The sequence below is a fragment of the Dendrobates tinctorius genome, unplaced genomic scaffold (assembly GCF_039654945.1).
Source record: "Dendrobates tinctorius isolate UK_male_01 unplaced genomic scaffold, ASM3965494v1 ptg000020l, whole genome shotgun sequence".
In the NCBI taxonomy this organism is placed as follows: domain Eukaryota; kingdom Metazoa; phylum Chordata; class Amphibia; order Anura; family Dendrobatidae; genus Dendrobates; species Dendrobates tinctorius.
The window spans coordinates 30,573,738-30,645,826 of NW_027361688.1; the positions used below are offsets into that span (position 1 = coordinate 30,573,738).

Genomic DNA, 72,089 nt, shown 5'->3' on the forward strand with positions numbered 1-72,089 from the left:
GGCAGGCTCGCTGGGCATTGTTTTTTACTCGTTTCAATTTTCTTGTGACCTACCGTCCCGGGGCTAAAAACACCAAGGCGGATGCTTTGTCTAGGTGTTTTCCGGGGGGAGAACCTCGGGAAGAGCCGGTACCCATCCTCCAGAAAGGGGTAGTGGTCTCGGCTCTCACGACTGAGGTAGAGGCGGAGATTGCCGAGGCCCAAGAGGAGGTACCACCAGGACTTCCCGCCAACAAATCATTTGTACCCCTGCATCTTCGGCCTAAGGTGTTGAAGGAACACCACGATTCGGTACTGGCTGGTCACCCAGGGGTGAAGGGCACCTTAGAGCTGGTATCGCGTCGTTTCTGGTGGCCCAAAATCCGGCAGGACGTGGTCTCGTACGTGGCAGCTTGCATCACGTGCGCTAGGGCTAAGTCACCCCGAACCCGTCCTGCTGGCACGCTACAGCCTCTGGGGGTACCCAATAAGCCATGGACAGAAATCTCCATGGATTTTATCACTGACTTGCCAGCCTCGGCAGGGAACACGGTCATCCTGGTGGTGGTTGACCGTTTTTCAAAGATGGCGCATTTTGTGGCATTGTCCTCTTTGCCCAATGCTAAGACGTTGGCTCAGGTATTTGTGAAGGAGGTGGTCAGACTCCACGGAGTACCGTCTGACATAGTATCTGATAGGGGTACGCAATTTGTGGCGAGGTTTTGGAAAGCTTTTTGCTCTAGGTTGGGGATCAAGTTGTCACATTCATCGGCGTTTCATCCACAGTCTAATGGACAAACTGAGCGCATGAACCAAAATCTAGAACAGTATTTACGATGCTTTGTGTCCGACAACCAGGAGGAGTGGTCTACTTTCCTTCCTCTGGCCGAATTCGCATTAAATAATCACCGCCAAGAGTCATCAGGAGAGTCTCCATTCTTTTGTGTGTACGGTCAACATCCTCAGTTTTGTACCTTACGTCAGGGTGACTCCGGGGGTGTCCCGGAGGAGGATCAGCTAGGAGCCCAATTGTCATCAGTCTGGAGGCGGGTGAAACAGCGTTTGTTGAGCATGAGTGCCAGGTACAAACGGGTGGCTGACAGTAGACGCGTGCCAGGTCCGGACCTGTGTGTGGGTGAATGGGTGTGGTTAGCTACGAAGAACATAAAACTCAAAATCCCATCTTTAAAACTGGGTCCAAGGTTTATTGGGCCTTTTAGGATTTCTGCCATCATTAACCCAGTGGCTTATCGGTTGGAACTTCCTGCGGTGTACAGAATACATAACGTTTTTCACAGGGCTTTATTGAAAAAGGTGGTAGGCTTGGTGGACACGACGCCGATGCCACCTCCAGTCATGGTGGATGGCGAGTTAGAGTTCGAGGTCGCCAAGGTGGTGGACTCTCGAGTAGTACGCCGTACTCTTCAGTATTTGGTGCACTGGCGGGGGTATGGTCCAGAGGAGAGGTCTTGGGTTCCAGCCTCAGACATACATGCGGATCGGCTGTTCAGTTCTTTTCACCGTCGTCATCCGGACAAGCCGGGTCCTATGAGTCTTGAGGGCCCTGGGGTCCCTCGTAGAAGACGGGGTACTGTCATGTCGGACGCTGTTCACACCACAGCATCCGGCAGGCAGAGGTAGTTCCACCTCCAGCCACTATAGCCTCAGTGGCGCCGGTTTGATCTTCAGGCTCTCGGGGGTTAATCCTGCTGGAGACCAGGTTGGAAGGTTAGTCACGCCCACGGTCTTTAAATAGTCATACTGGCATATGGGCGTCGCCGATTATAGCTTGTGTTTCATACCAAGTGGTTCCGGTCTGGAGTGGAGGTGTTCAAGAGAGAGAGATTCATATCTGGTGTCGTATGATCCGTCGTTATCCTTTCTCCTTCCCATATTTGTGTTTAGTTGTGCCCTGTTCACATTACTGTTTATTCCTGTGTGTGTGCGGCGCAGTGCAGTTTAAGTTCTCCCTGTCTGTCATTATTTGTGTGGGAGCTTTGGTGGTGTGACTCCTCACTGGGTGGAGGGTGGAGGGTTAAGTGCAGGGCTGAGCAGGAGATAAGGAAAGGTCGGAGGCTCAGGCATTTGCACCTTCAGCAAAAACCCTGGGTTGAGGGTCAGACAGGGTTTCCCCTAGTAAAAGGGACACCACAGGGGCCCCGGGTATTTCAGCCTTAGTTGAACTAAGCCCCGTGACAGTGTGAGGGGCCACCTAATGTTTGGAAAAAACGCAAACGCGGTAAAAACGCACTAAAAACGCATACAAACGCATAAAAACGCTGCGTTTTTTTCATGCATGCTCATAAAAATGCTTGAAAAAAACGCAGCAGTTGTATGCTTTTGTATGCATTTTTTCAATGCGTTTTTTTGCGGGAAAAACGCGCTGCAAAAAAAAGCAAGTGTGAAATTAGCCTAAGAAATTTCCTTCACATGGTAGAGAGCAAAGTTTCATTTTTGCCTGAGTGTCCCCCGGCCAGCATTTGAGCCATACCGCACGCCGCCTACATTGGTTAAGGCTGCTGACTTTGATGCTAGCCTGGCCGAATCTGCTGACGCCTCTGCGAGAAAGTCTGCCGCCACTCTAATAGCCGGTAATGCTTCCAGAATCGTCTCTCTGGGAACTCCTTGTTCTAATTGATCCTCCAAGTTGTCTGTCCATATTTTCAGGGACCTAGCCACACAAGTGGCTGCGATGGCGGGTCTTAGTGCCCCAGCCGAGGTTTCCCAGGCTGCCTTAAGGCAATTGTCCGCCTTCCGGTCCAGCGGTTCTTTTAGAAACCCCAGGTCCTCAAAGGGTAGGGAAGATTTTCTGGCGACCTTTGATATCGCTACATCAATTTTGGGGGCCCTATCCCAGGATGAGGATGCCTCTTCCTCAAAGGGGTATCTCCTCTTCAGGGAATTCGTTATCTGGGACTTCCTTTCTGGTTTTTCCCATTCGCGTTTTATGAGTGCTTTCAGTTGCTCATTAACAGGGAAGGTCTTACGTTTTTTCTTTTGCAGTCCACTGAACATGAGTTCTTGGGCTGTCTTTTTTGCTCACTCTTCTACTAGCCCCATGGTAGATCTAACTGCTTTAATGAGTTCATCTGTAGTTTCAACTGGGAACGTATCTTCCCCGTCCGAGCTACTTCCTGAATACTGCGTCTTATTTGAGTCGTCCTCTGACCCTGTAGAGTCTTGTTGAGAGACCCCTGAGGGGCTTGATCTCCTAGTTTTCCTCTCTGTATCTACAGATTGTAATGCTCTTACTGACTTGGAAACTTCTGTCTGAATTATGGACCTCAGACTATCTGAAAATGAGGGTGTCTCCTCCGCTATGGTCTTGTTAATGCACTCCTGGCATAACTTTTTGTTCCAGGCTGCTTCTACGGGACTTTTACATAAAGCACATTCTTTATTTTTTAGACTTTCCTCTACATTTCTTAGGGACCTCCTATACTCCACCCCGCCAATGTATGTAAGAGGAGGAGGAGAAGGAAAGAGAGGAGAAAAGAGAAAGAGAACAGACATTAGATTACTGGACTTTCTCGAAGTTCACTCACCACTCGGGCGCTTCACAGAACGGGTACCGGATCTGGAGGCTGACTGGTCCTTTCACTGTCTCCCAACGAGACTATGGACCCCTCTTTCCTGCGGTGACGATCCGCCCGTGCGCTGCCCGAGTGGCTCACACTACTGCTGTGGCGTGTCTTTGCTTTCTCCTCTGAGCACGACCGCCTCTCCTTTGCTTCCTGGCGCAGTTGCACATGCTCTGGCGAAGGGCTCTCCATTATGCTGCCTATGGCTGCGAGTAGTCACCTCCCACTCAAAATTGGTGCTGTGACGCCTGCTCGCCTTTTCTGGCGATCTTAAATAGCACCTCTTTTTTTTTTTGGACCACCTGGTCCCGCACCTGCCCCGCTAGTGTCTGTGTGGACGCGCGCGCGCACGTGCGTGCCCCATGCCTCTGCGTGCCCCCCCGGGACCGTGCACACTCTCGCAGGCCCCGCGGCTACTTCCGGGTCGCACGCAACCACTTCCGGTTCATCGGCCGTCATGCGCGCTCCCAACGCGCGCGCCTCCCGGTGCGGCCATACGAACCTGGGCCGGGTGGGCGCCTGGGCCCTACTTGCTTCGGAGCCCCCAGACACCCCTTACCTGCCCGATGGCCTGGCCACCACTGACTGCAGGTATCCTTTTCGCTGCGGGGTCCGGTGTCTGGTCTTCAACAGGGAGGGTACACTGTCTGTGGCCTCCGAGGAGCATTTTTCTCTGCCCGGGCACCGATGTGTCTCCTGGGCTGCATGGCCACTGTATGTCGACAGGGAGGGAACACTGCAAGTGGCCTCCCTGGACCTTCTTTGTGTGCTGTCATCTTGGAGGGTCCACCGCCAAGGTACCCCGCTTCGCCTGGGCATCTGCCCTACCGGCTATGGCCATGCCTTCGCTCAGGGGGGACATAGGCATATATGGCCCCCGAGGCGACTACCGGTACCCGGCATCGGGTGTAGCAAACCCATGCCTGCCATTAATCACCCGACCCGGGTCCAGGCATCCTCTACTTTCTTCAAAATCTTCAAGAGGCTTTCATCTTGAGGGTTCCCCGTCGAGGACAGGAAACCAACTGATGCGGAGAGAGGAGCCGCCCCTTTTATCTTGAAGGTTTCCTGTCCTCGTGGGGCGGATCCCCTCTCTCGTGGTGCCGTCATGTAGAATGGAAAAATTAGGGGTAGTAGTCCGGTGGCTCTGGCTGATGGGATGATGTGGGATATTAGGGATAGTAGTCCGGTGGCTCTGGCTGACGGGATGATGTGGGATATTAGGGGTAGTAGTCCGGCGGCTCTGGCTGACGGGACGATGTGGGATATTAGGGGTAGTAGTCCGGTGGCTCTGGCTGACGGGATGGTGTGGGATATTAGGGGTAGTAGTCCGGTGGCTCAGGCTGACGGGACGATGTGGGATATTAGAGGTAGTAGTCCGGTGGCTCTGGCTGACGGGATGATGTGGGATATTAGGGGTAGTAGTCCGGTGGCTCTCGCTGACGAGACGATGTGGGATATTAGGGGTAGCAGTCCGGTGGCTCTGGCTGACGGGATGATGTGGGATATTAGGGGTAGTAGTCCGGTGGCTCTGGCTGACGGGACGATGTGGGATATTAGGGGTAGTAGTCCGGTGGCTCTGGCTGACGGGACGATGTGGGATATTAGGGGTAGTAGTCCGGTGGCTCTGGCTGATGGGATGATGTGGGATATTAGGGGTAGTAGTCCGGTGGCTCTGGCTGACGGGACGATGTGGGATATTAGGGGTAGTAGTCCGGTGGCTCTGGCTGACGGGACGATGTGGGATATTGGGGTAGTAGTCCGGTGGCTCTGGCTGACGGGATGATGTGGGATATTAGAGGTAGTAGTCCGGTGGCTCTGGCTGATGGGATGATGTGGGATATTAGGGGTAGTAGTCCGGTGGCTCTCGCTGACGGGATGGTGTGGGATATTAGGGGTAGTAGTCCGGTGGCTCTGGCTGACGGGACGATGTGGGATATTAGAGGTAGTAGTCCGGTGGCTCTGGCTGACGGGACGGTGTGGGATATTAGGGGTAGTAGTCCGGTGGCTCTGGCTGACGGGATGATGTGGGATATTAGAGGTAGTAGTCCGGTGGCTCTGGCTGATGGGATGATGTGGGATATTAGGGGTAGTAGTCCGGTGGCTCTCGCTGACGAGACGATGTGGGATATTAGGGGTAGCAGTCCGGTGGCTCTGGCTGACGGAATGATGTGGGATATTATAGTGAATGTGGCTATGCGGAGTGGGTGGGGCTCTACACTCAGGTTTATATATATACTGTAGATATAATCATTATAATTTGTTATACCTAGCCGTAGTTAGTTACTATGCCCGCGCAGCGCCGGGCTCTTCAGCTAGTATATATATAAAAATGAGTGTATGTACAGTATGTGTGTGTATCAACCATGCCCACTCCACATGGCAACCAATCACTAAGCATCTTTCATTTCACCAGAGCTGTTTAAAAGAAGCTGAGCTGTGATTGGTTGCTATGAGCAACAGTTTTCCTTGTAGACAGTTGTGGTAACTGAGGCCTATTATTTTTATCATTTCTATGGTGTTATCGTCCTTCTTTAAGGGTGTGTGCACACGCTGCAGATCCGCAAACATTGTACAGTACAAAGTTATCCAATGGGTTTTCAAAACTGCAGTGCACATGCTGCGGATTTTTCTGTGCGGATTTGCTGCGGTTTTAAATCATGTCAATTCTTTCTGCGGATTCCACAGCGGTTTGACACCTGTTCCATTGTCCAGGTGTCAAACCGCAGGGGAAAACCGCTGGCAAATCCGCAGGTAAAACCGCAGGTCAATTTACCTGCAAATCCGCGCGGAAAAATCCGCAGTGGAATCCGCACTGTGTGTAATCACCCTAAAGCTGGAAATAATACAATTTATTACCTTGCCGACACAAGACCACCCTCTGACACAGACAGCAGGGGAAACCCAGGGTTACACACACAGCTCAGCAGACTGTATCACACAGGACAGGATTAGATACACAGCTCAGGAGTCAGTAACACAGGATAGGAGTAGGTACACGGCTCAGCAGTCAATATCACACAGGATAGGATTACGTACACGGCTCAGCAGTCAGTATCACACAGGATAGGATTAAATACACGGCTCAGCAGACAGTATCACACAGGACAGGATAAGATACACAGCTCAGGAGTCAGTAACACAGGATAGGATTAGGTACACGGCTCAGCAGTCAGTATCACACAGGACAGGATTAGATACACAGCTCAGGAGTCAGTAACACAGGATAGGATTAGGTACACTGCTCAGCAGTCAGTATCACACAGGATAGGATTAGATACACAGCTCAGGAGTCAGTAACACAGGATAGGATTAGATACACGACTCAGCAGACAGTATCACACAGGATAGGATTAGATACAGGACTCAGCAGACAGTATCACACAGGATAGGATTAGATACATGGCTCAGCAGACAGTATCACACAGGATAGGATTAGATACACGGCTCAGCAGTCAGTATCACACAGAACAGGATTACATACACAGCTCAGCAGTCAGTATCACACAGGATAAGATTAGATACATGACTCAGCAGACGGTATCACACAGGATAGGATTAGCTACATGGCTCAGCAGTCAGTATCACACAGGACAGGATTAGATACACAGCTCAGGAGTCAGTAACACAGGATAGGATTAGGTACACGGCTCAGCAGTCAGTATCACACAGGACAGGATTAGATACACAGCTCAGGAGTCAGTAACACAGGATAGGATTAGGTACACTGCTCAGCAGTCAGTATCACACAGGATAGGATTAGACACACAGCTCAGGAGTCAGTAACACAGGATAGGATTAGATACACGACTCAGCAGTCAGTATCACACAGGATAGGATTAGATACAGGACTCAGCAGACAGTATCACACAGGATAGGATTAGATACATGGCTCAGCAGACAGTATCACACAGGATAGGATTAGCTACACGGCTCAGCAGTCAGTATCACACAGAACAGGATTACATACACAGCTCAGCAGTAAGTATCACACAGGATAAGATTAGATACATGACTCAGCAGACGGTATCACACAGGATAGGATTAGCTACATGGCTCAGCAGTCAGTATCACACAGGATACGATTAGATACAGGACTCAGCAGACAGTATCACACAGGATAGGATTAGATACACGGCTCAGTCAGTATCATACAGGATAGGATTAGATACACGGCTCAGCAGACAGTATCACACAGGATAGGATTAGATCCACGGCTCAGCAGTCAGTATCACACAGGATAGGATTAGATACAGCACTCAGCAGACAGTATCACAAAGGAGAGGATTAGATACACAGCTCAGCAGACAGTGTCACACAGGATAGGATTAGATACACGGCTCAGCAGACAGTATCACACAGAACAGGATTACATACACAGCTCAGCAGACAGTGTCACACAGGATGGGATTAGATACATGGCTCAGCAGACAGTATCACACAGGATAGGATTAGATACACGGCTCAACATACAGTACCACACAAGATAGGATTAGATACACGGCTCAGCAGACAGTATCACACAGGATAGGAATAGATACATGACTCAGCAGACGGTATCACACAGGATAGGATTAGTTACACGGCTCAGCAGTCAGTATCACACAGGAGAAGATTAGCTACACGGCTGAGCCGTCAGTATCACACGGGATAGGATTAGATACACGACTCAGCAGTCAGTATCACACAGGATAGGATTAGATACACGGCTCAGCAGACAGTATCATACAGGATAGGATTAGATACACAGCTGAGCAGACAGTATCACACAGGAGAGGATTAGATACACGACTCAGCAGACAGTATCACACAGGACAGGATTAGATACACGGCTCAGCAGTCAGTATCACACGGGATAGGATTAGATACAAGGCTCAGCAGTCAGTATCACACTGGATAGGATTAGATACACGGCTCAGCAGACAGTATCACACAGGATAGGATTAGATACACAGCTGAGCAGACAGTATCACACAGGAGAGGATTAGATACACGACTCAGCAGACAGTATCACACAGGACAGGATTAGATACACGGCTCAGCAGTCAGTATCACACGGGATAGGATTAGATACAAGGCTCAGCAGTCAGTATCACACTGGATAGGATTAGATACACGGCTCAGCAGACAGTATCACACAGGATAGGATTAGATACACAGCTGAGCAGACAGTATCACACAGGAGAGGATTAGATACACGACTCAGCAGACAGTATCACACAGGACAGGATTAGATACACGGCTCAGCAGTCAGTATCACACGGGATAGGATTAGATACAAGGCTCAGCAGTCAGTATCACACTGGATAGGATTAGATACACGGCTCAGCAGACAGTATCACATAGGATAGGATTAGATACACAGCTCAGCAGTCAGTATCACACAGGATAGGATTAGATACACCACTCAGCAGACAGTATCACACAGGAGAGGATTAAATACACGGCTCAACAGACAGTGTCACACAGGAGAGGATTAGATACACAGCTCAGCAGTCAGTATCACACGGGATAGGATTAGATACAAGGCTCAGCAGTCAGTATCACACTGGATAGGATTAGATACACGGCTCAGCAGACAGTATCACATAGGATAGGATTAGATACACAGCTCAGCAGTCAGTATCACACAGGATAGGATTAGATACACCACTCAGCAGACAGTATCACACAGGAGAGGATTAAATACACGGCTCAACAGACAGTGTCACACAGGAGAGGATTAGATAGATGAGAAAATGGAAACGGTCTTAGGAGCGCAGGAAAGAGACTCAGACAAGAGATGGGTTTAAACCACAACGCGTTTCGACGGAGGATCTCCATCTTCATCAAGTGGACGTCCACTTGATGAAGACGGATCCTCCGTCGAAACGTGTTGTGGTTTAAACCCATCTCTTGTCTGAGTCTCTTTCCTGCGCTCCTAAGACCGTTTCCATTTTCTCATTGCTCCTATCCTCCATTGGAGGTTTTCGGCTGGAGCTGCGGTGGAGACCTGACATCCTTGTCTGCCCCTGGGTTGCTTCCTAAGCGCTCCTCTATGACCGCTTATCACTCTTAGGATTAGATAGATGGCTCAGCAGTGTGTGTCCATATTGCAGTTTGGGTGCAACATTTTTAAAGCTTACAAATAGATTTTATTTTCATGTTAAATCTGAATTAACCCCTTAGTTACTAGTACTAATTGTGAGACCTTTATAAATTGCTTTGTAGTTTTGCTGTGCGAGGCTAAAATAAGTACATTCGAGTGCTGGAAAATGTTATAACATTTATTTTAAAGTAAAATGAATAGCAATTTTGTGGCAGAAACGCCACGTACACCAGCAAGTCTCCCATCATGCACAGTGTCATTTGGTTCTGTTTAATGGAAGGAGGGGGTGCGCTTTGGGCCAGAAATAGAAGACTTTTCCTTCTGCCACGTCTTTAGTCCAATCAGCGCTATGTAATTTAGTGAGCCTCGGCCCAGATGTTTTCTGTCTTGTAGGGACATGCAGTGTATAGGCAGCTGCTGCTCTTTGGTTGCACAGTAATCAGGTTTGTACATGGAAGAGACCGTAATAATCGATCTCAGATTACATAGTGTAACCCTTTTATGGCACTTTCGTCACTGAATTCACCCTGAAAGTATAAAAAAAACCTAAATCCGTTTAGCACATATTTTGCCAGGATATATCAGGATCAGGGTCCTATCACCACTATTAAAAGAACAGCCAACCATGATTTTTACAACTGTAATCAACTGTAATCAAATATATATATATATATCTTTAGTTTCATATCAGAATCAACATTTTCTAAGCAATACCATACTAAAATATATTCCCGCAAATGTGTGACATTGATTGCAAACAAGACTTGCTGTTTTGTACACCCAAAAAAGTACTTTCCCTAATAAATTCACTCAAAACCATGCTGTAAAAATGAGTACAACCCAAAGAATGCCTTAGTTGCAAAGTTAAAGTTTAGCCAACAAAATCTATTTACCGTAGTCATTAAACAGGTGTCCACCAATGGCACCACATGGAAGAGAAATGTCACAAGACCTGAGAAAGAATTTCTTTACACAAGAAAGGTGAAGACTATAAGAAGTACAGCAAACCTTTACATATCAGGTAGAATACTGTAACAAAAGTGATACATCCACGCCAACCACGGAAGTTAACACCTAAACAGGAGCGTGTTCTGACGGGAAGGGTTAAACAACATTGACATGCAAGTTCATTGCATATAGCCAAAGAACTAGCAAGTTTTAGTGGGGTGAGTGTTTCTTGTGATGCTATACAGCATACACTGCAGAGGAACATCATGCATGGGTGTAGTCTACAATGAAAACCTGTCCTAAAGCCCATGCACAAAAAAAAAAAAAAAAAAAAACACCTACAATTTGCCAGGGACCATCCTAAAAAATGGGAAGACTACTGGGACTTTAGAATGATGAGATCAAGATAAATGTTTTTGGAACTGATTGTTTCAAAACTGTATGGCGTTGCAAAGGTGATTAGCACAAAGAAAAATGCATGGTGCCTACAGTGAAACATGGTGGTGGCTGTGTAAGCAGCACTGCTGGTGTTGGGGAGCTACATTTCATTGATTGTATCATGAATTCACAGATTTGCTGCTCTATATTGAAAGAGAAGATGATGCCATCACTCCATGCCCTTTGTAGATATGCACTTTTCCAACATGACAGAGATCCAAAGCATATATCTGTTGTATTTCTGAAAAATAACAGGGTGAAAATCGTAGTTATTTACCGATAACGGTATTTCTCTGATCCCATGATGGCACCACGGAGAGAGAGGGATCCGCCCTCAGGGACAGGAAACCTACAGATGAAAAAGGCGGTACCTCTCTCCCACATCAGTTGGTTTACAGAGCATTACACAGAACTTTCAGCTGCAACTCAAATGGTTATAAAAAATCCAAAATTAATCAAATTACTCAACTAAAGCTTAATAGAGGCACCGTGTGGCTAAGTACTAAAGCTAACTAACTCACTCTAATGTGCACACCTGTGTGTGTGTGAAGGGGAGGGGATGTTCGGGTGCCGTCATGGGATCAGAGAAATACCGTTATCGGTAAATAACTACGATTTTCTCTTTCCCCCATGACGGCACCACGGAGAGAATTACAAAGATTGTACATCTAGGGAGGGACCACCGCTTCCAGAACCCTTTTCCCAAAGGTGAGATCTGAAGAGGAGGTCAAGTCTAGACGGTAATGTTTGAAAAATGTAGAGGGGGAAGACCAAGTGGCAGCTCTACATATCTGTTCTATTGAAGCGCCGGCTTTCTCCGCCCAAGATGATGCCACTGCCCTGGTTGAATGGGCCCTTATGCCCTCCGGGATGGCCGCTCCGCAGGAGGAGTAGGAAAGCGTGATGGCCTCTCTTATCCACCTCGCCAGTGTGGCCTTTGATGCTTTTTGACCCTTTCGAGAACCCTGAAAACAGACAAACAGAGCCCTATCCTTCCTAAGCTCCCTTGTGGTTGTTAAATACTGGACCAGGCATCTTTTTACGTCTAAAGTGTGCCATACCTCCTCTGTTTTGTTTTTGGGATTGGGACAGAAGGAAGGTAGGGAGATTTCCTGGGTCCTATGAAACTGTGAGGACACCTTGGGGAGATATGCTGGGACGGTCCTAAGAACTACCCTATCCTGCAGAACTTGCGTGAAGGGTGAGTAGGCAGACAAAGCTTGTATATCACTAATGCGGCGGGCGGAAGTTAAGGTTACGAGGAGGCAGGTCTTAAGGGATAATATTTTTAAGGGAGCCTCCGCCCGGGGTTCGAAGGGAGATTTGGTTAGTGCGTTCAATACTAGGTTTAGATCCCAAGGGGGGTGGCACGTAGGGGGATCGGCCTAGATCTACTTGCGGCTCTCATGAACCTCCTAACTCACCGATTCCCGGCTAAGTCATGATTATACAAAGCACCTAAGGCCGCCACCTGTACTTTCAGGGTGCTTGTAGCTAGTCCCTTTTCCAACCCCTTCTGTGGGAATTCCAGAATTTTCCCTATCGGGATCTCCCCCGTTGGGTCAGAATCTGATGTTGATATGAATTTTTTCCATACTTTCCCATATGCCATAGTGGTTACTGGTTTTCTACTTTGCAGTAACGTGGTTACCAAGTTTGATGAGAAGCCCCTATTGCTTAGGAGTTCCCTCTCAAAAGCCAAGCTGTCATGTGTAGGTTTTTTATGTGTGGGTGATACACTGGTCCCTGGGATAGCAGGTCTGGAGTTTCTGGCAGAATCCAGGGGTCTGTCACAGACATTCTTCTCAGCCAGGGGAACAATATTCTCAGGGGCCAGGAGGGTGCTATTACTACTACCGTCGCTTTGTCCCCCCGTATTTTCCTCAGTACTAAGGGAATAAGAGATATTGGAGGGAAAGCGTAAGCCAGATGGTAATCCCAGGGAATCGTGAAGGCATCTAGAACAACTGGGCCCCCCCGGGGATCTATTGAGCAGAAGGCTACCAATTTCCGGTTCTGACTGTTTGCAAATAAGTCTATTTTTGGCCGGCCCCAGAGGTTCACAATCTGGATGAAGACCGACTGGCTTAGTTCCCACTCCCCTTGCTTTAGGCGTGTTCTGCTCAAGAAGTCTGCTGTTCGGTTTTCCGACCCTTTTATGTGGAGGGCTGTCAGGGATTCCAGATTGTGTTCCGCTAGATGAAAGATAGATTTTGTTACTTCCATCAGTGCTCGAGATCTGGTGCCTCCCTGGTGGTTTAGATATGCTACCACTACTTGGTTGTCTGAAAAGACCCTTATGTGTTGGGAGCGAAGTGAGTCTAAAAAATGAACGAGAGCTAGCTTCACTGCCAGCAGCTCTTTCATGTTTGAGGAAGCTGACTGTCTTTCTTGAGCCCAGGGCCCTTGCGCTATCTGGCTGCCTAGGTGTGCACCCCACCCCCCGGGGCTTGCATCTGTGGTTAAGATCTTTGCCACTGGTAATGCCCAAGAGACCCCCTTGGTTAGATTGGCTGGGTCTGTCCACCACGCTAAGGAGTGTATTGTGATTGGTGAGATATTTAACCGCCTGTCTAAATTCTCGTGTAGGGAAACGTCTGCGTCTAATATTCTCCACTGTAAGACTCGTGTATGGCTTTTTGCCCACTGTACTGCTGGCATGCAGGCTGTCATTGACCCCAATAGAGACATTGCCTTTCTCAGGGTAGTTACTGGGGAAGCCATCATTTGTGACACCATCTGTGTCATCTTTTGAATCTTCGCTTGTGGAAGGTAACATTTTTGCTCGGTTGAGTCCAGTATTATTCCCAAGTATTCCTGTACATGGATTGGTACGAGTTTGGATTTGGGCAAATTCAGCATCCATCCTAGATTTGTTAGAGATCCCATGACCATGTCCAATTGTTGTCTGCAGTGGTGAAAGGTGACGCCCACTACTAAGAGATCGTCCAGGTATGGGACTATCAGGATGTTTTGCTCTCTTATGTGGGCCATTACTTCCGACATTATCTTTGTAAATACTCTTGGGGCAATAGCTAGCCCGAAGGGGAGAGCTCTGAACTGATAATGTTTTATCTCCCCCTGGATTGTCACTGCCACCCTGAGGTATTTCCTGTGGTCTTTGTGAATAGGTACATGGTAGTATGCGTCTCTCCGGTCTAATACAGCCATGAAGCATGATGGGGGAAGCAATTTTACACAAGATTTTATTGTTTCCATCTTGAAACGCTGAATTTCCAGGAACTTGTTTAGTCTTTTTAGATTTATTATGGCCCTGTATGTTCCATCTGGCTTTCTGCGGAGAAAGAGAGGGGAATAGAAGCCTTTGCCTCTGTCCTGGGAGGGGACTTCTTGTAGTACCCCCTTTTCCCTCAGGTTCACGACCTCTTGTTGTAGAGCCAGCTGCTCGTGTGGTGTCTTTTGGGGTGTTATCACGAAAAAATGGTTGGGGAGGGTATTGAATTTTAGCCTCAGTCCTTCTTTTACTATGCTCAGGATCCACTGGCTTGTGGATATCTTTTCCCAGGCCTGGAAGAAGTAGGACAATCTTCCTCTGACCCGGGGGGCACCTTCATTGTGGCTTTTTGTTATCGGGTGGCTTGTTGAACATAAAGCCTTTGTTCTTATTTCTCTTATCCTCCCAACCTTCCCTGTTTCCTTTTGGGGGTCTTCGCCGCATGAATCTTCTGTTCCGAAAAGGCCGTTTGTATGACTGATTAGGGAAACCAGGAAAGGATTTTTTCTTGTCTCCCGCCTTCTCCAAGATGTCGTCTAACGTTGGGCCAAATAAGAACTCTCCCTCACATGGTATTGTGCACAATCTGGTTTTAGTCTGCAGATCTCCCGGCCAGCATTTGAGCCATAAGGCGCATCTCGTGGCATTTGAGAAGGAGGCCGCTCTGGCCGCCAACCTAGTTGAGTTTACTGACGCATCCGCCAGGAAGGCTGCTGCTCCCTTCATTACAGAAACTGACCTTTGTATTGTTTCTCTTGGGACTTTCCCTTTTATTTGGGAATCTAAGTGATCTAACCAGACCATTAGGGCGCGTGCCGTGCATGTGGCTGCTATGGCTGGCTTTAGTCCCCCTCCTGCCGCTTCCCAAGCGTTTTTCATAAAGCTTTCTGCCTTTTTATCCATTGGGTCCTTCAGGTTACCCATGTCTTCGAAGGGCAGGGCAAATTTTTTAGAAGCCTTTGCAACAGTCACATCCAGTTTAGGTGCTTTACTCCATCGGGAGCAGGCCTGGTCATCAAAAGGGTATTTTCTCTTGGGTGTTAGGAGGGCCTTCTTGTCTAGCTTTTTCCATTCTCGTTTAATTAGAGAGTGGATTTTCTCACTTACCGGATAAACTCTCCGTTTTTTTTTTGTTCCAGTCCACTGAACATCAACTCTTCCGCTGTTTTTTTAGGGCGTTCATCTACCAGCCCCATAGTTGTCCTCACGGCTTTTACCAGTGCGTCCGTCTCATCAATAGGGAAGCAGCTGCGTTCCCCTTCTGAGGATGATGATGATGACGACTGCGAGGATGATGAACAACTTAAGTTAGATGATTCACTCCCTAACTCACTAGTACTGGACTCCGGAGATCTATGCCTGGACCTGTGTTTTTTCTTAGTGGTTCTAGCGCCCTTGAGGGCATCCTCTACCTGGGTCCTTATCAATGTTTTGAGGTCTGAAGCAAACCTCGGTGATTCCTCCTGTATAGTCTGCTCTATGCACGCTGCGCAGAGCTTTTTCTGCCATGTAGGGGGCAGCTCCTCCGTGCATATAGCACATACCATGTGCTTAGATTTTGCTGTGCACTTGAGCCCCTGAGAAAAAAAAATTAATAATCGCACATTAGCGAGCGGGCTTTCACGGAGATTAATCACTCCCTTGTGGAACGAGAGGTACCGTCTCGGCTGTAGGGATTATTTCCACCGCTGAATCCACGTCTGGCTGTGCCGTCATGGTGGAGCTTTGGCTGCGCCGTGATCCTGCGCTGCTGCGAGGAGTCGCGCTGGCGCTGTTCTTGTGACTGCCGCCGCCCCTGCTTCGGGGATCCCTGCAGCGTCTCCTTCTCTTTCTTAGGCTTCCCACTCAGTGATCGCCTCTCCTCTTTTAGTGGGGCTTTAATATATACTTTTTTTTTTTTTTTTTAAATTTGGCGCCTCCTCCCCGCTGTCTGAGCCCTCGCCGGAAGTGACGCCCATGCATGCGCACTGCGGGATCTCCCAGCAGTGCATTGCCTCCGTAAGAAAGCTGCTGCTCGCGCACGCGCCTGATACCGGCGTTCAGCAGACCGCGGTGACCGCCGCCACCCCCATCGCTGCAAGCCCTGCCGGCATATACCTTGCGGCTCCCGGTGGCCACCGCCACCCCCATCGCTGCAAGCCCTGCGGGCTTCTACCTCGCGGCTCCCGGTGGCCGCCGTCACCCCCTCCGGGCCGCTCCCAGGTCCTGCCCCGACCCCTGTACCTTTTGCGGTCCCGGTGGCCGCCGCCATCCTCCGCAGGCCGCTCTGGGTCTGGCGCTCGGCGGGGGGCTCTCCTTGAGTGACCGCCGTCACTCTCTTAAAGGAGACAGCATCTCCCTTTTTTTTTTCCTTCTGGGATCGGCAGACTTCGTCCACGGATCTTCGCTGCCTCTCCCCCACTCACCCTCAAGGCCCGCCGACCTCGGTGGTGGTGCTACGGGGGGAGCCTGCGCAAGGCCTCGACCCAGCCGAGGCAGGGAGCCCTGCTGCCTATCACCGGACTGGCTCGGTCCCCGGCATCCCACGTCGACTGCAGGTACGTGCTGTAGGTTCCTCGTCAGGGACAGGAAACCAACTGATGTGGGAGAGAGGTACTGCCTTTTTCATCTGTAGGTTTCCTTTCCCTGAGGGCGGATCCCTCTCTCCGTGGTGCCGGCATGGGGGAAAGAGAAAGTGACCAAGTGTCTCCTGATCTGTACCCAACTGAACACCTATGAGGAATTCTGAAGAGAAAAGCTGTCATCACTCTCCATCCACCATCCAGCCTCTAAAAGAGGTCAGGTCATCCTTGAAGAGAAAATATTTAAATGTTGTAGAACATCACCAATTTGCTCAATCTTTGCCTAGAAGACTTGGTGCTATCTTTAGAAATCATGGAGGCCATACCAAACGCTAGATGTAGTTGTTTTTATGTGGGTGTATTTCCAATTCAGCGTTCATCCCATAGAACAATATATTTTTATGACATTTTATTGGCTCAGACAGTCACGCATACTAAAGTCGCGATACTAAATATGTTTCTTATTTTTATTCTGCGATGGTAATGTAAACTTGAATATTTTTCATTTTTAAAAAGTATTTTACTTTTTTATTAGTCTCCCTAATTACTTGATCGCTGTTACACCTGAAGTCAAAGCACATGTTTCAGGCTTAACAAAGAAGAGTGTATCTAAGCAGATACATGGTGTTCACTGGAGCTTCTGATGGTGGAGTTGCAGTGGCCGCCAGGTATCACTCCAAGGCAGTCCTTGGTACTGCAGCTGCAGACCCCAAGGATCAGGTACGCAGTAACGCAGACATGGATAGGATTCGAGCTCCGTTCAGACTACTAGGTTCTGGAACCTCTGCAGAATAGTTACTGAAATGGACACGGACTCAAGCTCCATTCAAACTGCTAGGTTCAGGACCCTCTGGTAGAGCGGTTACTGACACGGAGTCTCATAGAGGGACGATTAAGAGACTGATAAGACAGTCTGGATACATGGAACACTCAGATGGACACACGTTCAGCCATACGGGTCTCGGAAACTGATTCAGGTACTGTCCGCCCTCGGACTACGGGACGAGGTTCAGACACTGGCTGCAAAGGGACCAGGGGTTCGGATTCCAGGGACTGGCCGCACACAGACCAGGGGACAAGGTTCAGGCCCTAGCTTCACTAGTACCATAGGACTGCGGTTCAGGACTGGCCATGCAAACCACTAACACACTAATGAAACTTGTTGATTCCGCACCTCCCTGTAGGGGAGGATACCGGTTATCCAAATACCTCCCAGCTATTAGCCAGGGACCATCTTGCAGGTGGGCACTGGCCCAGGAAACAGGGAACATGTCAAGGGACACACAGAGCAACGGTTAGGTAACAACGCGGCTGTGGCGGTGAGTCTGTCGGTGTCCCTGCATGGAAGGGGAGTTACAATTGCTTGTATAATACACTAGTGTATTGCATTGTAATTTATAATTACTAATCTTCTATCCTTCAGTTGTCCCCATTGGCTGCCAAAGCCAAAGGCATTGCACTGGGAACGATGGGTGTCAGAAGGTAAATCCAATTTCCCTATTTCCAGCCTCTTAAATTCTTTATTCATGATTGACTGTAAAGGTGGAGAAGAGGACGTAATACCCCTCTGAAGACCCATGGGTATGCTTGCGACCATAAAGAGAATGTAAGGAGGAGAACCGGACCGTGGGTCTGTCCTGTGCCAGGTCCAGAACAGTTGGAGCTGTCTCCTCTGTTGTCCAGGGGAAAGAATAAGAGACCGGACAGACCTTTGCACTCGGAAACAGGAGGCGTGGCTAAGCCGCAGCAGCCACGGCGCGTGCGGAAGCAGTCAGTCTTCGCGGGAATAGGCAGCACGCAGGACAGTGAGAGGAGTGATCCGTCCCTTGAGCACCGAGATTGCGCCGACCCGCGTCCATGTACTCCCACCATCACCAGCGGGGATTCCAAAGAGAGAAGTGCAGTGTGTCCGGTAGCTGGCAGAGAGCGAGGTGCCGTGCGCTTCGTGACCATGAGTACAGCGCACGTGCCCCATAGAGAAAACCGGGTGCTGGACAGATGTTTGCGGCCCACCTTGCCAGTATATACCTGTCCACTCACGTTGGATCCTGATAGTGCTGGAGACCGACCGCTGCCGCCAGAAGACAGACAGCCGTTACCAACGGAACCTTATTGATCAAGCACCGCTGCAGTCATTGTTGGCGCTACGAACCCCTAAGCAGTATCTCACCTGCCCCCCATGTCCAGCCACTAGCACATTCTCGCAGAAATCTCGCACACTTAGACATTCACAGACTCTCAGACTCTCTTCTACCTCTGTCCTCCATATCTTCACTCCACAACATGGACAGTGCCACCGCTTTCCACAACGCCACCCTCACATCAGCCATAGACTCAGTCGCCCCTCTCATGCATGGCAAAGTGCGACAATCCAATAGGCAACCCTGGCACAACAACCTTACCAAAAAACTTCGACAAGCATCCAGGGTCGCGGAGCGGCGTTGGAAGAAAATAAGTCATGTCAGACTAACTTAATTTCCTTCTATGACGGTATCACTGATTGGGTGGATCAAGGAAATGCTGTAGATATAGTATATCTTGACTTCAGCAAAGCATTTGACAAAGTCTCTCATACAATCCTTATTGAAAAAATGATTAAGTATGGAATGGACAAGGCAACTGTTAGGTGGATTCATAACTGGCTTAGTGATCGGACCCAAAGAGAGGTCATAAATGGCTGCACATCCAGTTGGAAGAATGTCTCAAGTGGGGTACCACAGGGCTCTGTCCTGGGCCCTGTATTGTTCAACATCTTTATCAACGATTTAGATGAAGGCATTGAGGGTAAACTGATTAAATTTGCTGATGACACAAAGCTAGGAGGGATAGCTAATACTAGAGAAGAGAGAGAGAGGATTCAAAAAGATTTAAATAAACTGGAGAAGTGGGCAGCAACAAACAGAATGGTTTTTAACAGGGAGAAATGCAAAGTACTACATCTGGGCAATAAAAATGGAAAAAGCATATATAGAATGGGAGGAATAGGGCTAAGTGACAGCACATGTGAAAAAGACTTGGGTATACTAATAGATCACAGACTGAATATGAGTCAACAGTGTGATGCAGCAGCAAAAAAGGCAAATGCAATTCTAGGATGTATTAACAGAAGCATACAGTCTAGATCACGTGAAGTCATTATTTCCCTCTACTCCTCTTTGGTCAGACCTCATCTGGAATATTGTGTCCAGTTTTGGGCACCACATTTTAAAAAAGACATCAACAAACTGGAGCAAGTTCAGAAAAGAGCGACCAGAATGGTGACCGGTCTGCAAACCCTGTCTTATGAGGAAAGGTTGCAGGATTTGGGAATGTTTAGTTTGCAAAAGAGAAGACTGAGAGGAGACTTAATAGCTGTCTACAAATATCTAAAGGGCTGTCACATTGTAGAAGGATCAACTTTATTCTCATTTGCACAAGGAAAGACTAGAAGCAATGGGATGAAACTGAATGGGAGGAGACACAGATTAGATATTAGAAAAAACTTTTTGACAGTTAGAGTGATCAATGAGTGGAACAGGCTGCCACGAGAAGTGGTGAGTTCTCCTTCAATGGAAGTCTTCAAACAGAGGCTGGACAGACATCTGACTGGGATGATTTAGCGAATCCTGCTTTGAGCAGGGGGTTGGACCAGATGGCCCAGGTGGTCCCTTCCAACTCTACGATTCTATGATTCTATGATTCTATGAAAACACGCCTGCCAGACGACTTCACTGCTTTCAAACAAGCTACACTTGCCTTTAAATCAGCCCTCACCTCTGCTAAACAGACCTATTTCACAAACCTTGTATCTTCACTATCCCACAACCCAAAACAACTGTTCACCACATTCAACTCTCTCCTCCGCCCACCACTGCCACCTCCAACTCCCCTCATTTCTGCTGAGGACTTTGCCACCTACTTCAAAATATTACAGCAAAGGTAAAAAACAGCATCCTGTAAATGAATATCCGTATGCATATGCTGTTTGAATAATGGACAACTACGGACCCGTCGTTTCATAACATGGGGAGAGATGTGGAAAACCACACAAAATACGACATCCAGATCCAAAAATGTCAGCAAAAGTTACTTTATTAGAGATCATGGACAGAACAGGGAAAATCGGGGAGCAAGTGCAGGGGACAATAAAGTGCAACAGTGCTGAAAGGCGTGCCTAAACCTGACAAGACTCGCACAATGTCAAAATAAATGGCTGTGACTGCACAGCAATGTAGAATTAAATAGACAAGTGCCGCCTCAATCTAATTTATAGTAGTCTCCACATATGCATACTCAGACATATGAAATAACCATAGTGCACATACTTAGGAATAAAAAAATAAATGAATCGGCTTGCATGAAATTTAAACCATGGAGCTCTCCCTTGCTGTGTGCCTAATATAACTGGGTAGCACCTGTAAGGTAATGAGGCACCCAAATGTTTTGTTTATGCTGCACGGGGCTTAGAAAATGAGAGGGTACTAAAATTATCACCACTCACAGACCTAGCTGCCATGATGTCCATTGTCCATAGTAAGATCAAAAACATGCCAAGTATGTTTCAAAAACAAGATTGACCAAACAAAGCAAACTTTTAGGCTATGTGCCCACGTAGCGTTTTAAAACGCTCACTAAAAACCGGACTCCTTCCCAGAAATCGCGCGATTATGTTCGCGATTTTGCCACGATTTTCGCGTGCGATATTCAAGCACTTTCCAAGTGATTTGAAGCATTGCTTGGAAAGTGATTGACAGGTTGGTCACACTCGTCAAACATAGTGTTTGACAAGTGTGACCAGGTTTTTACTATTGAGGCCGCCTATGCGGCCTCAATAGTAAAAGATAGAATGTTAAAATGCTAAAAAAAATTTTAAAAAAAAAATTGGGGAATATTTACCTTCCGGCGTCCCGCGCTGCATCCCCGGGCCTCAGCGTTCCCAGTAATGCCTTGCGAGACCTGTGATGACGTAGTCTCGCATTACTATAGCGATCTCGCGAGACTGCTAGAGTCACACGAGACTACGTCATCACAGGACCGTGCCGCAAGGCATTACTGGGAACGCTTAGGCCGGGAATGCAGCGCGGGACATTGGAAGGTAAATATACCCCGATTTTTTATTTTTTATTTTTTTTTACAGGGGTATGGTACCCAGGGCCTGGAGGACAGTCTCCTCTCCTCCACACCGTGGGTACCAACCGCACATGAGACGCTTAACTTCCCGCATGGTGGGCATAGCCACATGCGGTAAGTCAGCGATTCTCATGCATTCCTATGTGTGCGGAATCGCGGCAATTCTTTGCGATTCCGCACAAAAGAATGAGCATGCTGCGATTTTTTCCACGATGCGATTCCACCGCGGAAAAAAGCGCAGAATTAGCACAGCATGTGCGGAATGCCATAGGAATGCATGGGGGGCGTTCTGTGCACGATTTTTAAACGTTTTCGCTGCGTTTTCGCACCGAAAATCGCGGCAAAAACGCTTAAAAATCGCTACGTGGGCACACAGCCTTAGGTGCACACGTAGCGGAAAATTTCTGCTCAAAAACCTGACTCCCTTCCCAGAAACCACACCTATTTTTCCGCGGTTTTGATGCGGTTTTTTCCGCAGCGGTTTCAAAACGCATGGAGGAAGCCAAAACCGCGGAAAAATCCGCAAAATTAATGAGCATGCTGCGTTTTTTACCGCGATGCAGTTTTTTCGCGGTAAAAAACGCATCAATGTGCACAAAAAGTGCAAAATGCATAGAAATGACTGGGAAGCTTATTTTTAGCGGTTTTATAGCGGTTTTATAGTGAAAACCGCGGTGAAAAACGCTAAAAAACCGCTGTGTGTGAACACAGCCTTACAGCTCCACCATCCCAACTGCTCCACATACCAGACCTCTGCCCTTCCCTAATAACCTCCCTCTCCAACATCACTGAACGAGAGCTTACTCATCTCCTTTCTAAATCCCGCTTCACCACCTGTGCACTTGACCCCATCCCTTCCCACCTGCTCCCCAACCTCACTAACATGATCATTCCAGCCCTAACCCATCTCTTCAACCTATCCCTAATTTCTGGTACCTTCCCCTCTGCCTTCAAACATGCCACCATAACACCCATCCTCAAAAAATCAAACCTTGACCCAACTGCTCTGCCCAGCTATCGCCCCATATCACTGCTCCCGTTTGCTTCCAAACTCCTTGAACAGCATGTCCATGCTCAACTTTCCTCCCACCTCTCATCTAACTCCCTCTTTGACATCCTGCAATCTGGCTTCCGCCCTCACCACTCCACTGAAACTGCCCTGACCAAAATTACTAATGACTTACAGCCAAAGCTAACAGACAGTTCTCCATCCTCTTCCTTCTTGACCTGTCCTCTGCCTTTGTCACAGTTGACCACTGCCCACTGCTACAGATTCTTTCTTCCCTTGCCTTAAAAGACCTAGCCCTGTCCTGGATTTCCTCATACCTTTCTGACCGCACATTCAGCGTTTCCCACTCCCACACTACCTCCTCATCCCGCCCCCTCTCTGTTGGAGTCCCCCAAGGCTCTGTCATGGGGCCCCTACTTTTTTCCATCTATACTCTTGGCCTAGGACAACTCAAAGTCCCATGGCTTCCAGTACCACCTGTATGCAGATGACACTCAGATCTACCTCTCTGGCCCAGATGTCACCTCTCTGCTGTCCAAAACCCCGGAGTGTCTATCAGCCATATCCTCCTTTTTCACCTCTCGCTTCCTAAACCTCAACGTAGACAAAATTGAACTCTTTATCTTTCCTCCATCTCACGTATCTTCCCTACCCGATCTATCTATTAAGGTAAATGGCATCATGCTCTCTCCCGCACCTGAAATCCGCTGCCTTGGAGTAACTCTCGACTCTGCCCTGTCCTTCAAACCGCATGTCCAATCTCTTGCCAACTCCTGTTGCTGCCAACTCAAAAATATTTCCAGAATCCGTCCCTTCCTCAGTCCTCAATCTACTAAAACTCTTGTACATGCCCTCATCATCTCCCGCCTTGACTACTGCAACACTCACCTCTGTGGCCTCCCTGCTAACTCTGTTGCACCACTCCAGTCTGTCCTCAATTCTGCTGCCCGACTAATACACCTCTCTCCTCGCTACTCCCCTGCCTCTCCCCTCTGCAAATCCCTCCATTGGCTCCCAATTCCCCAACGAATCCAGTTTGAACTACTAACACTGACCTACAAAGCCATCCACAGCCTTTCCCCTCCCTATATCTCTGAACTAATCTCCCAATATCTTCCCTCACGTACTCTTCGATCCTCCCAAGACCTCCTACTCTCCTCCACACTTATTCGTTCCTCACACAACCGCCTCCAAGATTTCTCCCGAATATCCCCTATCCTCTGGAATGCCATGCCTCAACACGTTCGATTATCCACCACCCTCGGATCCTTCAAACGGAACCTGAAAACCCATCTTTTCAGGAAAGCTTACAGACTGCAATAACCATTCTGCCGCCTCATCACCACCAGAGCAGCCGCCTCATCACCACCAGAGCTACTGCACCCCCGACCTTCTGTCTTTTCCCCGCTATCCCGTAGAATGTAAATCCGCAAGGGCAGGGTCCTCTCCCCTGTGTACCAGTATGTCATTGTAAATTTGTTGTGGAAACTTGTTTACTGTTAACGATATTTATAACTTTGTATGTAACCCCCCTTGTCATGTACAGCACCATGGAATTAATGGCGCTATACAGTAATATACGGTCATGCAAAGTCCTCCAGTACAGAACCCTAAAGCTAGAAAAGTTCAAAGTTCCCTGTGCCCAAGTAGGCCACTGGCATATGGATGACTCTTTTTTTTTTTTTTTATTAAGGCTCTTCCAACAATTTTTTAAAGAAGAACATATAAAAAGAAACAACTTTAGTTATTAAAAATCCCGCTGTGACAGACATTCACACTGAAGAACTGTGAGCAAATTTATTTTGGCTGAATGAAGCACTATTTTTATGAATATTTGGTCGAAGAGATGGAAAAAGAAATACACAGCGGATTTAAAGGGGCTTGACTTTTTTTTAATTTGGCCCATAAGAGATGACTGACTACTAACCACATGCTTGCTCTTGGTAATGGCTCAGACCAAATACATAAATAAACTGGGATGGGACTGTATATTTTGTGATGCCAGGCAGGATACATAATTCACGGAGCTGTCAGTTCAACTCTTACAATCAAGTATCTATTGAAAATTCACATCCCTAAAACATGACAGCATCTCTGTACACTGTAGGTGAAAACTACACCAACTTCATATGGAAAACAGCTAATACCTAGTGCTACAAAAACATAGGTTATCTGGACTCTCCTAGTTGGCACCCTTTCTATTCGCTAAAGCAGAGAGATGCTGCAATTTGAAACCCTCACTCTCAAGAGCTGCTGGTTACACAGATTACGACTATTATCATTGGCTGGCATGTGATTTACCCTACGGTTGTTCACTCAGTGCTGGATTTACAGCTACACTGCTCAGTGTGGCTGTATAATGACTTTCATGTTGCTGCTGCTTTCTAGTATTTACATAACCTTCATTTTAAATTCATAGCTAAACTGCTGAGTTCTCCTGTATAATATTTTTCGTGCTCCTGATGCTTTATTTTAAGGGTTTTAGCTCACCCCCAGAGCTGAATTCACAGATACACTGCTCAGTACTTGGTGTATAATGTCCTCCATGCAGCTGATGCTTTCTATTAATTGTTTTATCTCATATCAGATGAATTCACTGATACACAGCTCAGAACTGTTGTATAATGTTCACTATGCAGTTGATGCTTTCTGTGAAGTATTTTATCTCACCCCATAGCTTGTTTCACTGGTACATTGCTCAGTACTGATGTATAATGTGCTTCATGCAGCTAAAACTTTCTATTAATTGTTTTATCTCATCTCAGAGCTGGATTAATTGATGCACTGCTTAGTACTGCTGTATAATGTCTTCCATGCACGATTCTGTTAAGTTTTTTTTTATCTCACTCCAGAGCTGTACTCACTGATACACTGCTCAGTATTGCCATTTAATGTCCTCCATGCAGCTGATTGTTTCTATTAATTGTTTTATGTCATACCAGAGCAGGAGTCACTGATACACTGCTCAGCACTGCTGTAAAATGTTTTACATACAGCTGATGCTTTCTATGAAGTGTTTTACCTCACCCGAGGTTGATTCACTGGTACTCTACTCATTTCTGCTATATATTGACCTTCATGCTACTTATGTTGCTTCTGTCTGTGTGAAATATAGAGACAAGAGAGCATAAATCACTCATGTCTCCATATTATATGCATCAAAGATATCATAGCAGCTTGTTTCCACACACTAGCCCAGAGACAACTGAAAAGTAGAGCATGAAAACTAGTGAAAAATGGAGGATACCTGTTTTATAGCTAGAAATAGTGTTATTTCTCATACCTTCACCTGGCAGATTAATCGGTCACATGAATTGTCAGGTATGTTTTAAACGTCAAAGGACCACCTTATAATGATCAGTGATACTAAAGTTGTCTGGCAGCTACTTACCCATGTCCAATACTCGATTTCCCCTTGCAGCCAAATTCCCCAATGATTAGAGTTGATCTCTGGGACAGAGGTCCTGACAGAGGAACACCCTCTACTCCATGCTGCTGCAGTACCATCACTGTTGTGCCACCCACTGACTTTGTTTACTTGACATCAGTGATGGAGTGCTAGCTACACCTGTGACCACTGCAGTCAATCACTGGCCTCAGCTGCATATACCAAGAGACAGCAGAAGACAGTGATTGGCTAAAGTCATTTCGGAAGCTGAGTAAACAAAGACCGCTGGCGGCGAGCACAGGAATAGGAGTGCAGAAGAGGGAAAGGATCAAAGACAACAATACACTGTATGTACTAGTATAAGCTATGTTCACATTCAGTTTTTTGGCTTGGATTTTGAAATGGATCCGACACCAAACACCGCTTCAAATACTCTTTGGGTATGTCCAAAGTTTTTGGATGACGAATTGGAATCTTCAAAATCCACATGCAAGAGTACTCAAAGAGTTTTCAATGTGGATTTTAAGGGATAACGTCTCTCCTTGTGGAGAGGGACGCGACTGACTTTCCGATGCAAGGAGACTTATAGGCAATGCAGTGCTACTCTGGGAAATTAAATAAGCTCACATGTAAAGCACCACGGAATAAATGGCACTATAATAATAAATAATAATAATAGTATGCAAATTGCCTATTCAGGAAGAAGACTAGAACCCTAGTGACACCTATTTGAAGTAGCAATCAGATCTCACTTTGCACTGAGGAGGGGCAACAGCCAGAAACACAGTGTCTGCAAATAGATATTCTGTTTTGGCTTTTCTCTTAAGTCATGTGACAAGGCACATTAATGGGTCGATATTGACTTTTAGGTTTGCTACTTCCAATACGAGGCAGTAGAGTGCTATTCCTCTTCCTCTCTGAAGAGGAAAGGGCAATATGCATATTTAATTTCCCAAAAATGCATTGCATGGCCTATAAGTTTCCTTATTTTGGCATAACACTCTCCACAAGAAAAGATGTTACCCCTTCAATCTGACTTAGAGGCCTCTCATACAACCAAATATCTTGCTTTGCGCTGAAGAGGGGGCAAACACCCTGAAACACGTGTCTGCATATAAAGAGTTTGGTTTGACTTTTATCCCAAGTCAGGGGGAAAGGCTGATGAAAAGGTCAATATTGAGTTTTAGGATTGTTACTTCCAGTAAGTGACACTAGAATTCAAGTCCTCCTCGTCTCTGAAGAGGCAATTTGCTTATCTAATTTCCCAGAAGACCATTGTATAGCCTATAAGTCTCCTTACACTGACACGTGAGGCATTTCACTCCTCATAATCACTTCCAGCAGATGGCACTAGAGTTCAAGTCAAGGCAATTTGCATATTCAGTGTGGATTTTGAAACAGATCTGCTTTGGAATCCACTCCAATAGGGTCCAGTGGGGTAATTGTACAGATCTGTATTGTCGATTTGATTAATCGTTTAGCAGTAGTACGTTGGATATGTTGGGATACTAATGACGGTAGCTTGTGTTTTGGGTGTTTTGCATCCTTTAGTCACAGTAATGTCTCTGCTGACGATATTGGGGTAGACGATACAGTAATTAACATCTAATTCTTGGCACCAAACTTTTGGAGTCTATGCAGATTGCTCTGGCCTGAACTTTTTTTTTGGGCTGTGTCCTTAGAATAGGACTGAAAGGGGGGCAGGATGGGGCTAGCACAGCCCACCATGAAAGAATGAGAAAGACAGACAGCCCAGTCCCACCCACCCCATCCCTGCTCTCTGCTAACTTGTCCTGCACCCTTCAGATTTCTTCAGACCATCCCAGAGGCTGAAGCTCTCTCCTCTCTTATCCCAAGGTATGGGTTTTTCATTTTCTAACCTGCCCCCTCCATTATTGCAGCCCGTACTTTAGCGCTGGGCGGCCTAATCCACTACCTTAGATATATTATGCTATCGCTCTTGGCTATAATATTCAACCAGAACCAAGTAGGGGAGACATAGGTGTAGCAGAGCCGAGTTTGTCATTTGATCCAACTTTTTGCAATATTGCATTCTTCTGTGGTCTTACATAGGACTGCTGCTAAACTGCAAACTATGCAATCTGCAAAGCATTAAATTCATCTCTGCTACATCTCTACCTCTATGCAAAGGAGAATAGTGTAAGACTCCGCCGGGGTGTTAAGATTATCAGATCACAAACTGTTTATCTTACACACAATCGTCAATGTCATCTTTTATTTTCAATAATGATATAATAGTCTGATACATTGTTACACCCACAAAAGAAAAGTTCTACAGATCCTGTCTGGCCTCTTGCATGTCCATAGTGTGAGGCTGCATGTGGGAGGAATCTCAACAATCCACTGAGAACACTTCATCTGTGATAGTGGAAGAGCTAGGAATGTGCAAATATATACCGTATATATATATATATTCAGGAGATCACATGGTGCTTTACATAGGACTGCAGGCAAACCTAGGACAAATGGCTGTAATGAAGTGATATATTCAACCCTGACACATCATCTTCTACTACTAGACAAATAATAGATATATAGATAACAGATAGATAATAGATAGATAGATAATAGATATATGCAGAAAACAGTTTGTCATAATCTATGAAGACAATATTTGCATATTTATAATACATAATTTAACATTTATCTATTATCTATCTCTCTATCTATCATCTATTATCTATCATCTATCTGTCTTTCTATTATATATCATTTATTATCTATCATCAATCTATTATCTATCATCTATCTATTATCTTTTTTTCTTATTTCTTTCTGTCTACAGTAGCACTTCATGATGTTTCTTTCTTTCTGTCTATGTATGTATCTCATATCTATTTATCTTTTCTTTCTTTCTCTTTCTTCCTTCCATTCTTTCTCTCTCTTTCTTTCCTCTATATCTCTATCTCATATATGTTTATCTATTGTCTCTATCTGATGTCATCATTATTAATATTGCGCCGTGTTATCATGTTTTGCGACGCTGCATGACAGTGGAGAACAACAGACCTACAATAACAGCATAAAAGTAAATCCACAGAAGTAGCAGTGCCGAGTTTCTTATCTGACTCCACTCGTATTGATAACACAAAGTCTTTCTCTGATTTTATAAGTAAAATGCAAATAAACCGACTGTTAATCAATGTAACTATGCCGTCACATTAAAAAATGAGCTTTGAATATTAAAAATAACAAATTCAGCTCTGCTGCATATAGTAAAGGGGAGTTGGGAAAAACAACATCTGTAAAAGCAGAGCTGCAGCTGTTGATATAAATCCTGCGTGGCAGGGTCCTGTACAGTGCAGAGGGGAAAAAGGGGTTAACACAAGCATTGTCTGCCACATAAGCAAAAAAGGGGGGGGAAGGGAGGGTGGGAGACAAGAAAGGAGGGGGTCCTGTTATGTGGGAGAGAGAATCCACTGTGCAAAGTTGCTGGGAGCTCAGCTCCACCCTGCCTGGCGCTCCTCTCACATTACTCAGGCCCTGAGGAATGCTCGGTGCTATAGTAACATGGCCAGGTCCTCCTTCACCGGCTGATCACCATCATCATCAATGTCTGGGATGTTCAGAGTAGTTGGTGGTCTATCAAGGATGCACCTTTCTAAAGTCTCCACTTACGGCCCATACCTTATTTTATCAGATGGTGTGCTATAAAATGGAAAACCCTCCTTACAAATGTCCTTTGGAAAATATTTTACATATGTTAATTCTTAAAATTACACAAAGTTTCAGTCTTCATTCCTTTGTTCATTTTCAGACCCCTTGTATACAATTTGTAGAGTGATCCAGGTTTTAGATTTTTCTCTCGAGAGTGCCCCTCCCCGTAATGTAGGCTGGACGTAAGGTCTGTGTCTATTTAGGGTGCTGATGTCTTCATTAGTTGATATGTCAGCACAGCTTCTATCCTGCACTTGTTTTTTCTCCGTGTACTTTCCTCCTTTTCTATAGCCTTTTGACCTGCCCTCCCTGAGACTGTTTATGCTTTCTCCCCTGCACACGTTATAGAGATCAGTGTAGAACCATCTTACTTCTGCTATGTCGTACACTGAGAGAAATGATGTGAAGGGCAAAAAGAACCCTGAGTACCAGGAGATGGATCTCTAACAGATTTCTAACATTTTAGCAAAAGTAGGCAACTAGATAAGTGACTCACAAATACTCCACAACAGCAAGATAGTAGATAATATTTAGAAAGTTGTTTAACTTTGAATTTAAGAGGCAAAGAAACAATAAAAAGTAAGTGTAAATGGTCAGTGGTGGTGGAGGGGTTACATAGATTAGCTGGACAGGCCAGCACGTGGATCTAATCCTCTAGTGATAATCTTCTGCTGATAAAACACTGATTGTACTGAAACTACAGCAAACTGCCAAGCAAGTCACACTTCGCTAATTATACTGTTTTTTGTTATTTTTTAAATCCGCCATATAGTTCTAGAGATATGGACCTAATTTTATGGTCTTTACTAAGGGGGCGTGGCTCACAGGGTAATTATACAGAGCATCCTAAAGACATGCCTCTGAGGATCCTAAAGAATTGTTTTTAGGCAGTTTTGAAAGTAAAAAAAAATAAGTTCATGCTCATAATAGTAAAACACTTTACTGTGTAAAGAAAGGATCTGCTTGGGGAACCTTATTTTTCTTTTTTTCGAAGACGAGACCCTTCTTGGATTAAATTAGCCTGGAGATCGCTTGATTGTCATGGATATGATTTTAGATATATACATTTTTCCTACAGTGGCCACTACTGGGGAAATGGAGTATTACATGCTGGTTGCTTAAATAAATGAATTCATATATAGAGCTAGAAACTCTCCCCGATCTGGGTAGCTGATGTGATGGCTTTTCTAATAAGAAATATGGAAATATATTGCTTTGACAAGATAGACCTTTAATTCTTAACTGCCAGGCATCCTCTATATTGTATGTCAGACGGTTCCTATAAAGTGGTTGTACTAAGTTGGAAACTTATACCATATTCACTGGGGGTCTGACCCTTCGGGGTCAAATCTCCAGCGATCAGGAAATTTTTAACTCCTAAACTTCATATAACTCTTGTAATAAACATTTTACACGTGGAAATCTCCAGACAAGTAATCAGCCGATGACTAACGTGTAAACTCTGTATGGAAATTTTTGACAGATGACATGAGGTCATTCATTACTTGATATCGGACCAACAGGCACAATTCTAAAGTTATTAGTCATTCTCCGTAGGCTTTTGGTTTTTACTAGCCTCTTGGACTCTCCTGGTATTTGTCTGACACTATAATAATAATAATAATTATAATAATAATTTTTTATTTATATAGCGCCAACATATTCCGCAGCACTTTACAATTAAGCGGGGACATGTACAGACAATAAATTCAATACAAGTTAAGACAATTCAAACAATGACATTAGGAGTGAGGTCCCTGCTCGCAAGCTTACAATCTACAAGGAAATGGGGGGACACAGTAGGTGAGAAATGCTTGTTAATTCAGGTCTGGCAATTATAATAGGGATTTTCATATAAAGCTGCATGATCCGGTCATCAGCCCGTGTGTTTAAGTGCAATAGACAAGTATCAAGTGCAGTTATGTGCATGAAGGGTGTGGAGACAGATGAATAGTAGGGTGCAGATTCAGAATAATATTTGGAAGGAGGGAACAGGGCAAAGTTAGCTTGCTGAGTAGTTGATGTGATAGGCTTCTTTGAAGAGATGGGTTTTCAAAGCGCGCTTGAATAGGTCAGGGCTAGGTATCAGTCTGATCGTCTGGGGAAGTGCATTCCAGAGAGCTGGAGCAGCACGAGAGAAGTCTTGGAGACGGAGGTGCGAGGTTCGGATTACGGGGGATGTTAGTCTTAGGTCATTTGTAGAACGGAGGGCACGTGTAGGGCGATAGACAGAGATGAGAGAGGAGATATAAGGCGGTGCAGAACAGTGGAGAGCTTTATGGGTGAGAGAGATGAGTTTATACTGGACCCTGTAGCGAATAGGTAGCCAGTGTAATGACTGGCATAAGATGGAGGCATCGGTGAAGCGGCTGGACAGAAATATGACCCTGGCTGCCGCATTCAAGATGGATTGGAGAGGAGAAAGTTTGGTAAGAGGGAGACCGATCAGAAGAGAGTTGCAGTAGTCCAGACGAGAATGAATAAGAGCGACAGTAAGAGTCTTAGCAGTTTCAAAGGTGAGAAAAGGTCGGATTCTGGAGATGTTTTTAAGATGCAGGTGACAAGAGCGACTGAGTGATCGGATGTACGGAGTAAAGGAAAGTTCAGTGTCGAATATGACCCCAAGACAGCGGGCATGCTGCTTGGGAGTTATGGTTGAACCCTCCAGGGTTATTTCGATGTTAGGTAGAGTGAGGTTAGTAGAGGGGAGAAACACAAGAAGTTCAGTTTTAGAGAGATTTAGTTTCAGATAGAGGGAGGACATGATGCTAGAGACAGCAGACAGACAATCCTTGGTATTTTGAATTAGGGTAGGGGTGATGTCAGGGGAAGAAGTGTATAATTGGGTGTCATCAGCATAGAGATGATACTGGAACCCAAATCTGCTGATTGTTTGTCCAATAGGGGCAGTGTATAAAGAGAAGAGGAGAGGGCCTAGGACTATGGCACTATGGCCTCATACCGCAAACCCCATAAAATACCAAATTAGTATCCAATATTTTCTTTATGCAGCAGTACAACGCAAGCATGTGATGCCTCAACAAGTATGACTTCGCTGAAAAAAACCTCCACGAAGTCCAAAAATTATCATTTGCCTTATAATTTTTAGACAAAACCCACAAACTCAGAGATGAGCGAACTTAAGTACGGGGTTCGTAGCGGACACTAAATGTCCGGTTCTGAACTCCAAACTCCAAACACAGACTTCTGGAAGTCCATTTTAATGTTCGGAGTTCTGGGGTAAGGAAAGAGAGCAAGAGAAACTGGAGTTCAGGTCCCTATATATTTCAAAGGGGTTCAGGTTCATGTTCTAGATCAGGTAAAGCTCTGGTCCCTGAACTAAACTTTGGACATAAAGTATGGTTGGGTACCAGAACCCGAACTTACATAGGTCTTTACGCTCATCCGTAAGATTGAGGGATCTATAGGAAGACAGCTTCATTTTATAAAAAGCTCATGGACCCCACTAATCTAAACCTCTCAAGCCCCCTTACAATATGTAATTAGAAGAAATGCAATTGGGTTTCATTAAAAGTTTTGCACCGTTTGGCTTCTAAAGCCTCTGTCGATGGCTGGCTGCAGAATGAGTTATCTGAGAACCAATCAGTGAACCCATTATTATAGGGCAGTGATGGGGAGTTTGTAACTCTTTTATCTGTCTTTTTCTTATGACCACAGACCACATCAAAGTTGAGTGTGTAGAGAAACAGATCCTGTAAAAGTCAAACAGCGCAAAATTTGTAAAAATTGCAAAAATTATAATTTTTTTTTTTACCCCAAATACATGTATTTAGGTAAAATACAATTGTCCCCTAAGGTGGACATCGCCTTTAAGTTAAACCCACTTGTACATCGGATGCTTATGTAATAGCAGTCCCATTATAGCTTTGTTTTTTTGGAAGGGTCTCCGCTCACGCAGATGCCTCGTTCCTCTGAATTTATGGCCGGTGACGTTAGTGCGATGATCCCTCTGTACACAGTCCTACTTCACAGGTGGATTTTATTCAGGCTTCGGACCAAGATAAATTTCCTGCTCCTTCATTCTTAGCTTAGGATGGCCGCACCTGGGGGAACATGAGGAACCTTTCAATATATGGGTTATAAAATGTATAGAAAGCGCCACGATTTATGCACTCCAGAAACCCATATAGCTTAACCTACTACTTTCTCCTCTTAAAGGGGTTGGCTCAATTACCTAAATAGGTAAAATAGTTGCATAGTGCTTGTAAAAATGAGCAACTTTGCAATTTGCCAGTTAATAAAAATCCCCTCCATTCTCAAGAATGGAAGAATATTTTATTTTATAGTGTACGGCTCATTGCCTAGATTACCAGCCACCTCTGCAATTCCAGCCTGGTCAGTTACATAGGCAAGGAGGGCATGGCACGAGCAGGCACTATGCCGCTCTGAAGCTAGCTGGATAGCTGAGTCTGACCAGCCTCACCTCAGGGGGTACAAGGGGCGTTCAGAGACAGAAGAGAGCTTCTGAACAAAAACAGTATATGGACGCTGTCCAGTCCACTAGTTCATTAAATGCACCCTTTATGTACCGCTTTGGGGGTAGAAATGGCACTGCTTACCTTTTGGGCCCCTACAGTTGCACAGGTTGCAAAAATGGTGAGTCCACCCTTGATCTGCGCTTTTCCGATGTTGCAGAGGTAACACTACCCCTGCAAGCAGCATGGTAGAACACAGTTTGGACCACACTACTTGACCGAAATGTCAATCTTCAGCAGTACACCTCCCCCTGTAAACTAGATTGCCAGGATTCAGAGCTTGAGATTGCCCTCTAGACATGTTATTCAACAACTTTGTGCAGGTTCCACTGGGAAAAAAAAACTTTAATGGTGTGGAGAAAATCTTTTCATGTTCCCTCTTCAAATTGTCCTCGGAATATAGTGTCCAGTCCATCGCTTGACTATCTCTGTAACTCCCATAAACTTCAATGATGTGGTGCACACATGTCTCCGTTGACATCTATGGAAAGAGGCACTGACTTAAATTAGGAAATGGAGGTCATAGAGCACCCCATCCTCCCAATAGGCGATGTTTTCACACCTATTTAAAGGGATACTGTTAGTCCAAATTGACAGAATATACTAAGCTCATAGCCTGATACTGACAGGTAAGAAGTGCTTTTCCCATGCCCGTGCATCGGCCACAGATCTCTGTCGTGATCAATGGAATATGCAAATGGATCTCGCTAACTCTAGTCATATTGCTTCGGCAGTGGTCTCACTTTTTTATCCTGGACATCTGCCATTCGATGCCCCAGAAATATTAAAATATTAGATTTTTGGCCCCGGAATAAAGGCTCATTTAGATAAGCAGATATTTGGGATTATTCGCTAATTATCGGCCATAACCCAACGAGTAAACAAAACACTTGTTTGCCGGGTGATTGGACTGCTCTTGACGCCATTGATTCCATCGTTCTCGGCAGCACATTGTGCGGTTTAGACAGGAGATGTGCTGCCGATAAAATGATACTCTATGCACATAAAAAAAATCGTATAAATGATCGTTTGGTGTGCATAGAATTGTGGTTCGCCATTCTAGACAGGTCATTTAACGTCTACTGATTGGATCGGATATAGCCTTTGGGTTCCTTTAGCGGCCATGTTTGTCTAGTCTAAATGGGCCGAATTTAGCTGGAAAAGTTTATGGTTAGATTTATAGCAGCCATGTACCTTAGGTATCTGTCTAATTGCTAATTTGTCTCATGATATCTCTATTGATTCACCCATTCACATGATCACTCCACCTAGGGCCAAATGAACAGCCGTCTCAGTCGACTGTCCCATAGATAGGAGCGCTCCTGTGGTCTCCATGAGAAAGCTGCTGACTGACACATCGGCTGGCGTCTTATTTGAAGGAGGACAATGCGATCGGCAATCCAAAATCGAACATGTGTGATCAACATCTCCTCGACCATCAGCTGGCCGGAGCCTCCATTCACATTAGACCGTCAGCCATACCCATCGATATCGGCGAGTCCCACTAACATTAGCCCACAGTGTATAAGTCCTTAAATGGGTTGTTCGGTCTTAGGCTGCAAATGTTCAGTCACTCAATGTGACTGCAGACTTGTCAATCCTAACATTGTGCGCGCTGTGAGGCTTTTCCGGTGCAGGCGCAACAAGTTTGTGATTTGCATACATGCGGTCACATGCCGACTAAACTGTACCAGGCTCGATCAGTGCGAAGTGATCTGAGCGAGGCTAGACAAGTCTAGTCGAAATGTGACCGGAAGTATGAAACTGACCGCCATCTCCTGACGCCAGTACTGGAGAATCCTCACGGCGTGCAGTGCACGTGATGTGAGGGTTCACATGTCGGCAGGCACAAAAGGTGACTGTCAACCCTTTTAAGATGCTACCAAAATTTTCTGACAGCAGATTACCTGCCTGCTTAACAAAAGGATCATCAAATTGCAGTCATCTGATCCGTATCTTCTCCCTGCCATCTGTTATGGTATAGCAGTTTTCTGCAGAGCCATTAACAATGATCATCAGCTGATTATATATATATATGGGTCATAACCCCTCTCCCCACATGATGGATCAGACATGTTGAAATCGAACATGCTCAATCTCAGGAAAAAAACAAAATTAAAACTTCCTTTCCATGACTCGGGAGGAACAGATGCGAAACCCATTGACCAAAACGGGTTAACGGCAACAGTTGCTTCATCTTCCATGATGAATCTGGCCAATGTGTATTTCTCTGTCCATGAAATGTACTAAGTAAAATGTTTCCAGACACCGATGAGGCCGTAGAAGAAGTCTCTTTTCATAAACTTAGTTTACTCTTCTGAAATAAACTTGTTTTTTCCTTGCTGTGAGATCACGACGAGCTGAGGTTTGTTTGCTACAGGACACATTTCCCTCTTAGGAGCCTTCCAACCAAAATACACACGGTTCTGTACTTCTGTGTCACTGGGTTTGTGATAACTTTTTATTGATCTGTTGGGGGTCAATAACAAAAAAATAGTGGTCACTTCATCCCGGTCTTCCATAGTGTCAAAGGCCGAAGGAGTTGGACTCTCATCACATATATTTCCAAAAAGATTATTAATATATTTTTGGTAAAAGTTATATTTTATTTTTTACTTTTATACAATTTTTTAAAAGTTTTAGATTTTTCTATTTTTTTATTATTTCTTTTAAATGTTAATAAATTTAGTATTAGAAAGGAGCCTGTCATCAAACAGCCTGAATATAGAGGGGGGCACCCCAATCGTCTCAGCCCGGCTGTTGCTTTTGGTTAGCGAAAGTGTTTTATCCCTCTGATCTGAAATGTGACTAAAGAATCCTGTTTATTTTTTGGCATGAGGACATAAAGAAAGTACTCCCGACGTGCGTTTGCTGAGTGCCAGGAAATGTCCAGAAAAACAGAGTGCCCCGGCCTGTGCAAAGCCTATCAGGGCATCTGGACTAAAGAAAGGCTGCCAAAAAGGGCCAGTACTTTTCCACCCGACGTTCATGAAAGCCAAAAAGGCTGAACTGACCCCCAACCCGAGTGCACAGAGCCCCCCATGGCTAGGGAATAGAATGAAAGGAAGTTTTTTGGCCGATTCCATCTGACCACTTTCCGAAGTGCACTGGGAATGAAAATGAACTTTTGTAGGTCGCTCTGTTTGAAAGTCTTATGTTAATGCATAAAAAAATAATTCTGATTTAAAGGGATTTTTATAAAACAAGTTATTCCCAATCCATAGGAAAGGTGATTAATTGCTGATTACAGGAAGTCTGAAAATTGGGACTTCCACGATTCCAAGATCGGGGCTCTGGAACTCCAAGAACAGGGTTCTGGAGCCCCATACTGAATGGAGCAGAGGTTCACATGGAGCCCCATCGTGAATGTAGCAGAGGTTCGCATGTTCAACCTCCACGTCATTCACTGTCGATGGGACTGTCAAGTACAGCACTCAGCGATATCTGTCAAACCCATAGATATTGAGTCAAGCAGAGGTCAAGCATGCGCACCTCCACTGCATTTAGATCAGGGTTCATTCTCAGACAACCAGAACCCCGATCTTGGGATTATTTGTGATCCCAGTGGATGGATCTCTAGCAAATCAACAAGATTTTCCCCATCGCACAGATAGGAAATATATATATATATTATTAACCCTTTAATGGAAAATGATGTAACATTTGTCATTCCATTTGTGCCAAAATTTTGGCAAAAAACTTACACAATTTGTTAGTACCTACAACAAAATGTAAAAAAAAATAATGAGAAAATAGAGTTTGTTTAACCTTTTAATATGACCTAAAGTACGACCTATTTATAACATTTGACAGAAAAATGTTGTATGTTCTAGATAGGTCATAGCTGGCTAAAAAAAAGTCGTGGATCAAGAACATTTATGTTATAAACATTTTAAGGCTTTTTAAACTTGAATAAAAGGTCACAATTTGTAAAAAAAAAAAAAAAATATTACATTAGGGTACAATATTTTATACAATGGCCTCCAGATGGTTTCTAACATTTAGATTTGCATTAGTTAACATGATTTTAAAAAAGTTGCAATTTACGTCAAATTTTGCCTTTTATCTAACATTGGAAAGTGCCTAAAAAGTTGCACTAATATAATTTGTACCAAGCAAAAAATATACATTAGGGTGCAATATTTGACACAATGCATTCCAGATGGTTTCTAACTTTTAGATTTGTACTAAAACTTGATTAAAAAAAAATTGCAATTTACGAAACATTTTCATTTTTATCTAACTTCGGGAAGTGCCTAAAAAGTTGCACTAATATAATTTATGCCAAGCTTATCATTAAGGTGTGACTTTGGCTACATATGGAGAGGTGGAGTTGAAGTGTGCTGAAAATTTGGTGGAAATTATGTAATTTCTGATAACTATGTGCCTTAGTGGTTAATGAAGTGTCGGGAACACTCGCCCTCATTCATACACATTCCATAAAAGTCAGCCAAACCTGACAATTTCGTTAGGGTCATCCGACCCTGTAATGAGTATTGAGGCCTTCAGACTCAACCTTGACAGATGGTGTCGGGGAAAGAAGGACCCAGTGTTGGGATTTCAGTGGGGTAATAAGTTGAACACAAGAGTGCTTGGCCGAGTCAGAAGAGATATCTGTTGGCAGAACGATTATTATCTAATGTGAATGGCCAGATTAAGTTAACACGTAAATAATAGAAAAATAAAACTCTATAATAATTTTTACTGTCAAGCTCAGGGGACTGAATGCCATGATTTTTTAAAGGGGTATTCCCAAATTTGGAAATTCCCAATCACTGTGGGACAGACTGCTGAGACCCTATGGATCCCGAGATCTCTGAAGTGCTCCATGTGAATGAGGCGGTGGTCGATTATGCTCTTGATTAGTGCCCCGTTTCATTGGGATTGGTAGGTGACCCAGGAGCTGGGAAATAAAGCTCTGCTCACGTCAACCTTCCACAGAACCTGTCAAGATTTTATTGCAGGCCGGAAATGATGTCTTTTAAGAAATCTACAGCAGGTTTTACTGTGTAACCTGAGAGCAGCATAATGTAGGGGCAGAGAGCCTTATCCCTGCGATATGTCACTTACTGAGCTGCTTGGTGCAGTTTTGATAAAATACCTTTTTTTCTGCTGTAGGTGTAGCAGTGCTTTAAATTGTGAGCTGTGTATAGCCCTGGCCACATCCCTGATTGGCAGCTTTCTGTGTACACTGTCAGCAAACTGCCAATCAGTGGTGGGGGCGGGGTTACACAGACTAGCCTGACTACTGTGCACATGACACCTAGTCAGACAGTCAAAATCTCCTGCTGATAAAACACTGATTATATTGAAACTACAACACACAGCCTAATAAGTGATTCATCGCTGTAATCAGGCTCACTTATCCTATATTATTCTGCTCTCAATTTAAATAGCAAAAACTGTTGACAGATTCCTTTTGATCTGAAGGTGACCACCTTGTTACCCACATTACTTGAAATCACGTTACAATTCCAAATTCTGCTTCTCTATCTGTTAAGACTTGTTCCATGCCCTGAGCGACATGCCTGTACTGATTTTGCAGTACATGTTTGTCTCTGACATTTGTGCTGGTGATCCCCCTTAGGATCCCACTCCCCGCAGGGTCCAGGAAAGATCCAAACGTTTTTTTTTTTCCAGCCAGTAACAATGGGGTAGATCCCACTCAAGTTTTGGTGGAGTACTAGAACAGTGGTTGCTTTTCACTCAACCAAAGTTTCATCACAATAATGTGGGGGTTACCCAATACTTTATCACTTTAATCCATAGGATAGATCATCAATGATCGGTGGAGGTGTGACAACCACCACTCCCACCGATCAGCTGTTCCCAGTGTTGGCGGTGGCCAGAGCTGCTCAGTTATGGAGCTACACAGCACAGCTCCATAACTGTATGGTGTTCGCAGCTGGGTACTGCACATCCACCCCCTAATTAAGTTAATGGGGGGGCGGATGTGCAGTACCCGGCTGTGGCCACTATTCCGTCAACGGGGCTTTGCTGTGCGGTTTCAGCTGCCACCAACACTGGAAACAGTGGATAGGCGGGGAATGATATTGATGACCTTTCCTAAGGATAGGCCATTAATGTTAAAGTCCTGGACAACCCCTTTAAGTATATGTTCATACATGGCGTCACCACGTTACGTTTTTGCTGCGCAAAATAAGCAGCGTTTTACAATACAAGGAAAATAAATGGGATTTCTGAAAAGCTCCTGCATGTGATGTTTTTTTCCCTTGCGTATGTTGACCATAAATGTGTCAAAATGCAACAAAAACATGAATATTTTATGCAGCATTTTTTTTAGCCAACACTATGTAAACTATGTACACTGTGTATTTTAGCCCCATGTAAACATACCCTAAGAGCTCGTTCAGACAAGCATATTAAATGGGACCTTAGGGTCCGTGTGTACCATGGACTGCATACGGAGAGCACACACGCCCATTATAGCCAGTGCTTCAGTGCAACATAGTCAGTTTTCCACATGAACCATTGGTCTGATTTGCAGACCAGACAAGCTTTACATGCCACAATTGATTTGAACTTTTCGTTTTTTTCCAGATCAGGTAGCACAATGAGAGTCTGGATCTTCTTCGTCTTGTGCCTGGCTGGCAAAGCACTAGCTGCACCTGTAAGTGACCAATTACATACTATGAAATCAATCTCTTTCTTGACCCTGATAGACTTAAGCACAGTTGATGAAGACAAAGTCAACCCCACCCTAGTTGACCTATTGTCCTACAGCGTTGATCCAGAGGATCTTTTCTGCTGTTCCCGATCCCTGTTCTGATGTGGACCAACTAAGGACAGAACTACTTAATGGATCAAGCTCAGCTTACGAGGTTTCTCAAAATGGACTAAGTAATAGGAGACCTGACAAATTACAGAGGTCTCATTTATAGCAAATCTAAATGATGGATGTACATCCCACCTTGGCTATTTTCAGAACTCCCATAGAATTTATGCGTTTCCATACTCGGCAGCACGACTTGAAATGTTCTTGAGATGTGAGGAGGTTCCAGAGGTGGGACGCACATTTTTCAAACATTGTTTGCTTATCCTGTGGATATAAATGTTCTTTTTACGTCTCACCTATGTAGCTAAACCTTCGTCCATTGCTGATCATGGATTGGGCAAAGAGGTTTTCTTGTCTTCCCAAAATGGCATATTATGCTATGTTTAGTGCTAAGTTTGTGTGTGACATTTATAGGTCACATTCTCTTTTTGGTCTTTTACTTTGGTGTCTAGTTGATGGAAATATTTGTGGTACCTTGTTGTTCACTAACTCAATTCTCTTCTCTTTATGCAGCAACAGGATGCTTTGCCAGAAGAGGAGGAGGTGATAGAAGATGTTGTGACTGAGGTGAGACAACTTGAGCACCTCATACCCATTAGATCACTGTCTACCGAATGATCGTTCAGCTCTGACAACTATCTCTCCGAAATCCCAGGATTTCTCGGCTCAAATGAGACAAGAGTCACTGTCAAACTCCTGTGGAGATAACTTATCTCAATAGAGTTCTCCATTGAAAATCCAACGTGCGGGATCCTTCTCTTTCCCGACATCATCTGTTGGAGGAGAGTCCAGAGACCCTCATTCAGCTTAGACTTCTGGCTGTTCTTGCGAAACTCGTACGACTTTAGTCTACTGTGCATAGGGCCCTCAACATCTTACACTGAATGACCAAGAACTTGTCAGGTTCTTTGCTCATCTTCATTCTTTACTTTAACAGGAGACAGCAGTGGGGTCAAACCCCGTGCAGGTAGAAGTTGGAGAGTTTGATGAAGCAATAGATGAGGAAGAGGATCCCACCACGCAAGAAAGTAAGGAGTGCTTTCAGCTGATACTAAAGTATCCATAATTGTTCACGATAGCTTGTATGGACAACAGCTTTATCTCCTGAATCCTCAAACAAATGAACACTTAGTTTGGAATTGATTACTGCCAGACACCTCTGATGGTGGCTTATATCCCCTACACACAAAAAAGTTGAAACCCAACATGATCCTTTTTTCCTCCAACATCATCTCCATAAACATAAGATAGTTGAATTCAGCAGGTTCAGCCAACACATTGTAACCTTAAAACCCCTCCTAGAGCATCCAGTAGGTTCCTGGAAAACAGTGAGACCTCCTCGATTCTCTGAAGGGTTGGTAAATATCCCAGGTGCAACTAAGGTCTCTCGAAAATCTCCTGGAAACCAACAGTTCTTGTACTCCTTGTATTCCTATTTCCAGTTGTTTGGCCTTGACCTCACAAATCGGTATGGCTAAGGCTAGGATCTCATTCCAGAGAATTGGGACGATTATGCGAATTACACTTTGATCACACTCTGATCAGAGTTTGAACAGAGTGTGATCACAGTGTTATCCGATTTTCTCAGATGAGAAGATGGAAAAATCAGCAAGAGGAACATATCAAACATGTGCATGACCCCATAAAATAACATTGGTCCGGGTGCAATCCGATGTTCTGTCGGATTGCACTGGGACCGAAAATATGATCGACTGCATGAGACATTAGGGTAAATGCTTTCAGCAGTGCTCTTTGCTCACCACCAAGTATGTATCTCTCAGAATAAAGCCTTGAACCATAGCAATATGATTATATTACTGCATATTTAGACATATCTACTATTCAGAAGCATGAAAGCTGGGCAATTTTTTTCCCCATAGATCCTTGCCTAAATCATCACTGCAAGCATGGCAAGGTGTGTGAAGTGGACGAGAACAACACTCCAATGTGCGTGTGCCAAGACCCATCTACCTGCCCTGCAAGTGTAGGCGAGTTTGAGAAGGTACGTCTTCAAATAGTTCTTGTAAGCAACAGACCACTCAGCTCCATGAATGGAAAAATGGATTCACACAAGACATCCTAGAGATCATAGACCTCATTCGGACCAGTGGGTCCCAAATTTAGATTTTTCGATATTTTGAAGGTCCTGAGCAATGCGACTCTCGTTATTTTTCATTAGATGATGAAAAAAAAAAAAAAAGAAAGAAATTCAAGTCTCCCTCCAGATTCTGTTTTGGGCCTGAAGCGACATATTCAGAGTATTTGCACATTCCAGGATAGAGGTTGTCTGAATATGAATAAGAGGGAACAAGTTTCTACACATAATTTTCAATGAGTAAATGCAAAAATCTAGAAAATGTATTATTTATTTATATTATTACTATTGGAAACTTCATTGCTATCTGTGTTCAATTCTTCCAAGCCTCATAAACATCATTTCCATTCTATTGATCTATTGATTATAGGAAATGATCTATTAATTATATTAAGTTTTCACTTTTTCTTGTTTTTCTTTTTCATGATTTAAATAAAAAAAAAAAATCTTGAAATCTTCCTGTTCTTTCTTTGGCTACTACGCATAATAGTATACCGATATTTCTAGTTCATTTTTCAGGAGTTATCTCATTACCAGAAAGGATTACAATGGCATTTATCATCTACTAGCTGAAGAGCCCGGCGCTGCCCGGGCATAGTAACTAACTGTGGTTAGTTATAGCAAAATATAATTATCCTCCATCCCATAGTCCCGTGCCCATACACCCATCATACATATCCACGATGCCATAGGCCCGTGCCCATATACCCATCACACATCCTCCATCCCATAGTCCCGTGCCCATATACCCATCACACATCCTCCATCTCATAGTCCCATGCCCAAATACCCATCATACATATCCTCCATCCCATAGTCCCGTGCCCAAATACCCATCATACATATCCGCCATCCCATAGTCCCGTGCCCATATACCCATCATACATATCCTCCATCCCATAGTCCCGTGCCCATAAACCCATCACACATCCTCCGTCCCATGCCCATATACCCATCGTACATATCCACCATCCCATAGTCCAGTGCCCATACTGTATACCCATCACACATCCTCCATCCCATAGTCCCGTGCCCATATACCCATCACACATCCTCCATCCCATAGTCCCATGCCCAAATACCCATCATACATATCCTCCATCCCATAGTCCCGTGCCCAAATACCCATCATACATATCCTCCATCCCATAGTCCCGTGCCCAAATACCCATCATACATAGCCGCCATCCCATAGTCCCATGCCCATATACCCATCATACATATCCGCCATCCCATAGTCCCGTGCCCATACACCCATCGTACATATCCACCATCCCATAGTCCAGTGCCCACATACCCATCACACATTCTCCATCCCATAGTCAACCATTATGACATCATAATGAGCGGCGGGGCTTGCAACCTATGATGACATCAGCGTCACCATGGCAACCATTATGACATCATAATGAGGGGCGGGGCTTGATACACACACACTTTTTACCCATTATGTAGATAGGGGCAAAATTGTTTGGTGAATTGGAACGCGCGGGGTTAAAATTTCGCCTCACAACATAGCCTAGGACGCTCTCGGGGTCCAGACGTGTGACTGTGCCAAATTTTGTGGCTGTAGCTGCGACAGTGCGGATGCCAATCCCGGACACACACACACACACACACACACACACACACACACACATACATATATATATATATATATATATATATATATATATATATATATATATATATATATACACACACATACATACACACACTTGAGCTTTATATATTAGATTATCTCATGGGCTAAAATTTGGACCTAGGCCCCCACCAGTATGCTGGTCAGATGGACGGACCCCTGTAACAATATCCTGCTTCCTGGCCACTATCCTGCAATAATGTCCTCCATCCTGTTTCTCTTCTAGGACACATTTAAAAAAATTATTATTCTTACCAGCCCACCTTCCTGTAGCAAGCAGTGTCTTCTTCCTTCTCCACAGCTCATGTATTGGGGCGGGGTAGGGCGCACACGGCAGTGTTGTCATACCCCACTTGCGATTGGCACGCCATCATCAGGTGCAAGCCTCTTATTGTGATACTGGTGCATGGAGCTGGTGGTTCTCTCTCCCGCGATACATTTTGTCATTCAAGGACGCACATTCAGCTGAAAACAGCACTGGCAATGGTGGGCCCCCTGACTCCACGACCTCAGTTGTAGCCGAACCTTCTGTAACCCCAATTATTACTCCGCTATTCCTGCCACTCTGCACAGAGATTTTTGCACAGGTCAAAGAGCATGTTCAAAACATGCCAATAAACATATCTACATTATTGCTGTCTAAGAATCCGGGATATATGGGCCGACCAGCAGCACGATATGACCACTGATCGGTAAAGCTTTACTAATCGGTGATCGATTTAATTGCCTGTTTACATAGGCAGACCAAAGTAAACGATGCACACTGAGCAATCTCTATTAGGTCGCTCAGTGCCAATAGGCTGCCATAGTTCTTGGCAGTGCAAGTCCCGTTTACATAAGATGATACACTGCAGAGAGCGATGATGTTCGGTGATGCTCGAAATCCTGCAAGATAAACGTGAAACGAGTGTTTTTAAGAGCAGTCGTTCACAATTATCTCAGTGTAGTTGCTGTAATGTAGAATTCTAAATGATGTTTGCAGCTAATATACGTGATACATTTCCGCCAGATGGATGCCCACTAGGACGGAAGAACCATATAATTTAAAGAAGCAAACGGGGAGGAGAATACCAAAAGTATCCAAATTTACATTGTACACTTTCTAATTAAAGGGGTTGTCCACTACTAGGACAACCCCTTCTTAAACTAAATGTTCAGCCCCGATAAACAAAAAAGCCTATACTTATCTCCCATACCAGCTCCGATCCAGTGGTGTCAGCACTCGTGGTCCCAGGGCTGTGATGCAGTGTTATGACATGTGCTGCCCGGCGCCCAATCAGCACTGGCATCACTGTTTCCGCTTTCAGACAAACTGAACATGAAAAGGAAGTCCAGGGTGAGCCGATCCCTGGCTTCCTCTTCATGTTCAGTTCGTGCGGAGGCAGAGACAGTGACAGCACCGTTGATTGGGCACGGGGTCACATGTCCCAACACCGCATCACAGCCCAGAGGAGAGTGAGTGCCGACACCGTGGGAACGGTGTTGGCACGGGAGGTGAGTATAGGCTTTATAACTTTATCAGCTTTACTTATTTTAACATTTAGTTTAAGAAGGGGTTGTCCTAGTAGTGGACAACCGCTTTAACGTTTCGGTTCCTTCAAACTCTTGGAAATGAAAGAACTTCACACATTTATCCTATGGCACTTACTAAAATGACATTTTTTTCCCATCCACCTTCTCTCGTAGGTCTGTGCCACAGACAACAAGACCTATGACTCTTCCTGCCACTTCTTTGCTACCAAATGTACCCTGGAAGGAACAAAGAAGGGTCACAAGCTGCACCTGGATTACATTGGACCATGCAAATGTGAGTACGGTAACTACGATCTTTATCCCGGTGAACCGTTCCTTTTGAAGCAACCGGGACAGAATAGAGAAATCTGGCCAATGACTTTCCAGTCCGTAGAAAAAGGGATAGAGGGTGGCACTCACCATCCCAGTAAAACAAACCGCTTTATTAAAATCGCTTAAAACAAAAGAAGCAGGAGAGTCCCATGTGGAGCTTGGTGGATGACGGCCGATTCGCGAAATATGCACTTCTACGGGTCCTGATGTTTTAAGCGATTTGAATCAAGCTGTTTGTTTTACTGGGACAGTGAGTGCCACCCTCTATCCCTTTTTCTATAGACTGTACACGTATTGCATCTCTATTTTTGGGTTGGCACCCGAGAGCCCTGGGACGGATCCGGTCGGCGCTGTGCTGACACGGCCAGGTGCTGCAGCGGTGTGGATAATCTTATGCTCATGTTACGTGGCCAATGACTTTGCCAAATTGAATATTAAAAAATTATTTGCTTAATATTTTCCAACCAATGGCAGAAGTAAAAGGGTTGTCCAAGTAGACATCATCAAGTTATACCTTGAATATCTAGTTGGGTGGGGGACCGATAACAAGTATCCCTGCCAGTCACTTGAGAGAAGTACTATCCCACTTCATCTGCCAACAGCTCTTCTCAACTCTTTTTGAAGGCCAGATGGTCAACCCATTGAAGTCAATGTATAACCATGTGATCTCTTAAAAGCCGCGTGGAGTCAACATAACACAAAGTGGCCAAACTCTCAAATGATGGGCAAAACTATCAATACTTTCAGTTGCATGAATACAATGTTCAGTAGAAGAATAAAATGCTTCCTTGCCGAATAATGGGTTTTGGTTTGTAGACCAAAATTACCACTGGAATCAAGATTTTCTGAAAATGCCCTGAACTACTTTCCTAAGAATGATAAGGACACAATTGTTTTAGAATAAAGGTTCCTCCTTCTTGATCGTACACTAAAGGCTCACATTTTCCACTCATGGCCCTAGGGGGTCATTTCATCTTGGGTTGCTGGTTAGAGCATGTGAAGAATGATGATCCTTACTGTCGTGAGGAGTCAAATGTCTACATCCTGCTAGCTCATGAACCTAGCCAATGAGCATTGCAGTCTCCCCCAGGGACTAATTCCTAAGCTTCGCAGATCTGTTCTAGCCTGCAATACAATGTTTTATGTGGAAAATTCTGCTCATTCTGGAAAAATATAGCTAGCGCTGGTTTTACGCATGAGCTTTCATCAATTCCAAGCTTTAATAATATGAACACCCTCGGGGGCATTTTGTTTTTAAACTTGATCTAAAAATATTTTTTTGCAATTGGGTTTCATTAAAAATGTTGTCCCATGTAGCTTTTAAAAAGCAAAGTTCTAGAAAATGTGGAAGGCAATAACATAAAATATGAATTTAAGGAATTATTCTAGAATGGATACCTATGACTTCTACACAGGATAGATAAGCGCATGATCACTGGAGGTGCCATCTCTGGGGACAATTAAGAGGCCAGCGCTTGGCTAGTGACTTTATCGGTCGGTTCCATAAACTTTGAATGGAGTGGCATTCTTTACTTTGACATCTGCTCCATTTATACAGGGGACTCGGGACAAATGATGGAACACCAGTGGTCATCTTTCCTGTAGAAGTAGTAGCACTCATGTCTATGAGATGTATTTGGTATGGCATCTCATCCTTCTATAGTCAGGGGTTGTCCAAACTTGGGGTTCAAGTCTTTTGTCATTCTTTGTGACTGCAAACCTATGAATCCTCACAGATCTTTTAACTTGATCCAAGGAGATAACGAATGAAAAGGTTCCATAGTTGGAATTCCGACAAGACAACTCTTCTCTCCTCTGACATCAGGGGACCGTCAGAAGGCCCTCATGTACATCAGACTGTTGTATACTCCTACTGATATATTGGTTGGATCAACTTTAGTCTAATGTGTACGGAGGCCTCTAAAGAAGACTATGTTGATGGTGCATCTAGCCTAGTCAGAGAAGACATTGAAAGGTCCTTGGCTTTCATATGTAATCTTTAACCTAAATCCTGCACTTGATGAGCAACACCATTGACTTTCCCCATAGAACACTGTACATGTACCCAAAAGACCAATTTACAAGGCAGTCTTTGTTGCAGAAAAGTCAATTACCCGAGCTTCTCACACTTCACAGAGGTCTCTTTGTCAGAGGAGGAATGTCTATTATCCCGCCTGTTGTCACTTGTAGGGGGAAGTATCTTTTTCAAAAGGGAGCTTTGAAGAGGGACATTCTCGAACCATGAGATCTAAACCCTTTTCTAGAGTATGTACTGTATCACTGAAAATGGCCATACTTACCGATGGATCTGCAAGTTAAAACTTGGATGAACATGTATGTGGGCTGCGTTGCTAGAGTACATCAATTCTTCAGAAATGATGAGAAGGTTTTTTATGTACAACGCGTTTCAATGCAGAACCAGCGTTTTATCAAGTGAAAAAATCAAATGTCTGGGATAGGACATTTGTGTTCTTTAGAATTATTTTTAACCACTTCCATGTTCTAAAAAGCCACGGCATAGGAGCCCAGCTGCACGGAATTATGCAGATGCGGGAGCGGAGGAGATTCAGCTGTCAGAGACAACCGGAGTTCTCATAGAGAAGGCAGAGACGGTTTATTACCGTCTCTGCCTTCTTTTTTTCTGTATACACAGTGCTAATAGTAATAGAAAGCGCTAATGATGCTTCCTCCTACTGACACAACGGTCAAGTGATCACTGTGTATAGTGAGGGAGCAGGATCTACTGGGTCATATGAGACCCAGTCAGTTCTGCCATCAGCCATTAGGCTGCGTTTCCCTTTGGAGCTAATATACCTGCCCCAATTACAATAAAATAAGATGAAAAAATTAAAATATTTACATATGTTAAAATGACCCCACCAAAAGGTCTTATGACCTTATGGGGGGTGCACTGTGTACAAGAAATGAAATATAAAATTAATAATTAAAAATATAAGGTAAAAATGGATAAATAAAAATGTCGCTGTCAACCCAAATTACTGTTACTAGCAAAAAGAAAACATGTCCGATACATAAAAATGATTGCTACAGTATGGGAAACATATTTTTCAACTAATTTTAGTCGTCTTTTGTGGCCATACAATAAAAAAAAAAAAAAAAAATAGTAAAAACAGGCATTTATTTCCCTTATTTTCCAAGGAATACCAGCAAAAAAAAAAATTTGGGGCTTGTTTGTAGTAATACTTACAATTTTTGCTTATCTCACAGTGAAAGGGAGATAATCTGCAGCCAGGAGCCTGACCGCAGCCTCTCATAGACAACATAGGAACACTACTCAGGGAGCCAAACATTCCTGTGTATGGAGGAGTCTGGAATGATATCTGTTGGTTGAACCATTGTTCGTCCAACAGCTGTTAAATTTATCTGGGGGCCTTAAGTTGTTGGCTCCTTGTACAGGATTGGGGGTAAAGATTATGTATGATCTTCAATTGTCAATTAAGCTAGATGTCGATATCTAAGACTTGGGTGACTCATTAAGGCCCTCATACACATTAGGCTAAAGTTGGCCAAACCCGTTGATATCGGTGGGATTATCCAACAGTCTAATATACATAAGGGCTTCCCGACTGTCCCCTGACAGCTGAAATTGATATCAGAGGAGAGAAGGATCAGCTTGGTGGAATTTCAACAGGATGGAGGTGAAGACTATGCTTGATCTTCTAGTGTCTTCTCTGATCAACTAAGCTAGATGTCAATCTCTAAGATTTGGGTGACTCTTTAAGGCCTCTGGACACATTAGACTAATTTCCGCTGATCCCGTCGATATCCAAGGATTTCGCCTACACTCTAATGTGTATAGGTGTGCCAGCCAACTAATTGCACAGGTAGATGTTGATCGGACGTGTCTGATTTTGGACTGTAGAATGCTTTGTTCTCACAGATGTAAGCAACCAGCAGAAATGCCTCTCGGCGGCTTTCTCATAGAGAACAAATTAGTGCTTGGCCCAATGAGAGCTATTGTGTACGAAAAAGATGACTGACATGGCTGTCAGCTGAACGATCGGCCTTGGCATCATTTGGCCAACACTCATCCAATGTGTGTGGTTGGCTTTAGTAATTGGTCTTCATTTTTATAGAATGCATCTACTTTTTAAATTAATGGTAATCTTTATTGTTACCATTATACACATAGGATGTGAAACAAAACCTGGTGTCAACAAAGGTTGGCTCCAAACATGGCTGTCTTTGCTGTACTTTTGGGGCTCATGATTGAGTCAGAACATGGGTCACTGGATAATTCTTAGCTTCTTAGACCACAACTTACATGCACAGATTTAACTTAATTTCCTTCCTTCCCTACAGTCATTCCTCCCTGTTTGGACTCTGAGCTGAACGAGTTCCCCCTGCGCATGCGCGACTGGCTGAAGAACGTCCTGGTCAGCCTGTATGAGCGTGATGAGGACAACAACTTGCTCAATGAGAAACAGAAGATAAGGGTATTGTAACAAAAATCTTCATTTCAGAGACCATAACTCTTGGTTTTCATTTTATCTATTGCACTAAATGTATTTTTCATCTATGAGCAGAAATTTTTTACCCAACATCTAAAATTGCAGTCACTGGATGAACCAGGGAAAATAGCCTTGTTGGGTAGAAGAACTGGTCATAGATGTAATGATCATTAGTAGTGATTGTTACTGTCGTTAATAATTGCTAAATGACTTGTTCCGGTTCAACCAGGTCCTTCGGTCAGATATCATGCTCCAAAAACATTCTTAGGCATTAGTGGAAAATCTAGTAGATACTTCAGTCACAATTTAGTTTAGCATTATCGGAGATAAATACATTTGGCAATTCTAATTCATAATACTTCATACAGTTAGGTCCAAATATATTTGGACAGAGACAACATTTTTCTAATTTTGGTTCTAGACATTACCACAATGAATTTTAAACAAAACAATTCAGATGCAGTTGAAGTTCAGACTTTCAGCTTTCATTTGAGGGTATCCACATTAAAATTGGATGAAGGGTTTAGGAGTTTCAGCTCCTTAACATGTGCCACCCTGTTTTTAAAGGGACCAAAAGTAATTGGACAGATTAAATAATTGTAAATAAAATGTTCATTTCTAGTACTTGGTTGAAAACCCTCTGTTGGCAATGACTGCCTGAAGTCTTGAAGTCATGGACATCACCAGACGCTGTGTTTCCTCCTTTTTGATGCTCTGCCAGGCCTTCACTGCGGTGGTTTTCAGTTGCTGTTTGTTTGTGGGCCTTTCTGTCTGAAGTTTAGTCTTTAACAAGTGAAATGCATGCTCAATTGGGTTGAGATCCGGTGACTGACTTGGCCATTCAAGAATATTCCACTTCTTTGCTTTAATAAACTCCTGGGTTGCTTTGGCTTTATGTTTTGGGTCATTGTCCATCTGTAGTATGAAACGACGACCAATCAGTTTGGCTGCATCTGAGCACACAGTATGGCTCTGAATACCTCAGAATTCATTCGGCTGCTATTGTCCTGTGTCACATCATCAATAAACACTAGTGACCCAGTGCCACTGGCAGCCATGCATGCCCAAGCCATCACACTACCTCCACCGTGTTTAACAGATGATGTGGTATGCTTTGGATCATGAGCTGTACCACGCCTTTGCCATACTTTTCTCTTTCCATCATTCTGGTAGAGGTTGATCTTGGTTTCATCTGTCCAAAGAATGTTCTTCCAGAACTGTGCTGGCTTTTTTAGATGTTTTTTAGCATAGTCCAGTCTAGCCTTTTTATTCTTGATGCTTATGAGTGGCTTGCACCGTGCAGTGAACCCTCTGTATTTACTTTCATGCAGTCTTCTCTTTATGGTAGATTTGGATATTGATACGCCTACCTCCTGGAGAGTGGTGTTCACTTGGTTGGCTGTTGTGAAGGGGTTTCTCTTCACCATGGAGACTATTCTGCAATCATCCACCACTGTTGTCTTCCGTGGGCGCCCAGGTCTTTTTGCATTGATGAGTTCACCAGTGCTTTCTTTCTTTCTCAGGATGTACCAAACTGTAGATTTTGCCACTCCTAATGTTGTAGCATTTTCTCGGATGGGTTTTTTCTGTTTTTGCAGCTTAAGGATGGCTTGTTTCACCTGCATGGAGAGCTCCTTTGACCGCCTGTTTCCTTCACAGCAAAACCTTCCAAATGCAAGCACCACACCTCAAATCAACTCCAGGCCTTTTATCTGCTTAATTGAGAATGACATAACGAAGGGATTGCCCACACCTGTCCATGAAATAGCCTTGGAGTCAATTATCCAATTACTTTTGGCCCCTTTCAAAACAGGGTGGCACATGTTAAGGAGCTGAAACTCCTAAACCCTTCATCCAATTTTAATGTGGATACCCTCAAATGAAAGCTGAAAGTCTGAACTTCAACTGCATCTGAATTGTTTTGTTTAAAATTCATTGTGGTAATGTCTAGAACCAAAATTAGAAAAATGTTGTCTCTGTCCAAATATATATGGACCTAACTGTAGAATCATAAACTGCTAGAGTTGGAAGGGACCTCAAGGGTCAACCTGAAGGTGTCCAACCTGTATGCAGGATTCACTAAACCATCTCAGACAGAGGTCTGTCCAGCCTCAGTTTGAAGACTTCCATTGAAGGAGAACTCACCACCTCTCGTGGGAGCCTGTTCCTCCTTATTCAAATGATTTTGCATGGACAAAAATGTTTCGCGTTTTTCTTTCTTCTAGACAAGCATTCATGTTAAAAAGAAAATTGTGATGCTGAATGTACTTGGTCAGCCGTGGTCACCAAGAGAAACAGATTGGGGTCAAGTTTTTTCCATCTCTAGATCCAGATGGTGCATTTTGCAACAATTATGAACTGGGGAACCTTTTAGATCCAAATTCTATGTAATGAGTAAACATTGAGGGGTTCAACCAGCTTGTCTTGATGGGATTTTTACAGTCATATCCCACAATAATGTACCAGATCTGGTTTAATTCCAAAACTCACAAGCTTAGTGTTAAGTGCGCTCTACTTAGCCCAGAATAAACCATGTATTTTTGAATCACTGACTTCCCAATTTGCTACTACATAGGCTATCCTCTATATCCCGGGGTCAAGAAACAATTATTCCTTTGTAGGTCACATAACCCAATAATTACTCAGTCCTCTTTTTACTGTATTTATATTGACTAATATCATATCCTTTCTGGCAGATGCATGTTTAGAGTTAGACCATATTGTTATGGTGGGGCCCATGAAAGGGATGGGCTTTGTGCCAAACAATTACCAAAGCTGGAAGTAAAGGCCCCGTCCCGATTTTGTGACGCAACAGCGATCTCGCTACATGTGACACATAGCGGTGACCGGGCCCCCACTGCAATGTTGCTGATCATGCTCGAATGTCCTGGGCCATTTTTTGATCGCTGGTGTCCCGCTGGCCAGCGTGCATCGCTGTGTTTGACGCCGACGAGCGACCTAGTTGGCGACACAGAACTCAGGGACGCAGGCGTGAGTCGTCAGAATAGTTGCTGTGTGACAAGGTCCCAATGACCACCGAGGTCGTTATACGGATCGCCGTATCGTTGCTGCGTCGTTGAGTAGATCTGCCTGTTTGACAGCTGACTAGCGACTATTTAGCGACGTACCAGCGATCCTTACCAGGTAGTATTGTTGTCGGGATTGCTGGTGCATCGCTTAGTGTAATGGTACCCTAAGTCTCATGAAGCGTAGGACATTTAATGCCTTCTTCTGACTTGTGTCCCACTATTGAATTAGTAAAAGGGCTCCAATTGGCCATCAACTGAAGTTTTTGGAATGCAGATGGAATCTAAAGGCATCTGTGGTAAAGTTGATCTGCCACAACACTGTCCTTGTAACGTGCCAAATGATGGATCTGCTTTCCCAGATCAAGTCATTGATTGAGACATAGATTGGCTTGCCTTTTCAACTTATGGCTTTGTACAAAGCAAGAACATTCATAGACCAGCCAGGTTGTACTGAGAGTGGTCATATCGAATCTCTAGTGTATGGATGACTTAAGAAAACATGAAATCAGCACCAGGAAGAGTGTTTTTTGACTAGTTCACAACTAGATAATATCATACAACAGGACATCAATTAGAAAACATCCACAGAACATATCTCACTTTCCTACAGGTGAAGAAGATCCATGAAAACGAAAAGCGTCTTCAAGCTGGAGACCACACCATGGAGCTGCTGGCACGTGACTTTGAGAAGAACTACAACATGTATGTCTTCCCCGTGCACTGGCAGTTTGGACAGCTGGACCAGCACCCCATCGATGGGTATGTATTGTGATTATGATATAAAACCACAACTATCATTTATTTATTTTTTTAAAGACAAAATACAGTAGCTTTGTTCTTAAATGGTCTGATATTGGACATGATATGTGGGCCTAGATTTGGATATTTTAGGCATCTACATCTAATGTTCTACTCCACCAAACTTGTGACGATTGGTATAAATTCCCTAAATAACCCATTGTTAATGTATTCTGCCCTTAGATACCTTTCCCACACCGAGCTTTCTCCTCTCCGCGCTCCTCTTATCCCCATGGAGCACTGCACAACTCGTTTCTTTGACGAATGTGACATCGACGATGACAAATACATTGCTTTAGACGAATGGGCCAAATGCTTTGGAATCAAGGAGCGTAAGTACAAGTATCAGATAATGACTAGATAAACATTATACTTACATGTAAGCAGACAGTATACATTTATCGCCTCTCCTATGGAGAGGTGATAAATATATTCACTGGAAACGCACCACTAAGGGGAAAGTTGCATTATGTACTTACTCAAAAGCCAATGGTTGTTGGGTTTTTTTTGACCATGTATGAACCATCTTGGAGTCATGGCCAGCTTTCTTTTCCATCTCCCCCCATATTCACGAGTACTCGGCTCAGTCAACTGGAAGAGTGGAGTAATCAACACCCGACTCATGTCATCTGGCACCCGAATCACTGGGTGATTGAATTCCCACCACCCATGGATTTTGGAGGATATTTGGATGTCCACATTTCATCTAATATGTATTGGGGGTTTAAATAACCAATAAATAAACATAACATTTGACATGATCCATTTTTTATTGTCTCTTCCAGAGGACATCGACCAGAATATGATCGTCTAAGTGACATCGGCGGATTTTTGTCTCACCTGAAATTATGTGTGTAATATTTTATTTTGTATCTCCTTTCACATTCTAGTTTATAATATTTGTCTCTCGGGGGTTGGGCGGCAAAACAAAAAAAAATGGTGCTAATTTTAGAACAGATTTTATTAACGGTGCTGAGATCAAGGCAACAAGACGCATTAGCGCTTGGAGGAGATGACAGCGCGTCACCACTAGCTCAGAAATCCATTGTTTGACCAGATCAAATTTCTATCTTTCACTTTTCTCTAATGTTTCTTTTCTCCGACTCCTGATTTCCGACTTTCTATCCCTCTGAACAAAAGATGAATAGAGCGGCTTGCAATGCTAGCATTAAACCTTGTGTTGCCTATGTTCTCATTCTATTCAGTGGCTACCCCCTCCCCGAATGGAGTGTTAAAGCAGGACTTTAACCCCTTCTCTGCTGGAGTAGCCCCCCAAGTTTTGCCGAGAGACTCTAGCAATGGAGGGGTTAACCCCTGACTGGTATGCAGGGGTGGGTGGGTGATGGGATTTGATTGGCCATGTGGCCGGACTTCCATATCGGTTTGCAGTGGAGAGGTTCCATCAAGAGTGCTTCTCCTGGAATGTCAATGTTGATTTAGAGAGTTTGGCGTAACAATCGAAAACTGAGGCTCCTAAAAGAATAAAAAATTGAAAAGTATCTCCTTATATTTTTGCATTTCCTGAAACTGCTTCTTGTCACGTGCTTTAATGTATAGACTGAAATAAAACATCATGAGTATGACAGATTCTGCTTACCCAGAACTCCTGTAGTGTCAGGACTCTAGTCTATATAGCCTAAAGAACCAAACATATGCCCACTGAACAGATCTTCTCGTCATTTCTCATTTACCTAAATCTGTTTTTGGAAAAGTCATAATGGGAACTTCCATTTCCTTAGAAACCACCAAATATGGGCTGACTAGGGATCATGAAGCCCATGCAGCAAAATTGGGCTTCATATCATGTAATGTCTAATTTTTCACTGGTAGCCCGCTACTAGTCTTCTGTGATCTTGGAAAACCCTCTATTAATTGTGTTCCAGCAAGAATCCACTTTATTTTCTTTGTTTTCTTATAGACTTCATATCAAAACAATCTTTGGTTGATCATCAGCATCATCAAGAAGAAGAAACTTTCCCAACCATCCCCCATACCCCAACCTTGATTAATTTACCATAGGAGTCTTGGAAAGGCTAAGCACCGTTTATTTAGCTATGGCCTGCGTCATCAGCTGTTCTCCAGCTGCAGATAGAAGTTTTCTGGTGGGGATGAATGTTCTCAATCTTGTAGATTTTGGCTCAAAATTTTGTGAAATTTTCATTCATCCCTTCAAGCTCAATATTTGTAAACTTATTGATATTCACTCTTACCCATATATGGAGGTGTGGATCCTGTTTGTGACGCCAGTTGGAGCACCCCGCAGGGCCTTAGGTTACTCGGTACCGGGCCCGTTAACTTCAATGGGGGATGTCACGGTGACGGTGACCCAATCCGTGGCCCTGGGCGTCCAGTAATAAAATTGAGGAAAGTTGTGTAATGTTGAAGTGTGACGCCACCCGTGGTGTTCGGCTAGGAATGGCTGACGCTGCGGTTTTGGTCCTCTGGTGCTGATGGTGACGCAGCAAAGAATGGTTCAGCTCCCCACGGGTAGAGCGGGGGCCCCAGGGAAAAGATATTTGATTAATGGTTCAGATGGCGGTGAACGTTGGGGTGCAGAGGAATAAGAGAAGGACACAGAAAGGTGCAGGTTTTCTACAAAACCTATCTGAAATTAATACCAGAAGACTCACCTTAGATGATGCCTGTGTTGCCCCCATGTCGTACAGAAATAGATTCGCAGAGGTCCCAATATGTTGTCTTGTTGTGATTGTTTAATGTGGGAAAACTCCTCGGTGACTGACTGGGAAGAGGTATAACTGGCCCTACACATGCCACATCCATTATAAGCATATCAGATGTAATAAAACAGCCCCAAAAAATATAGGATTATAGCATAACTTTACCAAAAGGGCCCCTCCAAAAATAATATTGTACTCCCTTCCAAAGTCATTGGTTATTCTATTCCTTTTGCAATTGGGTGGGGATTACCTGAGCAAAATGTTCGTATATAGAGCAATTGCATTATCCTCAAAAAAGAGGGTAAGAAAGACATTGAAAATTTGGTGGAGAAACAAACACGAGGGGGCAAAATTTGCATCTTTACCACAGGGTCAAATTGTAGCAAAATGATACCATTTTGCCACAATTTTGTGTGAATCACTGCAAATAGTGTGATTTAGCCATCCTTGGGAATGTAAGGAGGGTGATGGTTGGCCCCTTTAAGAATACTGGAATCCTTAATGATGCCTTGTGCCCCTTAATGGCTTAGTGGTTACTCACTCAGGGACGGCTGAAGAAATAGAGGTGTACACATGAGATGTGCAAAAACATCTATATTCATAAAAAGTCTACAAGCTTGATGGTTACAGAGTCTTTGGAGAGGTAATGAACTTGAAAGTTCCAACAATCTCTGAAGAAGCAACGACTTGGTATCAACAGAGGTGGACAATTGGTATTTATGACGACGGTGAGCTGGCACTTGCAGCACTTTGCACTACCTGCTGATGTCCTCAGCAGCTCTTTATGCCTGGGGCAGCCTCTGTGTTACACTCGATGCATGTCTGTGATAGCAGCATTTTCAGGGAGTATAGTATGTATGTGCTCATAGCACTGATCCTATGCTACCCTCTTACCCATTCATAGCACCAACTACTCAACGTATCAAGTATCAAAATAATAATAATAATAATTCTATTTCTATAGCGCCAACATATTCCACATTACAGGGGAATTGTACAGACAATAAAAAGACATTACAGATTAACACATAACTCAGATACCAAAAGAAGTCAGAGCCCTGCGCTGCTCGCAAGCTTACAATCTATGAAGACATGGCACCACATTCACTCCTAATGAGTGGCACCTTAGCACTCATCACTGCCAGCAGCGGCATCATCTGACTGACTGGGCATTTCATATATATCACCTATCATAGCAAATTAAAAAAATGAGCCCGAGCATACGTTGGTATATCAGCTTATGCTCCGGCTCATTTCTTTGGTCTTGCTGTTGTTTTTTTGTACTTTGTCCAAACAGAAGTGTGGAGTGGACCCGCTTTCTTAGCTAGGTATTTCATCTATATAGCGTCTCATGGGCAGTTTTCTGAACAGTCTGGTCTGGGTCCAACTATGCCCTTATCTACACTGAGGTCCGCTGAGACAAGGTGAGGTTTTAACACTAGAGAAAAGACAGTTCCGATTGGGAACACCTTGCTGCGGTGGGATGGCTTTTTCATTTTTTTTTATCAAAATTTTGATAACGAAGTACCCTATGTTATTTACATGTACTATTATAATTTTATTATTTGGTTATTACACAGTATATGCTCATTTTGTTTTTCCTTGGGATTCACATCCCATAACATAAGATTGCATAAATATGACAATTGCATGGTAATGTGGCAATATAGGTGGCATTTTAATCTTAACACCTTTAACAGTATCTTATTGCAACAGAGGATATCTCAGTTCTCGGCAGTTTATAATGTAATTGTAGGGTTGAGGTGACATAAGTCCATAATTCTGGGTGGAGGGTGGCGGACAAATTTTATCTTTTCTACATGGATGTTTTTACGGTTTCATCCTACTGCTGCCTGCTTTTTAGTTTAAAGGGGTAATCCCCTTTCAGAAATCTTTGTCATAATCAGAGTTAGCTATTTAAAAAAAATTAGTATTTTTTGCCCTCCCTGGGTTCAGCGTTGCCCTCTCTTGGTGTTTTGGTTGCAGTGCTGACATTATGACCCCAATTACTGAGCTCAACGACTCTTGCCATCAACTGTAGTGGAGCTGCAGAGCACAGTGATTGGACGATTGGCTGCAGTGCTGTTGATGTGACACCACAGCTGCGACCAAACGACAGACCAGTCAGTGGCAAGGGAGGTCAAGTAATACTCTTCTTTTTTTTACTAACTAACACAATATAATGTTGATAATCGACCTTCACAATGTAATTTTCAGTCTTGCTACACAACGAAAAACCAAGAAAACTCTGATTTTGTCTCTAAGGCCGGGATCACACATGCGAGAAATACGGCCGAGTCTCACATGTTAATACCTGGCACTCAGGAGCGGAGCGTGCGGCTGCACAGCAATACATGAGGCCGCACGCTCCGCTCCTGAGTGCCGGCGGCAGTGCCGAGTATTAACATGCAAGACTCGGCCGTATTTCTCGCATGTGTGATCCCGGCCTAAAAGTTGGAGACTTTTATTTCTTTGCCAAATTCCTACACATCAACAGTGTAATTTGATCTAGTCTGGTCTGCATCAAGCTGCCTAGTCACATAAAGTGCGAATACGGTACATCAACCACGGAGAATGTAGACGGAAGGCTGAAACTCCTGGCATGGCCAGAACTGGCTGATATCCACCTTCTGTGTGAGACTTGCCCAAACCACCTCGAAAAGCTGACATCAAAGGGTTTCCTAAGCTTCCCCGTGGCTAATCCATCACGACCGCCCTAAATAAAGCCCAGAAGTAATCTTTCAGGCTGATGCATACATCCTGGCATGGACCCTCCACTAACAGACACTCTATATTAGACTACTTAGCATTAACCCCCGAAGAACGTTGCAATTTTTCATTTTTGCATGTTCATTTTTTTCCTCCCCTTATTCCAAGAGCCATTACTTTTTTATTTTTCTCTTGACATATACGTATGAGGACTTGTTTTTTTGCAGCATGAGTTGCACATTTGACTGACACCCTTCATTTTATCATGTGATATCCTGGAAAGCAGGAAAAAAAACTAAGGAGAAACTGCCACTTTTACGGATATGGAGGCGCCATATACGTGTATTTTTAGCTTTTTTTATTTCGCTATTTTGAAGAGGGGAAAAGGGTGGTGATTCAAACTCGGAATTTAATTTAATTTTTTTTTCATTTTTTTTTTAATCTATTTTACTTTATTTTGCAGTTCCGGTATTGTCTGATCGCTTGCACTATATACAGTGATATCATAGTGTTGCTGAATATAACAAAAATAACAGTCAAAGGAGTACTGTCATGACTGGCATGGGGTCTTCAGCAGACCCCCGACCATCATGGAAACCCATTGGCACCCTTTGATTGCATCGATTCGAATTACAACAGCGCATTCCCCTAGTTGCACACTGGGAATACTGATGTTAGATGGACAGCGGCATCTAACAGGCACAACGGCTGTCGGCGGAGCTCCGCTCCACGAGCAGCTGTTAGAGGTAGATGATGGCTGAATTACACAGCCATCATCTGCTGGCAAATGCCGACAGATGCAGTTTCCAAGAAAGGGAGCAGTCATATGACATGCCGGTATGTCATAATTTGGTAAAAGGCGTTAAAAAAAATGAAAGCCAAGCTCTGACTGATGGGCAACAATGTGTGAGAGGAAGGAAACTGCCGGCGCGCGGAGAGGTGAGTGTAGCCGCTGTGGTGTGTGTGTGTGTCAATGATGGGGGGAGGGCCAATAAAGGGAGTGATGGGGAGAGGGCCAGTGATGGGGAGAGGGCCAATGAAGGGAGTGATGGGGAGAGGGACAATGATGGGGTGATGGGGAGGAGGAAATGATGGAGGTGGTGGAATGGGCAATTTATACATGAAAGAGATCATGATGGTGCATAATTCTGCATGAAGGGGATCATGATGGGGCATATTTCTACACAAAGGGGATCATGATGGGGCATATTTCTACACGAAGGGGATCATGATGGGGCATATTTCTACATGAATGGGATGATGATGGGGCATATTTCTACATGAAGGTGATCATGATGGGGCATATTACTACATGAAGAGGATCATGATGGGGCATATTTCTGCATGAAGGGGATCATGATGGGGCATATTTCTACATGAATGGGATGATGATGGGGCATATTTCTACATGAAGGGGATCATGATGGGGCATATTTCTACATGAATAGGATGATGAAGGGGTATATTACTACATGAAGGGGATCATGATAGGGCATATTTCTACATGAAGGGGATCATGATGGGGCATATTTTTACATGAAGGGGATCATGATGGGGCATATTTCTACATGAAGGGGATCATGATGGGGCATATTTCTACATGAAGGGGATCATGATGGGGCATATTTCTACATGAAGGGGATCATGATGGGGCATATTTCTACATGAAGGGGATCATGATGGGGCATATTACTACATGAAGGGGATCATGATGGGGCATATTTCTACATGAAGGGGATCACGATGGGGCATATTTCTGCATGAAGGGGATCACGATGGGGCATATTTCTGCATGAAGGGGATCATGATGGGGCATATTTCTACATGAATAGGATGATGAAGGGGCATATTACTACATGAAGGGGATCATGATGAGGAATATTATAATAAGAAGGGGATCATGATGGGGCATTTGGCACGTGTTGGCACTTCGTCATAAATAATTGGGTTTTAGGTTGCAGTTTGGGCCCTCGGTCTCAGAAAGGTTCGCCATCACTGGCCTAGGTAGAAGTCCTCTGCTTGTGCCAACTAATTTGTGAGCTACTTGAAGGTCTCCTTACATGGCACTTCCTTCTAGTTGCACATTGGTTACTATAGCTCTGGGGGCTATACCACAGACATTTTACCCCAAAGATATGCTCCTGGACTCTGGCAGACAAGGAGACTAGATTCTGAGCCTCATATACATGTCAACAACACCAAAGACCAGTGATGGCGCACTTTTCTGATACCGAGTGCCCAAACTGCAACCTAAAACCCAATTATTTATGACGAAGTGCCACCCGGGCAATTTTGTGTGATGAAAAATGTGTAGTGGCCGTCTCAAGGTACTGCAGCACTGCCCTCATTCAAAGTGAATGAGAACTACTCAGCAGTGACCGTCATAAGCGCTGCACAGGAGGAGTGTCCGCAGCTGCCAGCTCTCTTCCCTGTACAGCGCTTGCCGTCCCTACACCCTGATGATCAATTATATCATGTCAACAATTCATTGATTTTAAACTTACCTTTGAAGTCTTCTCTTCTGTTCAGCAGGGGGGCTCCAAGCTCATGCGTGCTTATTACACACTGAAACTGAGCCCCTCACACTGCTCTTTCCAGACACAGCAGTTGGATTGATCTTTATGGGAAAAAAATGTAGAATATTAGATAGATAGATAGATAGATAGATAGATAGATAGATAGATAGATTTTAGCAAGGAATGCAAGCAGATTCCATGCTGAAATCCACTGCTACATTTCACAGTGTGAATATCTCTAATCTCCAGCCACAATCACACAAATGTGATAACACTTACTGTATCTGGCTGCTGCCGACTTCTGAATCCTGGCATGGAGATGGCTGGCTTCTGGATAACACCTGGCAAGAATGGCAGGCTAGGAGGCTTCACTGTGATCTGAAAAAGTATAAATATTTGCTGCGGCTCCACATTTGACAAAAAAAAAATTTGCTGGCCGTCCAGGTACTGAGATTGCTAACAGCCGCCAAACTAGTAACAGGTACACACTTTATCTTTTAACTAGCTGAAGAGCCCGGCGCTGCCCGGGCACAGTAACTAACTACAGTTAGTTATAACAAATTATAATGATTATATCTACAGTATATATATATAAAGCTGAGTGTATAGCCCCGCCCACTCCGCATAGCCCCATTCACTATAATATCCCACATCGTCCCATCAGCCAGAGCCACCGGACTACTACCCCTAATATCCCACATCATCCCGTCAGCCAGAGCCACCGGACTACTACCCCTAATATCCCACATCATCCCGTCAGCCAGAGTCACCGGACTACTACCTCTAATATCCCACATCATCCTGTCAGAGCCACCGGACTACTACCCCTAATATCCAACATCATCCCGTCAGCCAGAGCCACCGGACTACTACCCTTAATATCCCACATCATCCCGTCAGCCAGAGTCACCGGACTACTACCTCTAATATCCCACATCATCCTGTCAGAGCCACCGGACTGCTACCCCTAATATCCAACATCATCCCGTCAGCCAGAGCCACCGGACTACTACCCCTAATATCCCACATCATCCCGTCAGCCAGAGTCACCGGACTACTACCTCTAATATCCCACATCATCCTGTCAGAGCCACCGGACTGCTACCCCTAATATCCAACATCATCCCGTCAGCCAGAGTCACCGGACTACTACCTCTAATATCCCACATCATCCTGTCAGAGCCACCGGACTGCTACCCCTAATATCCAACATCATCCCGTCAGCCAGAGCCACCGGACTACTACCCTTAATATCCCACATCATCCCGTCAGCCAGAGTCACCGGACTACTACCTCTAATATCCCACATCATCCTGTCAGAGCCACCGGACTGCTACCCCTAATATCCAACATCATCCCGTCAGCCAGAGCCACCGGACTACTACCCCTAATATCCCACATCATCCCGTCAGCCAGAGTCACCGGACTACTACCTCTAATATCCCACATCATCCTGTCAGAGCCACCGGACTGCTACCCCTAATATCCAACATCATCCCGTCAGCCAGAGTCACCGGACTACTACCTCTAATATCCCACATCGTCCCGTCAGAGCCACCGGACTGCTACCCCTAATATCCAACATCATCCCGTCAGCCAGAGCCACCGGACTACTACCCTTAATATCCCACATCATCCCGTCAGAGCCACCGGACTACTACCCCTAATATCACACATCATCCCGTCAGCCAGAGTCACCGGACTACTACCCCTAATATCCCACATCGTCCCATCAGCCAGAGCCACCGGACTACTACCCCTAATATCCCACATCATCCCGTCAGCCAGAGCCACCGGACTACTACCCCTAATATCCCACATCATCCCGTCAGAGCCACCGGACTGCTACCCCTAATATCCAACATCATCCCGTCAGCCAGAGCCACCGGACTACTACCCTTAATATCCCACATCATCCCGTCAGAGCCACCGGACTACTACCCCTAATATCACACATCATCCCGTCAGCCAGAGTCACCGGACTACTACCCCTAATATCCCACATCATCCCGTCAGCCAGAGCCACCGGACTACTACCCCTAATATCCCACATCATCCCGTCAGCCAGAGCCACCGGACTACTACCCCTAATATCCCACATCATCCCGTCAGCCAGAGCCACCGGACTACTACCTCTAATATCCCACATCATCCCGTCAGAGCCACCGGACTACTACCCCTAATATCCCACATCATCCCGTCAGCCAGAGCCACCGGACTACTACCCCTAATATCCCTCATCATCCCGTCAGAGTCACCGGACTACTAGCCCTAATATCCCACATCATCCCATCAGCCAGAGTCACCGGACTACTACCCCTAATATCCCACATCATCCCATCAGCCAGAGTCACCGGACTACTACCCCTAATATCCCACATCATCCCATCAGCCAGTCACCAGACTACTACCCCTAATATCCGATATCATCCCGTCACAGCCGCTGGACTACTACCCCTAATATCCTACATCATCCCATCAGCCAGAGCCACCGGACTACTACCACTAATATCCCACATCATCCCGTCAGCCAGAGCCACCGGACTACTACCCCTAATATCCCACATCATCCTGTCAGAGCCACCGGACTACTACCCCTAATATCCCACATCATCCCATCAGCCTGGGGTCAGAACCAGAACGCTGAGTGGAACGCTGGTAACCTCCATACCGGGGATCCCTTTAAGAGAGGCCTGGCGTCAGAACCAGAGCGCTGAGTGGATTTGCCCTGACTTCCATACCAAAGATCCCTTTAACCCCTTAACCCCCAAGGGTGGTTTGCACGTTAATGACCGCGCCAATTTTTACAATTCTGACCACTGTCCCTTTATGAGGTCATAACTCTGGAACTCTTCCATGGATCCCGGTGATTCTGACATTGTTTTCTCGTGACATATTGTACTTCATGTTAGTGGTAAAATTTCATTCAAATAACTTGCGTTTATTTGTGGAAAAAAACGGAAATTTGGCAAAAATTTTGAAAATTTCGCAATTTTCCAACTTTGAATTTTTATGCCCTTAAATCAGAGATACGGCACACAAAAAACTTGATAACTAACATTTCTCACGTTTACTTTACATCACCACAATTTTGGAACCAAAATTTTTTTTTGTTTGGAAGTTATAAGGGTTAAAAGTTGACCAGCGATTTCTCATTTTTGCAACACCATTTTTTTCTTAGGGACCACATCACATTTGAAGTCACTTTGAGGGGTCTATATGATAGAAAATACCCAAAAGTGACACCATTCTAAAAACTGCAGCCCTCAAGGTGCTCAAAACCATATTCAAGAAGTTTATTAACCCTTCAGGTGCGTCACAGGAATTTTTTGAATGTTTTAAAAAAAAAAGAGAACATTTAACTTTTTTTCACAAAAAAATTACTTCGGGTCCAATTTTTTTATTTTACCAAGGGTAACAGGAGAAATTGGACAGGAAAAGTTATTGTGCAATTTGTCCTGAGTACGCTGATACCTGATATTTGGGGGGAACCACTGTTTCGGTGCATGGCAGAGCTCAGAAGGGAAGGAGCGCCGTTTGACTTTTTCAATGCAAAATTGGCTGGAATTCAGATCGGACACCATGTCACGTTTGGAGAGCACCTGATGTACCTAAACAGTGGAAACCCCCCCACAAGTAACCCCATTTTGGAAACTAGACCCCCCAAGGAACTTATCTAGATAGTGGTGAGAACTTTTAACCCATAAGGGATCCACAGAAGTTTATATCATACAGCTGTACAATTAAAAAATCATATTTTTTCTACAAAAATGATCTTTTCACCCTCAATTTTTATTTTTACAAGAGTAACAGGACCCTAAAAGTTATTGTGCATTTTGTCCTTAGTACGCTGATACCCCACATGTGGGTGTAAACGACTATTTGGGCGCATGGCAGAGCTCGGAAGGGAAGCAGCGCCATTTGACTTTTTTGACTGGAATTGAGATCGGACGCCATGTCGCGTTTGGAAAGCCCCTGATGTACCAAAACAGTGGAATCCCCCCACAAATGACACCATTTTGGAAACTAGACCCCCCCAGGGAACTTATCTAGATATGAGGTGAGCACTTTGAACCCCCAAGGGCTTCACAGAAGTTTATAATGCCCAGGCGTGAAAATAAAAAAATCATATTTTTTCCACAAACATGATCTTTTAGTCCCCAATTTTTTTTATTTTCCCCAATGGTAACAGGAGAAATTGGACCCCAAATTGGACCCCAAAAGTTGTTGTCCAATTTGTCCTGAGTATGCTGATACCTCATATGTGGGAGAAAACTACTGTATGGGCACACGTCGGGGCTCGGAAGGGAAGTAGTGACGCTTTGGAATGCAGACTTTGATGGAATGGTCTGCGGGTGTCATGTCGCGTTTGGAGAGCCCCTGATGTACCTAAACAGTGGAAACCCCCCACAAGTGACCCCATTTTGGAAACTAGACCCCCCACGGAACTTATCTAGATGTGTGGTGAGCACTTTGAACCCCCCCAGTGCTTCACAGAAGTTTATAACGCCCGGATGTGAAAATAAAAATATCATATTTTTTTCCACAAAAATGATATTATTGCCCCCAATTTTTTATTTTCCTAAGGGTAACTGTTACACCGCTCCGCCATACTCACCCGACCTCCGCTCCCACGCCGCAGTCGCCCTCCGCTCCCACGCCGCAGCCTCTCTCCACCCGACGGCCGCGGCGGTCACCTGAGACAGGTCCGCGACCGATGCCTTCCCTGCATGCTATGCTCATGCGCCATAGGCCGCGGCCGCGCCTCCTTCCTGCTTCTTATGCTCCGGCTGAGCCCTAACCCGGAAGCACCTGTGGACCAATGGCTGACCAGACGGGGCCATATCAGGCCGCTTCCCCCTGAGGGAGGCGCCTGATCGTTGTGTTTCCTGACACTCTGGCCTCGCTCCTTCGTGCACACACTGCTGCTGCAGTTCCTGTCTCGGCTGCTCCTCACAGCAGCTTCTCAGTCCCGCTACCTGTGTTCCTGCCAACCTACTCCAGTCCTGCCTTTTGTTCCTGCCGACCTACTCCAGTCCTGCCTTGTGTTCCTGCCGACCTTCTCCAGTCCTGCCTTGTGTTCCTGCCGTCCTACTCCAGTCCTGTCTTCAGTGCTCCTGCCGTCCAACTCCAGTCTCAGTCTTACTCCGGTCCATCCTGAGCCGCCCCTCTCGGTACCGGCTACCGTGGTACTCGAACCCCTGGGCCTGCTCCTAACGGTCCCTGTATAGGGGTCGGTTCCACCTGGCAGCTCGCCCGGGGCCCCTCGGTGCCACGGTCCAGAGGGTCCACTCTCGGAGTTCCCGCTCCTGACCACCCGCGCTAACAGTACGATCAGGCCATGGACTCCGCCGGTACTACGGCTGCTACCCAGAAAGAGTTGCTATTCCTACGGGAGAATCAGGGGCGCATTATGTCAATCATGAAGTCGATGGACACCCGTTTGTCGGCCTTACAGGTGGCCGATCCTGGAAATGCCACTCAGCTGGCCAGTCTCCAACAGGAGCTGGGTCAGCAGCAAGATACTCAAACCCACATTTTGTCCTACATGGCCTCCTTTGATAGTCGCTTGTCGGCCCTCCAGGCTGCCGCTGCAGTGCCGACACCTCCCCCTGCGTCTACTGCTCCTCCGACGCCCCGCCTCGCCAAGCCGCCTCGTTTCACTGGGGATCCCAAGCTCTGTAGGGGGTTCTTAAATCAGTGTAGTCTCCACTTTGAATGGCTGCCGCAGCAATACCCCTCGGACCGGGCCAGAGTGGCCTTCATCATGTCCCATCTGGAGGGAGAGGCCCTTTCTTGGGTAAACCCGCTCTGGGAACGTGACGACCCGGTCGTTTCGAGTCTCCCGGTTTTCCTGGATACGTTTCGTAAGGTTTTCGATGATCCGGGCCGGTTAGCCTCTCTCACTGAGTCACTCTTTAACTTACACCAGGGCTCTCTCACGGTCGGACAGTACGCTATTCGCTTTCGCACTATTTCCTCCGAGCTCGGCTGGAATAACGCAGCTTTGGTGGGGGCATTCTGGCGCGGTCTTTCTAGTAAAATAAAGGATGAACTCGCAGGTCGAGATACCCCGTCCACCTTAGAGGACCTTATCTCGCTGGCTACCCGCATTGACCTGCGCTTCCTGGAGCGCGCTCGGGAGTCAGTGAGAGACAGGCGCTCCTCCAGGTCAGTTTCTCCTTTCACTCAGTCGGCCAGCTCACGTTCAGTCGGATCTTCTTCCCTCTCTTCGGGTGAGCCCATGCAGATAGATCATCTCAGGTTGGCCAAGTTACGTCAGAGAGAGAGACGGGCACAAGGTCTGTGCCTCTATTGCGGTCATTCGTCACACTATATCCGCACCGGTCCTAAGAGACAGGGAAACGACTCCACCTAGGTCAGGTAAGAGAGGCCTTCCTAGGTGATGATGATGATTCCTCTCAACCCCTTACGATTTCTGTGCTTTTGGTTTCAGGAGGGAGGCGTGGTTCCGAGGTGGCCTACGTGGATTCGGGCTCAGCGGGTAACTTCATTCGGCCGGAGGAGGTAGACAAATACCGAATTCCTGTAGTCACTCTACCTAACCCAATTCAGATTGCCACCGTGGATGGCAAACCGCTACAGGTGTCCGTCACCTTAGTCACTGAAGAGGTGGAATTGCAAATCGGAGCCTTACATCGAGAGAAGATAGCCTTTTACGTTTTACCTAAGCTCTCTCACGCCATTCTACTCGGTCTTCCATGGTTAAGGACTCATCAGCCTGTTCTCGACTGGTCTTCTGGGGAGATACTCCGCTGGGGGCACCCGTGCCAAGCTCGCTGTCTGATTCCTGTCCGCCTGGCGGCCGCTCCACGGTCACCTCCAGACCTCCCGGGTCTTCCTCCAGCTTACAGCTCCTACGCCGATGTTTTTGATAAGAAGGAAGCGGAGGTCCTCCCTCCACACCGGCCGTTTGACTGCCCAATTGAACTTGTTTCTGGTTCAACCCCCCCCAAGGGGCAGAATCTACCCTCTTTCTCCCGTGGAGACCACCGCCATGTCTGAGTACGTCCGAGAGAACCTCGCCAAAGGCTTTATACGGAAATCCTCTTCGCCCGCAGGAGCCGGGTTCTTCTTCGTCAAAAAGAAGGACGGGACTCTTCGGCCATGCATCGACTATAGGGGCTTGAATGAGATTACCATCAAGAACAGGTACCCTCTTCCACTCATTCCAGAACTGTTTGACCGTCTCAGAGGGGCTCGGGTCTTTACCAAGCTGGACCTCAGAGGAGCCTACAATCTGGTCCGTATCCGTGCAGGTGACGAGTGGAAGACCGCTTTCAACACTCGAGATGGCCATTACGAGTACCTGGTTATGCCCTTCGGTCTTTGCAATGCTCATGCAGTCTTTCAAGAGTTCGTCAACGAGATCTTCCGGGATCTCTTGTACTCCTGTGTGGTCGTGTACTTAGACGACATCCTCGTCTTCTCGCCGGACCTCTCGTCCCACAGAAAGAGTGTCCGCCTGGTGCTTCAGCGGCTTCGGGAGAACCGTCTGTATGCAAAGATCGAGAAATGTCTCTTCGAACAGACCTCTCTGCCATTTCTGGGATACATTATCTCCGACGCTGGTCTAAGGATGGACCCCGAGAAGTTGTCTGCCATCCTCAAATGGCCTCGCCCCGTCGGATTAAAGGCGATACAACGATTCCTCGGGTTCGCCAACTATTACCGGCAATTTGTCTCCCACTTCTCCGCGATCACAAGACCCATTTCTGTGCTCACCCGTAAAGGGTCTACTTCCAAGGATTGGTCTCCTGAGGCAGAGCAGGCCTTTCTGACCCTAAAACGGGCTTTCTCCACGGCTCCGGTCCTGCATCGCCCTGAGAGCGATCGACCTTTTGTACTCGAGGTGGACGCTTCCTCAACTGGTGCCGGGGCGGTGTTGTCCCAGAGAACCGTCTCCGGTCGCCTGCACCCTTGTGGCTTCTTCTCGAAGGCCTTTTCTCCATCCGAGTGTAACTACTCGATCGGTGACCGGGAACTTTTGGCTATCAAGTTGGCCTTGGAGGAATGGCGCCACCTCCTGGAAGGAGCTGTACATCCTTTTGTCATCTTCTCGGACCACAAGAATCTGGCCTATCTCCAGTCTGCCCAGAGACTAAACCCTCGCCAGGCCAGATGGTCTTTATTTTTTGCCCGATTTGATTTCGAGCTCCGATTCCGTCCCGGCAACAAGAATTCCAAAGCCGACGCCCTGTCCAGGGTCTTCCAACCACACGAATCCACGGAGGAACCGTCACATATCATTGATCCCACTAGGATCATCACCGTGGCTCCAGTGAACTGACTTACTCCTCCGCCTGGCAAGACGCTTGTGCCAGAGAATCTCAAGCAAAAGGTTCTTCTATGGGGGCACTCCTCCAAACTGGCCGGCCATGCCGGAACTAAGAAGACTCTTGACCTTATCAAACGTCACTACTGGTGGCCCTCACTTCGCCAAGATGTACTCGACTTTGTGGCTTCTTGTCCATCCTGTACAAAAAACAAGGTGCCACGGAGATCTCCGTCCGGCTTGTTACTTCCGTTGCCTGTCCCTACGGTTCCTTGGGAGAACATCGCCATGGATTTCATCACCGATCTACCCTGCTCTGCGGGCTGCACAGTCATCCTGGTGGTGGTGGATCGTTTTTCCAAGATGGCTCACTTCATCCCTCTGCCGGGCCTTCCCTCAGCGCCAGAGCTGGCCAAAATCTTCATTCATCAAGTCTTCAGGCTTCATGGTCTACCTCGACGCATTGTGTCTGACCGAGGGGTTCAGTTTACCTCCAAGTTCTGGCGTTCGCTTTGTAAGCTCATGAACGTTTCCCTCGACTTCTCCTCGGCCTACCATCCACAGTCCAACGGACAAGTAGAGCGTACCAACCAGACGCTTACGGGATACTTACGCCACTTCTCTAACGCCCACCAGAACGATTGGGTCAACTTACTCCCCTGGGCAGAGTTCGCTTATAACAACCATGCTGGTGAGTCTTCGGC

General features: G+C 45.2%; 1 protein-coding gene across 1 annotated transcript; it reads left to right on the forward strand.

Moving 5' to 3' along the window:
- Positions 1 to 28,047: 28,047 nt before the first annotated feature.
- Positions 28,048 to 56,685, forward strand: SPARC (secreted protein acidic and cysteine rich). The gene is made up of 10 exons (XM_073567930.1): positions 28,048 to 28,192; positions 41,071 to 41,140; positions 41,819 to 41,872; positions 42,243 to 42,333; positions 43,186 to 43,307; positions 46,729 to 46,849; positions 51,211 to 51,344; positions 54,999 to 55,147; positions 55,370 to 55,518; positions 55,972 to 56,685. Exons 2-10 carry the CDS (start codon positions 41,084 to 41,086, stop codon positions 55,998 to 56,000), a joined length of 906 nt encoding a protein of 301 aa, XP_073424031.1. The 5' UTR covers positions 28,048 to 28,192; positions 41,071 to 41,083; the 3' UTR covers positions 56,001 to 56,685.
- The last annotated feature ends 15,404 nt before the right edge of the window (positions 56,686 to 72,089 follow it).

Excerpts from the sequence above, each read along its gene's own strand:
- SPARC (XM_073567930.1), top strand. The coding sequence starts at position 41,084 with ATGAGAGTCTGGATCTTCTTCGTCTTGTGCCTGGCTGGCAAAGCACTA. Across the intron at positions 41,141-41,818 it reads GCAAAGCACTAGCTGCACCT|CAACAGGATGCTTTGCCAGA; the intron begins GTAAGTGACCAA and ends CTCTTTATGCAG. Across the intron at positions 43,308-46,728 it reads GTGTAGGCGAGTTTGAGAAG|GTCTGTGCCACAGACAACAA; the intron begins GTACGTCTTCAA and ends CTTCTCTCGTAG.